Consider the following 72,089-nt stretch of genomic DNA (forward strand, 5'->3'; position numbering starts at 1 on the left):
TTATCAAGTGCCACTTTCACATACAGTGCTTCATTCTATCTTTATTACAATCTTAAAGGCTAGGGATCACCCCCGTTTTTATAGATAAGGAAATAAGCTCAGAAGGACTAAATGGCTGATTCAAAGTCACACAGCTGATGAGTGGTGAATCCAGTGCTCTTTCCATGGCACATTATCTACAACAAAGTGCTCTAATATTTGCCCTTTTAACTTGTAGTCAAGAGTGCTTTAACATAGCTTCCAATATTACTTACAATTTCTTCTAAATAACAGTGGAATTTATATCATATGATGTAATGTAAGTCTAAGACATCTTTATCTTTTAGACATTTTCTGAGACAATTTAAATGCAGCAAACTTTCTGTATTTAAATATAGTAATGATTTAATCTAGATTTAAAAAAAAATCTTTTATTGTCCTAACTCCTGATTTAATGCCATTCCCCATAGAATAACAGAAACAGGCACCCCTTGGTCAGAATGAGAAAATTCACAGGCTGTGTGAGAATCTTGAAACATTTATCCAGGAATGTTTGTATGTGTATTCCAAAAAAAAAACATTTAACAATTTCTCATGAAATCTTTATGGATATGATGGAGAGATGGGGATTGGGTTAGGATCTAGTCAGGCAGTTTTCTAAAGTCTACCTCAGCTTTTCCAAAGGATACTCATTGATAGATATTTGCTAGTCTGAATTAGCAGGCCCTGTCCTCATCTTGCCTTATCTGACAGTTTTGTAAATTATCTGGTTGAAGATATTGGTGACAGGTTAAGAAAATTTGCAAATGACCTGCCACTGGAAGAAATAGTTTTTGTATGAGAAGTCAGACATGATATCTAAAGGATCTTGATAAGTTTGGAAAATAAACTATATCTAAGGTAATGGAATTTCACCTGTCTTTCCAAACCAATGGCAAAAATACAGAATGGAGACATAAAGCCTATAATTCTAATGTTAAAACAATTAATTTTATTGGATTAGAAGCTGACTATAAAGATGGCTGCCAACAAAGGGAATAGACTGAGGACCACAATACTAGCAGAGTCTTTAATTACTAATGAACTTTAAAATAAAAGTGGTGATAGTCCTGCTTTGCTTTATTGGAAAGCCCACACTTAGAGCCTGTCATTCAGTATTTTCCTTCCCCCCCCTTTAAAAAATTTTCTCCCCTAAGAGATAATAAATGCACATTATGTAAAGTTCAAAGGGTATAAAAAAGTAGAAAGAAATAGGACAAAGCCCTATACTAAATATTTAGCCTGTTTCCCATCTCTTTTTTTTAATGAGATGTTTATATAGTTGATATATAGACAATTTTGAATTATGACTTTATAGAAAATCTCTCCCATGTTTTATAAACATTTTTTAGTAGCTACAAATGATCCATCAAATGGCTATTTCATAATTTATTCAACTCTTTCCAATTGTTGGATGGTTTCCAATTTTTCCCTGTAATCTAAATTACAGACAGATTTATGCACAAAGTCATCGTTATGGTGATATTGATTATTGCAAATAACTGCAAACAGCCTAAGAACCACTTTTTAAGGACACTGATCCCTGGCTTACATCCAGAGGAGAGCAGCCAGCTTGTTGAGAAAGTATACAATAGGGTTGATTTTTAAAAAAGAAGGAAACTTACAAAGTGATGTGTTAAGGATCACTGAAAGTATCCAGCATCCTGATTGTCAGGTTGCAGTGTTCTTTCATCCCCAATAGTGGTCTGGCTTTTTGTGCTCACAGTATGGTAAACCTTCTGTACTTGACTGAATAGTGTCCTCCTAAATGCATATCCACTTGGAACCTCAGAATGTGACCTAATTTGGAAATAAGATCTTTGTAGATGGAATTAGTTAAGATGAGATCATACTGAGAATCAGGATGGGCCCTAAATCCAGTGTAACTGGTATCCTTATAAGAAGAAGAAAGTTTGGACACAAAGACACAGACATAGAGAAAATAAACACGTGGAGACAGAGTTAGAGATTGACGTTACGTGGCCACAAGCCAAAGAACACCTGGAGCTAACCAGAAGCTGAAAGAGGCAAAGAAGGATCTTCCGCTAGAGGCTTCCAAGGAAATATGGCCCTGCCAATAGACTTGTAACCTCCATAACAGAATAAATTTGTTTTAAGCCACCCAGTTTATTGTAATTTGTTATGGCAGCCCGAAGAAACACCCTTTCCTTGGGGAAGAGGATGTAAGTCTTCTCCATGTCAACTAAATGAGCACATCAGTAATTACCCACCACTAACTCCAAATGAACTGTTTCAAAAGTTTGTTTCCATGCCAGCATCCTATATGTGTCATATTATCTACATTTGATTTTCCTTCCCTTGCTGCTTTTTTTTTAAAAAAAAATTATTGTACAATATACGTACAGAGCAAAGAAAGAAAAAAGCAGTAGTTTCAAAGCATTCTTCAACAAGTAGCTACAGGACAGATCCCAGAGTTTGTCATGGGCTACCATACAATCTTCTCAGATTTTTCCTTCTAGCTGCTCCAGAATATAGGAAGCTATAAGGAATAAATATTTTTTTAAATCATCACAATAGACTTTTTTTCTTTTTTTGTGAAAAATAACATAAATATGAAAGAACCATAAATTTCAAAGCACAGCACCACAATTAGTTGTAGAAAATATAATTAAGAGTTTGGCATGGGCTACAATTTCCACTATTTTAGGTTTTTACTTCTAACTGCTCTAAGATACTGGAAACTAAAAGAGATATCAATTTAATGATTCAGCAATCATATTCATTTGTTAAATCTTATCTTCTCTGTATAATTCCAAGATTTTTCCTTCTAGCTGCTCCAGAACATTGAAGACTAGAAGGAATAAATATATTTTTATCATCACAATTGAAGTTTTTTTTCTTTTGTGTGAAAAGTAATGTATATACAAAAAAAAAACAAATTTCAAAGCACATCGCCACATTAAAGAACAAGATTTCAGAGTTTGGTATGGGTTACATTTCCACAATTTTAGGTTTTTACTTCTAGCTGCTCTAAGGTACAGGAGACTAAAAGAAATATCAATAATGATTTAGCAATCATACTTGTTTGTTAAATCCTACCTTCTCTGTATAACTCCACCATCACCTTTGATCTTTCTCCCACTCTTTCGGGGTATTGGGGTTATGCCCATTCTAACTTTTTCATGTTGGAGGGGGCTGTCTATAATATGGTGTGGAGAGATGGAACTAGCCGATGTTCTGGAGAAACTGGCCCCTTTAGGTTTCAGGACTTCCAGGGACCCATCTGGAGGTTGTAAGTTTCTGGAAAGTTACCCTTGTGCATAGAACCTTTCTAAAATATTATCTATTGCCCTAGGTGTTCTTTAGAATTGGCTGGGACGGTTTTGGTTGGGGTTTGGCAAGTTATGATAGGTAGCAATGTCTAACTGAAGCTTGCATAAGAGTGACCTCCAGAGTAACCACTCAACTCTAAACCTCTCAGTCACTGATACCTTGTTACACTTCTTTTCCCCCTTTTTGTCAGTGGCATTGTTGATCTCACGGTGCCAGGGTGAGACTCATCCCTGGGAGTCATCTCCCACGCCATCAGGGAGACATTCACCCCTGGATGTCATGTCCTATATAGGGGGAGGGCAGTGATTTCACTTGCAGAGTTGGGCTTAGAGAGAGAGAGGCCACATCTGAGCAACAAAAGAGGTCCTCCAGAAGTAACTCTTAGGCGTACCTACAGGTAGGCTAAACATCTCTGCTATATACATAAGCTTCACAAAAGCAGGCCTCAAGCTTGGCCCACTGACCTGGGTGTTACTAATGCCTGACACAGTATCAGCAGTTTCCCTGGTGGTAAAGTTTAATAGTTCCATTTTTTAATTTTTTATCCCTCAAGGGACCCTGTCAACACACTTTGATTATCTGCTTAATATATTCTACATGCAGTTATCCCCATTCTACAGATGAGGAAGTGAAGACTTAGGCTAAGAATTTCTCCACGTGGCTACCACTAGTAAATAAGAGCTGTAGCCAGGATAGGAATCCAGATTCCTGACAATTCCAGAGTCCATACACATGGATTAGAACAGATTTAAGACCTCAAAAGAATGACTACAATTGTAGACCTATCCTAATGTGGCAACAAATCAGTACTCAGGAAAGGGGAAGAAGTCAGCCGTATGAATTGAAACATAGTCTGAAGGCTTTAGCAACATGATGTTTCACCTATCACGCTTTTGGAACATTTTCCTGCTGCTGATAGGAATATATATATATATATTATATATATATATAAATATAATATTTTTACTAACAAATGACTCCATACATATATAAATATAATATTTTTACTGACAAATCTTCACAGACATACATTCCATACATGGTGTGCAATCAGTGGTTCACAATGTCATCACATTATTGTATATTCATCACCATAATCATTTTTTAGAACATTAGCATCACTCTACAAAAAAATAAAAAGAAAAGAGAAAAAACTCATACGTACCATACCCCTCCCTCTCACTGACCACTAGTATTTCCATTTACCCAATTTATTTTACCCCTTATTCGCTGCCCCCATTATTTATTTTTAATCCTTGTTTTTTTTTTCTTACTCATTTGTCCATACCCTGGATAAAAGAAGCATCCTACATAAGGTTTTCACAATTACACAGTCATATTATAAAAGCTATATAGTTAATCGTCTTCAAGAATCAAGTCTGCTAGAACAACGTTCAACAATTTTAGTCCATACAGATTTAACATTTTGAGATCTTCACCTTTGAAAAAGAGTAGTGAAAGATCTAATGTCCAATGCAAATTCAGAAGCCAAGGCAAACCCATGAACTTAACATGGGAAAATATACAAAATGATTAGTGGGTCATCAGAGTTGCTGAACTGGACTTCCATGCTAATTTCCTTTCTGGCTGTGAAGGTACCCAAATAGCTAAGGAAGATAGGGAGCGTAACATTCAAACTTAGTAAACGGCATGTGCTGGGCTAAGCACTTTATTACTGTTGGGTTTGCAATAAACTGATTTAACACAGAACAGCCCGATGACAGGGGAGAAGTTGAATTGACAGTATATTCATACATCTCCAATGCTGAATAACAGTGGTGACAGTGGACATCCTTGCCTTTTTCCTGATCATAGGGAGAAAGTTTTCAGTTTTTCCCCATTGAGGATGATGTTAGCTGTGGGTTTTTCATATATTCCCTCTATCATGTTGTGGAAGTTCCTTTCTGTTCCTATCATTTAAAGTGCTTTGAATAAGAAAGGATGTTGAATTTTGTCAAGTGCCTTTTCTACATCAGTCAAGATGATTATGTGGTTTTTCTGCTTTATTGATATGGTGTATTATATTAATTGATTTTCTTATGTTGAACCATCCTTACACACCTGGGATGAATCCTACTTGGTCACGGTGTATAATTCTTTTAATGTCCTGCTGGATTCAATTCACATGGATTTTGTTAAGGATTTTTGCATCTATATTCATTAGAGCTATTGGTCTGTAATTTTCTTTTCTTGTGGTATCTTTGTCTACCTTTGGTATGAGGGTGATGTTGGTTTTCAGAATAAGTTAGGTAGCCTTCCCTCCTCTTCAATTTTTTTTTGAAGAGTTTGAGTAGGATTGGTACTAATTCTTTCTTGAATGTTTGGTAGAATTCACATGTGAAACCATCTGGTCCTGGATTTTTCTTTTTTTGGAGCTTCTTAATGACTAATTTCTTTACTTGTGATTGGTTTGTTGAGGTAATCTATTTCTTCTTGAGTCAATGTTGGTTGTTCATGCCTTTCCAGGAAGGTGTTGTGTCCATTTCGTCTACATTGTGTAGTTTATTAGCATGAAGTTGTTCATCGTATCCTCTCATTACCTCCTTTATTTCTACAGCGTCAGTGGTTATGTTCCTCTTCTATTTTTTGTTGTATTTATTTGCATCCTCTCTCTTCTTCTTTTTATCAACCTTGCTAAGGGTCCATCAATTTTATTGGTTTCCTCATAGAACCAGCTTCTGGTTTTGTTGATTTTCTCGATTGTTTTCATGTTCTCGATTTCATTTATTTTTGTTCTAATCTTCATTATTTCTTTCCTTTTGCTTGCTTTGGGATTAGTTTGCTGTTCTTTCTCTAGTTCTTTCACATGAACAGTTAATTCCTTGATTTTTGCTCTTTCTTCTTTTTTGATAAAAGGCATTTAGGGCAATAAATTTCCCTATTAGCACTGCCTTTGCTACATTCCATGAATTTTGATATTTTGTGTTTTTATTTTCATTTGCCTTGAGATATTTATTGATTTCTCTTGTAATTTCTTACTTGACCCACTGGTTGTTTAAGAGTGTGTTATTGAGCCTCCATATATTTGTGAATTTTCTGGTCCTCTGACTGTTATTGATTTCCAACTTAATTTCCTTATGATCTGAGAAACTGTTTTGTATAATTTCAATCTTTTTAAATTTATTGAGACTTGGTGTGCTGGTTTGAAAGGAAGTATGCCCCCTAATAAAAGCCATGTTTTAATATAAATCCCATTTCATAAAGGTAGAATAATCTCTATTCAATAGTGTATGTTTGAAACTGTAATGAGATCATCTCCCTGGGTGATGTGATTTAGTCAAGAGTGGTTGTTAAATTGGATTAGGTGATGACATGTCTCCACCCATTTGGGTGGGTCTTGATTGGTTTATTGGAGCCTTATAAAAGAGGAAATATTTTGGAGAATTAGAGATTGAGAGAGAGCAGAGAATGCTGCAGCACCATGAAGCAGAGAGTCCACCAGCCAGTGACCTTTGGAGATGAAGAAGGAAAACGCCTCCCGGGGAGCTTCATGAAATAGGAAGCCAGGAGAGAAAGCTAGCAGATGATGCCGTATTCGCCATGTGCCCTTCCAGCTGAGAGAGAAGCCCTGACTGTGTTTGCCATGTGCCTTCTCACTTGAGAGAGAAAACCTGAACTTCATCAGCCTTCTTGAACCAAGGTATCTTTCCCTGGGTGCCTTTGATTGGACATTTCTATAGACTTGTTTTAATTGGGACACTTTCTTGGTCTTAGAACTATAAACTAGTAACTCATTAAATTTCCCTTGTTACAAGCCATTCCATTTCTGGTGTATCGCATTCCAGCAGCTAGCAAACTAGAACACTTGGTTTGTGACCCAGCATATGGTCTATCCTTGAAATGGTCCATGAGCACTGGAAAAAAAGATTTATCCTGCTGTTGCGGGGTGTAATGCTTTATAAATGTCTGTTAAATCTAGTTCATTTATTGTATTATTCATTATTGTTTATTCTGTATTATTCATTACTGTTTCTTTATTGATCCCCTGTCTAGATGTTCTATCCATTGAGGAGAACAGGAAATTGAAGTCTCCAACTATTATGTTAGAGGTGTCTATTTCTCTTTTCAGTGTTTGTCTTATACATTTTGGAGCACTCTGGCTCAGTGCATAAATATTTATGATTGTTGTGTCTTCTTGTTGAATTGTTCCTTTTATAATATATAGTGTCCTTCTTTGTCTCTTTTAATTGTTTTACATTTGAAGTCTAATTCATTGGATATTAGTATAGCCACTCCTGCTGTTTTCTGATTGTTGTTTGCATGAAATATCTTTTCCCAACCTTTCACTTTCAACCTATGTTTATCCTTGGGTCTAAGATGCATTTCTTGTAGACAGCATATAGATAAGTCCTGTTTTTTAATCCATTCTGCCAGTCTATGTCTTTTGATTGGGGAGTTGAATACATTAACATTTAGTGTTATTACTGCAAGGGCAGTACTTTCTTCTATGATTTTGCCTTTCAGATTTTATGTCATGCCTGATTGTTCTTCTTTTTACCTTTACAGATAGTCTTCATTTCTACACTCTTCTCCATACCTCTCTCTGCTGTCTTTTCCTATCTGTCTCTAGTGCTCCCTTTAGCATTTCTTGCAGAGCTGATCTCTTGGTCACACATTCTCTCAGTGATTTTTTGAAGGACAATTTTGCTAGATATAGAATTCTTGGTTGGCAGTTTTTCTCTTTTAGTATCTTAAATATATCACCCCACTGTCTTCTCACCTCCATGGTTTCTGCTGAGAAATCTATGCATAGTCTTATTGGGCTTCCCTTGTATGTGATGGGTTGCTTTTCTCTTGCTGCTTTCATAAATCTCTGTCTCTTTGGCATCTGACATTCTGATTAGTGTCTTGAAGTACATCTATTTGGATCTATTCTGTGTGCACTTATTGGATCTGTAATTTTAAGTCTTTCATAAGAGTTGGGAAATTTTCAGTGATAATTTCCTCCATTAGTTTTCCTCCTTTTTTTCCTTTCTCTTCTCCTTCTGGGACACCCACAACACATATATTCATGCACTTCATGTTGCCATTAAACTCCCTGAGTCCCTGCTCATATTTTTTCATTCTTTTCCCTATATTTTCTTTTGCTTGTTGGATTTCAGATGTCCCATCTTCCAGTTCACTAATCCTGTCTTCTGCCTCTGGAAGTCTAACATTGTAGGTTTCCATTGTGTTTTTTTCATCTCTTCTACTGTGCCTTTCATTCCCATAAGTTCTGTGATTTGTTTTTTCAGACTTTTGATTTCTTCTTTTTGTTCATCCCTTGTCTTCTTTATATCTTCCCTCAATTCATTGATCTGACTTTTGATGAGATTTTCCATGTCTGTTCAAACATCCTGAATTAATTGTTTCCACTCCTGTATCTCATTTGAATTGTTGGTTTGTTCCTTTGTGCCTCAATTTTTCTTGTATGATTCACTATATTTTGCTGGTGTCTAGACATTTAATTCCCTTAATCAGTTTATTCTGGAGATTGTTTTCACTTTTTTTTTCTCTAGGATTTTCTTGCTGGATGACTTTGTTGTCTATCTGTTCTTTGACATTCAGTTCAGCTTATTTTGGACCTGTAGCTTAGGTTTTGTTTAACAGATAAGAATTTTTCAGTTGTTTTCTTGTTTTTTGTCATGCCTGTATGGTACCTTTTTTTTCCCTTTCCCTTAGGAGGGTCTACTTAGGTATTATAGACCCCAGTCAAATTTTTCCAGACCAGACTGGCCTCCTCTCAGGAGGAAACAGTCACCTGCATCAGTTTTCCCTGAGGATGGGAGACACAGCAGGTTGAAAGACTTTCCTATGAAGCCTCTAGACTCTGTGTTTTTCTTATCCTGCACAGTATGTGGCATTTTTCTGCCCACAGGTGCCACCAGCATCAAGTGATATGGTACCTTTAACTTCAGCAGACTCTCCCTGCCGGGGGCATGGTTGAGACAGAGGAGAGGTTGTAGGTTGGCTTTAATCACTTCAGTTTTCCAGACCCTGGGATCTGAATTCCTTGGGGGAGAGATTCCACCTGAGCTGGGCCCAACCCCTTTCCTGGTGAAGGTACAGTCTCCAGGGAATTACTTCCTTTCACCCAACCAGCTTCTTTGCCTCTATGAAAAACTTAATTCCACCTTTGCCTGGGGCAGATGGAGCCTGAGAAGCCTTGTAGTTGTTTGCAAAGAGCAGTCAAGTGGTAGAAACACAGCCACAAAAAAGAAAAGAAAAAAATCCTTTTCAGAGCAGGACCCCTGTTCCTCCGGTTTGCCAATCAAGAGCTTAAGTTGATAACACTGCTCTGTGTACCTCCAGGTCTTATGTGCCCCCACCTTTCCTTCAGGGCCCAAACCTTTACAAGTATTTTGTGCCGTCCGATCTGAAAAAACCTGTTTTTTGTTGTTGTTGTTTTTCTTTTTCCGTCAGCCCTGCTCCCTCTGTGCTGGGGCAAAACCCAGCAACCTCCGGTTTTACCCCAGGTTCAGCTAAGCTGGGGGCCTATTTTTAGTAATCAGAATTTGTTGATTCCACAATTGGAGTTTGGTTGTGCTCAGCCCCTTGCTGTTAGAAAAGTTTCTTTCCTTTTTCCTCTGGGAAGCAGCCTGTGAGCGAGAGGCACCAGCTTCCCAGCTTGGGGGACTCACAGTTCTGGGTAGGTTCACAGCTGGTCCAAACTGGGGTACACTGTGTGTCTGGTCACTGATATGGCCCCATCAGTTGATCTGTACTGTTCCTGGCTATTTACTCGCTGCTCTGGAGGACGAACTAAATCCCACACCTCGCTAAGCTGCCATCTTGGACCCACTAACCTTGTGTTGTAAGTTAGAGAACACACATCCATGCAATCCATGGTCCTGTGATCTTTCCCTTGTATCATCATACCACATTTAATGTGGTCTTCAACTTTATTTCGGAAGTCCTCCTTATCCTGCAAATGATGTTCTACAGTGGATCATCAAAATTCAAAAGGCCAGTAAATAAAGAGTTTAATTCCCAAACCACCTCCTTTAGCATCCTCATGGGAACCCAGCCAGTGCTATCCATCAAGTGTTCTTGCAGTAAGCTCAACATATCTCCCCTGGTTTTGTGATGTTGGGGTGCCAGACTCTGGTCAGGCACTTTACTTTGGGAGGCACCATGTTGTATGCATCAGGAACTTCAGTTTCAAACAGAAGTTTTCCACCCTGGAAAACCCCATTTGTGGTTATGGTTAGCTGAAAGTAACGTAGCTTGTTTGGATTAGGAAAATGCACTTTACACGAACAAGATAAACTGGCTTCAATTTCTGCAACCTCTTTAACAGCAGCTTGCCTCTCACTGAAACCCTCCAAGTGGAGTTTGAAGGTGGAACTACCCTTCAGGAGCCTTTAAGACCGTCAACTTCTTCAATTTGCTCACCAGAGTTGTTATTATTGCTACCTTTACTCTAGACCCCTGGAGACAGGTGACACATGCCTGGCACCCACCACCATGCCCTGCCCGTGGTGTTGCAGTGAGATGCAGCCTCTCTAGACCCCTGTTTTTAAGGGCGTCACAATCTATTCCCATCTCTGTCCATCTTATTTCCAGTATGCAATTCATTTCCCTTTAACAACTGTAAAATCTGGGCAAGTTCTGGTATTAAATATGGTTTCAGGTGAGACATTTTAAGATCATGTACACCTGGCTGAGCACCAATATTTTGGGCTTTGTTCCCAGCTTGGCCACCTAAAATGGAGGACAAACATGATTCATGAGAATACACAAGTGTCTCAGTAGAAAGAACAGTAGCTGGAGATTTGAAAGGCTTGATATGCCACTTGTTATGGACCTTGGCCAAGTCTCTTGTCTTCCTGATTCTTAGTTTACCTGTATATAAAATGGACCTGGGATGAGATTGGGCTGGATAATTGTAAGAACCTTTTCTATGTTATGATTTTGTCACCCCTGTCAAATATATTGCACTGCTTAGAGCAGATCCGAGACACAGTGGGGAATTGGTCATAAAAGAAAGGCCTGGCAAATGAATGCCTTTTGGGTTCCCACAGCAGTCATCCTCCACATATCCTCCCCTTCCCTATTGCCTTTATAGCCAGTGGGTAGAAAACAAATATCACATTAATTCAGCCCACTGTTTTCAGCCAAGAGGAAAACTGCTTGCATATTTTAGCGCCTGCAACTAACATTCCTTTGTTGGACTGATTTACTGTACTTCTCCTCAAACCTGATCTGGGGAGAATCTTTCTTGTATAAATAGCAGACCCCTGGAGGTGTTTTCATACTGAAATCATACTTCATTTATGATGGATTGGGTTTATTAGTAGTTTTCAGTGATGGTAAACCTAGTCTTCAACCTAACATCTAATCTTTAAAAAGGATAATTAGTCGGAGTTGTTAAAAACTTACCATCCTACAGATTTTTGAAAACTCATGCAGAGCTGCAGAAAACATTAATTCCCCTTTAAACATTTTCTCTTGCAAAATAACCTAAGCGAATGAGATATTCCTTAGAAATAAGAGTAGTCCTATAAAAAGCAATGGGGATGATAAATTTTTAATGCACTGGATAATCTTACTCTCTATTCTCAGTCCTACATAGGGGATAGAATCTAAAGCAGACATAAAAATTTGAAGAAAATGAAATATATTACATCCATTTCTAGCTATCTGTAGAAGGAAAGTAGAAATTTGAAGAGATTTTTTATTATAAGAAAGTAGGCTAAGAAAGATACCATTTGAAGAAAATGGCTTTTAAAAATGCATTGTAATCTAACTGAAAGATACTCTGATTAGCCAAAAAAATCCTAAGTCAAATTTGTATTCTGTGTAATGCTATGGAATGGCTCCCATTCAGGCTGGAACAATCCATGACCAGAAGTTATAGAAACAGAAATGAGTACTCCCTACCATGCATTATCCCTTCTCTTAGTGTACTGACTGACTGTTGTGCCAGCTTGCATCTGTTGTGTACCCCAGAAAAGTCAAGTTCTTTAATCCTCATTCAATATTGCTGGGTGGAATCATTTTAATTGTTTCCATGGAGATATGACCCACCCAATTGTGGGTGATAACTTTTGATTAGATGGTTTTCATGGATGTGAGTCTCCACCCATTCAAGGTCAGATTGCTTACTGGAGCCCTTTAAGAGGGATAAAGCTTTAGAGCAACCAGAACCAACAGACCCCACACAGCCAGAGACCTCTGGAGATGAAGAGGGAAAACACCCTTGGGGTTGCTTCATGAAACAAGCAGTGTGAGAGAAAGCTAGCAGATGTCGCCATGTACACTCCCAGCTGAGAGAGAAACCCGGAACTGCATCAGCTTTTTTTTTGAGTGAAGCTAACCTCTTGTGGGTGTCTTAATTTGGACATTTTCACAGTTCTAGAATTATAAACTTATAACTTAATAAATTCTTTTGAAAAGCCATTCCTTTTCTGGTATATTGCATTCCGGCAGCTTTCAAACTAGAACAACTGTTAACTGTCAGGTCACCCCAAAGTGGGCTAGAGCAAGTCAGAACAATTTACTTAAGGCTGCCTAGATGCAGGATGCTGAACTAGTCACTTTGGGATAAAAGGAAATAGATATGGTCCCTGGCACTTAATAATTTATAACTCATGTTCTTGAGAACATGTGTACAGCTGTCTCTTAAATACATGACAGCTAACTATATTGGTCTGATGGATGCCCAAAAGCAGAGTGATGGAGAGAAAGAGGGAAGGGGTGGGGTGACCGACAAAGAACCACTGAGCACCTCCTATTAGCCTGGCAGCCAGGGTGAGGCGGGATAACCTCAGAAGGAAAAACAGAGGCTGGGCCCTGGGTGGCTTTTCCCTTTGCCTCCAGCAAATCCAAAGAAAGCATGAGAAGGCTTGACTGTTAACTTACTGTGTATCTGAGAATGTAGTCTTTCTAAATGAAAGGTGTTGCTTTACAGGGGTGGTGGTAGGAGGTTAAGAATTTGAGGCATGGTATGGGTAAAAACTGGGATTTCTGGCAATAAGCATGAGTTTAGAGTGGGAGAACAGGTGGACTGAGTTGTGATGTCTATTAAATTACTTGAAGGCATGTCAATGAATTTCTCTGTAGCAATGTGTGGAGTAGAGAGGCTATGGGATCTAAGTCTAAGATCTGGCTGTGGACCCAGAACATTCCTTTTTTTTTTTTTTTTAACTTTTTAATTGTATAATATAACAGATAAACAAAGCAAAGAAAGGAAAAAGCAATAGTTTTCAAAGCACTCTTAAACAAATAGTTATAGGACAGATCCCAGAGTTTGTCATGGGCCACCAGACTATCATCTCAGATTTTTCCTTTTGGCTGTACCAGAATATAGGAAGCTAGAAAGAATATTTCTTTCATTATCACAATAGAAATTTTTGCGTGTGAAAAATAACGTATATACAAAAAAGCAATAAATTTCAAAGCACAGCCCGACAATTGGTTGTAGGAAAGATTTCAGAGTTTGGTGTGGGTTACAATTCCACAATTTTAGGTTTTTACTTCTAGCTTCTTTAAGATACTGGAGAATTAAGAAATATCAGTTCAGTGATTCAGCAATCATACTTGTTTGTTAAACCCTTCCTTCTCTATAACTCCATCACCTTTGATCTTTATATCCCACTCTTTAGGGGTATTTGGCCTATGACCATTCTCACTTTTTCACATTAGAAGGGTCTGTAAACTAACATGGGGTAGGGAGATGGGTCTAGCTGATGTTCTGGAGAGGCTGGGCCCTCTAGGTTTCATAACTTATCTGGACAAGGGACCTATCTGGAGGTTGTAGGTTTCTGGAAAGTTACCCTAGTACATGGAATATTTGTAGAATCTTATATATTGCCCCAGGTGTTCTTTAGGATTGGCTGGAATGGTTTTGGTTGGGTTTGGCAAGTTATGATATGTAGCCATATCTAGCTGAAGCTTGCATAAGAGTGACCTCCAAAGTAGCCTCTTGACTCTATTTGAGCTCTCTCAGCACTGATACTTTATTAGTTACACGTCTTTTTCCCCTTTTGGTCAGGATGGAATTGTAGATCCCATAGTGCCAGGGTTGGACTCATCCCTGGGAGTCATTTCCCACACCACCAGGGAGACTTTCACCCCTGGATGTCATGTCCCACGTAGTGGGGAGGGCAATGATTTCACTTGCAGAGTTGGGCTCAGAGAGAAAGAGGCCACATCTGAGCAACAAAAGAGGTCCTCTAGAAGTAATTCTTAGGCATTCCTATAGGTAGGATAAGCTTCTTTGCTACCTACTTAAGCTTCACAAGAGTAAGCCTCAAGATCAAGGGCTTGGCCTATTGATTTGGGAGGATAATGCCTCTTTGCTTTAGTTTTTTCCAACTGAATAATAAGAATAGATGTGATGGATTTACATGGGTTTTGCCTACCCAGCATCCATCCTCCTTTCTGCTGATTACCAGCACTTGATTTTCCTTTAAACTGTTTTTCAGATCACGTGGCTGGAAGGTAGTGACCACACCCCTAGGCCCAGAGGTGGACATGTGATACAAGGATGAGCCATAGTAATTGGTTCGGGATTGGGAAAGTGAGCCAGGCTAGATCAGACATCTAACAGAATTAGGCCTTTCCCTATAATAAGACCCAAATCTATGTTGAATAATATCTTTGTCTCCTTTTTTCAGTTTTTTCTGCCAGGCTCTTTTTAAGCATCCCAAATTAACACTGATTTTTCTTAGGCTAATGTATCTTCTCAAGACAGGATTTTTTTTTTTTTTTTAAATCATGGGCAGGCACCGGAAATCAAATCCAGGTCTCCAGCATGGCAGGCAAGAACTCTACCACTGAGCCACTGTCACACCGCCCAAGACAGGATTTTAATGTACAAAATAAAAGACATCTTCCTGTAACAGGCTAGACTTGAATATAATGCAATTCCCTTTTTTAGGCGGATAATTTGGGGGGGAAATCTTGACTTATATTTGTGTGAACATGGTAATAGCTTGGCAGGAGAACTTATACTTTGAGTTATTTTAACTGTCAATCATGAATCCACAGCTGTTAAGTGATATGGCAAGAGGTCATTTATGATTATGTTTATATTCTAGTAAAAAATATAAAAAGATAAAAAGATGCTCCCCAAAAAGTAAAAAGATGCTCCCCATATTTCTTTGAATCCTTTGATGTTTGGGCAGTTTCTGGGCCTGGAGTTTGGTGTTATAATTATGAAGAGGCTAGAACTGCATAACTTTAAAGAGTAAAGATAACATCAATTGAGCTATTTCAGAAATGGCAGAGAGTAGCACATAAGAGAAAAGGGGTAGATCCTAAAATGGGAGGTCTTGTGAAAAAGGAGGAAAGTCACCATCTGTTGATTTTGCTTTACATTTCCATTTTCTTTTGCTAAGTTTTGGTAATTTAAGAGGAGAGCAATGGGGTGGGGCGAGAGGGAGAGGGGGAGAAAAATCACCCAGTTGACAGGTGGTAGAGTGGAGATACAGGGGTCTCCACCCCCTTTCTTCCTCACTATGGTTCCTTCCTGCCTTTCATGTCCTCTCTTGTAGCATCCCTTCCTCATCATGACAGCCACACAATTATCATCCTTCTAGCTGCTCTCCAAGTTCACTGAAACTAGAGCATCCCAAAGGGAACAAGGCAAGTTCTATCTACCAGAAATAGTCCATTACTGATCTATATGTGTCTCTGTTTGCTTGCCTGGCCCTCCCATTCCCTCTGTCCTAAGGGGGAAGGGTCATGCATTAGAAGACAAGCAGAATTTGGTGTCAACCAAAATTGCCTACATTGATGTCCTGGTTTCCTAATCTTTAAAATGGAATTAAGCGGATTTCATTAATTCCAAGGAACCCATTGTTTTTCTTCTTCACATTTCAACACCTCTGAAATCAGACTGAGTCTTAAAATTGTTTGTGTGTCAAAGTTTCACTAGTGGTACTTTTTTTCCTTTCTTAGTGTTATATAAAAATATTGGCGAATCTTAAGAGTTGGTAAAATATGGTAACACCAGCTTTTGTGGTGGCTGTTGTATGGGTTCATAGTCACAGGTGGGTGACAGGAAAAGAATTCACCCATTATGTAAATCCTCTGCTGTCAGAGCAGGAGGGTGTGTCCTGACAGGCCAAGGCCTGTGTCCCACTGAACTCAGTCGTAAGTCACAAAGCCACCTGACAATATGAGCTCATCCTTTAGCCTGTTGTCCTGCACTTGGGGGTCTCTCTGTAGGGAAACTCTAGTGGGTTGAATAACACACACCCCTCCCCCCAAATTCATGTCCATTCAGAACCTCAGGTGGTGACCTTATTTGGAAATAGGGTCTTCGCAGATAGGATTAAGGTAAGGCTTGAGATGAGATCATTTTGAGTTAGGGTGGAACTTAATTCAATGAGAGTGCCCTTATAAGAAAGAAAAGAAGACACAGAGTTCTAAGGAGGAAGCCCAGGTGAATTTGGAGGCAAAAATTGGAGGCATGCTGCCACAAGCCAAGGAACTCCAGGTGTGCCAGAAGAAGGAAGAGGCAAGGAAGAAATCTTCTCCTGGAGCCTCCAGAGGGAGCTCAGGCGTCCCAAAACTTTGATTTAGGACTTCTAGCCTCCAGAACCATGAGGGACTGCATTTCAGTTTTAAGCCACCAAGTTTGTGGTAAATTGTTGCAGGAGCCACAGGAAACAAGTATGGAGGCCAAAAGGGAGCATCCTGTAGGCGCCCGGCCTCCCGTTACTGGGGAGGCAGCACTGTGGGCCACTGGGCCCAGTTCCAGGGCCAGCAGGCTTGTGAGTGTGACCCTGGGCAGAGCCAGAAGGACACAGGATACAGAGGAACCCAAGGGTTTCTAACTGAACAATCCAGGGAATCTGAAGTCAGAACTTCTTCTCTCCTACTGTGCTGGGAGGATTCTGACTCTTGAAGGTGCCACGGAGGTGAGGCCTCAGGCAAACAAGACCCACCTCCTGGTATGTATAGCCAAGGCTGACTGTGGCCACCCTGACTACCATGAGGCAGTGCTGGGGAATGTTAGCACGTGGACTCTGGAGCAAGGCTACAAGGTTAGAGTTGAGTTTCCCTGTGTCTCAATTTTTGCACCTGCAAATAGGGGATTATAAAATTACATAAAGATTGCATAAGATTAAGTAAAAAAATTTTTTCTTATTTTTTACTTTATATTATTGTGAGTAGTAAATGAGGTGTAAAATACAAAGAACAATGTCTAGTAAATAAGTGCTCAATAAGTAAATGCCAACTACTAATATTATTTTAAAGATACCTTGCATAATTCTGATTTTTCCATTTTATGTGAAATATATAATTTATCCACTATGGAAACTCCCCACTGTTGTACTATGACAATCTGATATACTATCCATGCCTACTGTTTCAATCATTCATTCTTCACTCATTCATTTAATCATTCAACATTGAATTTAACCATCTCTAGAGGTAACAAGTTGGTATCTTTCTCCACTGCTGTTACCTTCAAACCCAGTAGGAATCCCAAATCCATCTTTTCTCCTCAGTACCCTCTTCTCTCCAACTTGAATCACAATATCTTAAGAACATTAGAGCTTAGCAGACTTGACAGGCCAGTGGTACAGCGCTCTCATTTTACAGGTGGGGAAATGGAGTTCCCAGAGGAGAGGTAAGCCCCAGGTGACAGAGTGTGCGGCATGGCAGGGACCACCCCACCAGGCCTCCTTGTTCCTCCTCATTTCCAACCACGTCCCCCATCTGTCCTCTGCAACATTGGTGCATGCAGACTGTCATGGGGTCAGGCAGAGGGCCTGAGGGGCAGGGCAGGGAGCTGGGCGCTTGTTCCTGGGAGGCCATGACAGTGCCTCTTCACCTCACTTCTCCAGCTCGCAACTTACTCTTCCTGCTGATCCTTTCTAAAATTCCCTGAACAGTAAGTGCTCACTCTCAGCTAAAGGTGGCACCAGTTCTTTGCAGACAGGAGCTTGGAGGCACCAGTTGGAAGGTTGCCTAACCCTGCTCTCTCCTGCTCTGATCCTCTGCAAGTAATCTTCCTAGGCTGGCTTTAGCCTACTTACTGGGGGCTGGAAGGCAAATGAGGTAAGCTGCTTGGTTTAACCACGGGGCAGTGAGGCCCTGAAACCACAGCCTGGCACTGGTTCTGCCACATAAAAGAGTGGGTGCCAGCACCCCTGTTTCACAGACAAGAAAGCAGAGGCTATGCTAGCTTAGGTCATGAGTCCCAGGCCACACAGCTGTGGGAATTGAATTCTGACACTGTACCTTGCAGATCCAACTTTGGAAATGATTAGGCCCAGGCTGGGAGGTGTTAATTATTAATGCTCCTTGCTTCTGGAGCCTGTCCGCCTTTCTGGGGATGTGCTAACAAGAGCAGAGCCAGCTTCACTGCAGCCCCTGAGGGGGATGTCTGTCTATTTTTCCTGAAATGACAGGTAGAGGAGGCCTGCTTCTCACCACCAGTGGCAGAAGAGCTGACTCAATTTGTCAGAGGCTTGAGGAGAAGTCCATTCATTCATCAAACATGGATATAGCACTTACTATGAGCCAGGCAGGCACAGCCCTGAGAAGCTCACAAACGTTGGTTCTCACAACCACTTTATGGGGCAGGTTCTATTATTAGGCCCAGTTCATGGATGGGAAAACCAAGGCACAGAGAAGTTACTTGTCTGAGATCATACAGTTATCAGGTTGACAGAGCTAGGATTTGAACCATGCCATCTGGCCCTGTAGGTCATGATTTTAACCACCACCTCTGTTAAATGTCTGCTCCTCACCCAGCCATTAGAGATGGCTAAGATATGGTCTATCCCCTGAAAGATACCAACTGAAACATCAGCACTTGAAGTGTAAAGCAAGGTAAAACTCCTAAGACTTTGGAGAAAGAGGGGTAACATTTTATTTATGTATTTATCTTAATACATAATTTCTTTTCTATTTTATTTAGCTTTATTTATTTGTTCACTTTTCTATTGTCTGTCTTCCAACACCAAAATATAGGCTCCATAAGAGCAGAAACTTTTTGTCACCTGTGTTCCCACACTTATAAATATCACTTGGCATATAATAGGTGTTCAATAAATATTTATTATTTAATGATGGCCACAAATCCTTTGCTAATTCTCCCTTTGAAGATGAAGTCTTATTCTCCTGCTTCTGAACCTGGGCTTGTCTTAGTGACTTGTCAGTGCAATAAAGGATGGCAGAAGAGGTGTGCCAGGTCCTCTGAAACAAGATCATAAGAAGCATTGAAGCTTCCACCCAGAATTCTTGGAACTTGTAGTGCGTGTTGTTTTATGGTGCATTGTGGGAACACAGGCTCAGGCACAACAGAGACTCCCAGCAAATGACTGCTACATTGCTTGCACAGCCCAAAGGGCCCCAAAAAATCAGGAGAAAAGTTCTTACCTTGGCTGCTACCTTGGGGGACACCAACTTCTAGGGTCAGAGTCAGCAGATGGAAGCTCCACATGTCCCAGATGTCCCATGACAGAGGAGGGACACCTGCATTGGCTGAGTGCGGAGCTTTTATACAGTCCAGGAGGCTGGGGCGGGGGTGGAGAAGTGGGCAGGCTTGACAATGAGCAAACTTTGTCCTGGCATACAGCTGGGGCTGATTCAGATTGAACACTCCTCAGTTGCTTATGGTCTCTTGCAAAATAGTAACATACCGAACACCTGCATGCAAATAAGCAAGAGTGGAAACATGACAAACAGCTGCACACAAACAAACAAGAGGGAATAGGCAAGGACTGGGAGATGGCCACTGAGTGTGTCCTCGACATCCCCTACAAAGACTTTCAGCAAGTGACTGCCTTGTTATTAGACAGAGGGTCCAAAAAAGCAGGAGAAATATTCATCATGGCTGGTTCCCCAGGATAGGCCAATTGCCTGGGTCAAGTAGGTGGATCCCACAGCTCCATATATTCTGCTTCACATCGGCGATGAGAGAGGCTTGTATTGCCCAAGAACTGAATATTTATACAACTGCAGGGAGAGGGGGCCCTGCCATTGTGGGCTCTCACCCTGATAAACAGCTGGAACTGCTTATTCCCAGTTCATTAGACCCAATGTCTCCCCTGAGGTGACTCTCCTTGGGCTGCAAAAATGGAAACATATTGAAACATCTGCACAGGAAGAAAAGGAGAGGGCAGGCAAGGTCTGGGAGATGGCCACTAGGCATGTCTGTGACTTCCTCAGCAGAACTCTTACTCCTGAATGCTCAATCGCAGAAATTGGTTTCCTTGCTTTGAGTCATCCAAGCCACATGATGAGGACAGGCGAGGGGCTCTTCGGTCACCAGCTTCTGCAGAGCTCCGAGTTGACAGCTCGACTGCCAGCCTCATGACCCAGCCAATTTGGACATCCACACTTGTACTTGCCCAGCTGAAGTCTCAGATGACTGTGACTCCAGCCGACCCCTGACTGCAACTACAGGAGAGACCTCACGTGAGAACCATCTAGTGGAGTCCAGTCGATCCACAAAGCCATGTGAGACAGGAGTAGGGTTTTGATGTGGGGTTGAGGGAGAGGTGGCTGCAGGAAGACCCATGTGAAAACAGTATATACATTAGAGCCTCATTTATGTAAAATTATGTATGCATGTGTGAGCGTGCTTGTAAAAGAAGGGCTTGAGAGATGGTTATTCTCATCTTTGTCGTTGAATGAATTATTCGATTATTTATATAATCACATAAAATCAGGAAGGGTATTGAGGATGGGATTCGAGAAAGAAATAAATTGAGCTCAGTTTTTCCTACAATACAGTAGAACATCTTGAAGATGATCACTTATTTCTCTTCTATTTAGGTGGTGGGGTTGAGAACTTAAATCTTCATCACTTGGCTTCATTCAGATCCTGGCCAGGTGAGGTTAAGGAACTGGCCCCAGTTTGTGAGTCTGGTGTGTCAGTCATGGCTTTTAACTGCAACAGAAACCAATTCTGGCTGATTTAAGCAGAAAAGTCATCTATTAAAAGGTCATTGGCAAAGAGTTTATAAAACTGGGGTATAGGGAGAAAACTACGATTGCATGCTATGGGCTATGTTTAACAAGAAGACAGCAACAGTACCACAGCAATACCAGGGGAAAATAATTGGTGGAGAGGATGGGGAAAGGGTTAAGGGGTGGTCTGGATTTTCTATTTGGTGAGGATGTGTTTAGCGGTTATTTTTCTCTTGGGAGCAATGAAAATTGTCTAAAATTGAGAGTGTTGGTGATTATACCATTAAGTAAGGGGAAGGTGAAACATGGACTGTTGACTTTGGACATTATATTTGGTTCTCAATGGATGGAGGTGGCTGAAGGATATAGTCACTGTGATGCAGAAAGGCAAACTGGTGTGTACATATGGTCAAATATTGTGTTGCTACAGGAAGGAACGAAGTCGTGAGGCATGCAACGATGTGAATGTACCTGGGGGACATTATGTGGTACATAGTCCGGAGTTTTAATTGTTATTTCTAGATTTTGAGAGGGTGTGCTTTATGAATATAACCTAGTATTTTCCTGGAACTTTGGTAATTGTGTGACACCTAAAATTCAGAGCAGTAGTACTCCAGGTCTGAAACTCAGCCTTGCCACATACAACTGTTAAGGAAATTGAAAAAGAGATCAGTTTTCAATTAGAGGTAAGAGCAAAAACTATCTGGTTGGTACTAAGGTAAATCAGAGATCAAGGATAAGGAAGATATTGTCTGTAGTTTAGAACTTCACCTACTGCATGAGACCAAAGGAAGAGAGGTTTATTTTTCCAAAACCTAAGTTTTGTATATCTAACTCAACCTGTCTGGATAGATCATTTAAACAACCCAATCACATGGAGCCCAGAAAGGGAATGAAGGCTTATAATTCTGTATAGCTTAATGTAATGCCTGGATACATCCTAGGGCATGTTGAGAAGATAATTAAAATTATTGGTGGGGGTGCAAGGGTAGATCAGTGGTAGAATTCTCACTTGCCATGCAGGTGACCCAGGTTCAATTCCCAGTCAATGCACTCCCCGCACTCCCCCCACCTCAAAAAAATTCAAAAACCCCCACACTCCCCCAACCCTGGCAAAAAAATTCAACAAATGGTGCTGCAATAATGGGATACTCACATGGAAAACGAATGAAATATGACCCCCACCATACAGCATACGAAAAAAAAAATGTATTGGCATTGTCCCTTGAGGAATGGGAGAAAAAATACAGGACTATTAAACATGACCACCGGAGAAACCCCTGATACTGTCTCAAACATTAGGGACTCCCAAATCAATAGGCCAAGCCCCTCGATCTTGAGGCTTGCTCTTGTGAAGCTTATTTATGTAATGGAGAAACTAAGCTTACCTATATTATGCCTAAGACTTCCAGAGGACCTCTTTTGTTGTTCAGATGTGGCCTTTTTCTCTCTTAGCCCAACTTGGCAAGTGAAATCACTACCCTCCCCATTATGATACGCTTAATAAGTGATGGGGAGAGTGGAGGAGGCTAAGATTGGAAAGAGGCTGGAACTAGTTCCTGTAGGCTTCTTAGGCCATGGTAAAGGGCATGGATATTATTCTGATTGAGATGAGAAATCACTAAAATATTTTAAGCAAGGGGTGACATAATCAGCTTTATATTTATAATAGGTCTCTTTGACTGCTATGTGGAAATGGGGTCAGAGGGAGTAAAAGTGGAGGCAGGGAGGCCAGTTGGGAGGCCACTGATGCTGCCCCAGACAGAAGTGACAGTGGCCTGGAATTGGGGGATGGCCATGGAGTGGGAGAGGGTGAACAGTTTCCAACCGTGTTCCTAGGTACAAACAACAGGACTTGCCAATGGGTTAGATGTGTAGGATATAGAAAACAAAGGGCTCACAGTTGACTCCAAGGATTGGGGCTTGGGCAACTGGGAAGATGGTGATGCCTTTTGGGAGAGGAAGAGGTTTGGGGCAAATCAGGAGTCATTATAGGAGTCCAGAGCTAGTGTTCTCTTTCCATCCTGCACCATTACTTTCCTAATGTTAAAAAACAACTACATTAAAGGTGGAGATATTACTTCCCTGTAGATAAATCTAACAGAGTAGTGATGTGAGGAGGAGATGGAAGCATGAAAGGACCAAAGGTAAAACAAAAGCTCTACAAGAACTGGGATCATTAAATTTAGCCAGGTGCCTTCTAGAGAGGGCTCTCCCAGAAGTAAATCCTGAGACAAGGATGTGAGGGCGAGTAGTCTGATTGGGAGGTGACTCAGGAAGCACTTCCAGGAGAGTGGGGACTTGAGACAAGGCTGAGAAGGAGCCAAGACAGGCTCTGTTATTGAGCAGGCTTCCCCGTGGGCGACTACGGACCTTGCAGAGAGCAGAGATGACAGAGCACATAGAGCATGCATCAGAATCGTCTCATTTGAGGAGCAAAACCTGGCTAATTTGGCTTCTAATTCCTGTTCATCATTGTTTTAGTTTGCTAGACACCATGAAATGGGTTGGCTTAACAATGGTAATTTATTAGATTACAGTTTTGAGGCTGAGAAAAATGTTCAAATCAAGGCATCATCAAAGCAATGCTTTCCTCCTGAAGACCAGCTGCTGGTGAACCTTGGCTCCGCTGTCATAAGGCAAGGCCTATGGCGGTGTCTGCAGGCCTCTCCTTTCTCTCTCGGGTTCCACAGCTTTCAGCTTCTTGCTTCTGTGGTTTTCTCTCTGTGTGAATTTCATTCTCTTATAAAGGACTCCAGTAAGAGAATTAAGACCCAACCTGGGCCACGCCTTAACTGAAGTAACCTCATCAAAAGGTACTTCTTACAATAGTTTTACACTCACAGGAATGGATTATCTTTAAGAACATGATTTTCTGGGGTACATACAGTTCCAAACCACCACAATCACTGACTGAGGGATGCTCCCAGCAGCAGCAACTATCCAGCACACCTGCCTTCCCCTCTGGTACAGTGTTGCAGGTGCGGGCAGGAAGAAACCATTAGAATGCACTAGAATGGTGAGTGCCCAGGGGATAAGAAGAGAACATGTCAGTAGCTTCTGCTGTCATTAAACCAGCAGAATGTTTCATATTCACTGACACATTAGAGTAACTCTCCCAACTACTGAGTATATTGGTCAAAGGGTCAAAGTGTAGCCACAGAGTGATAAATCACAAGCTGTCTGTTATGGTTCACAGCAAAGAATTTGTAATTCAACACACTGCATCCTTCACTGAGAAAAGCTTGCTGTAAAACAACATCAGCTAGTCTTGTCAGTGTGATGAGCATGATTAGTGAGAAGTTGTTTATCTTCTTGCAGACTAGTGATGAACAATTTTCAGACCAGCACTTGGGGAAGCCCAGTGCTAGATTGTGAGATCCTTGAGGACAAACACTGAGATATTCATTCCAAACACAAACAGTGTCTCAGATAGAGGAAGCACTGGGTGAATCTCTACTGCCCCTTTCTACAGAAACAGAAATGCAGTCCAGACTGGTGCCCTCCCAGCTCTGCTGCTTTATCCCTCTAACTTAGTGCTGTTTCCTGGCCTGACAGATTGTTATTGGGTAAGCTCTCTTCCAGGACAGTGATACCAGTTGGAGTCAAACCCATGGCCATTATCTCCCTGTTGTGGGTTGAATTGCATCCCCCCAAAAGTTTTGTTCAAGTCCTAAGCCCAATACCTGTGACTGTGACCTCCTTTGGAAATGAGGTATTTGCAGATGTCAGCAAGTTAAGATGAGGTCACATTGGATTAGAGTGGCCGGTATGGCCCCTAAATCCAATATGCTTGGTGTCCTTGTAAGAAGATAGGCCTTTAGACAGAAGCAGGGAGAATGCCCTGTGGAATCAGAAGCTGAGATTGGAATGATGTGTTGACAAATCAAGGAATGCTGGTAAGCACTAGAAGCTGGAAAAAAGAAGGAAGGCTCTTCCCCTAGAAGAGACAGAATGGCCCTGCCAACACCTTGATTTTGGACTTTTAGGCTCTAGAACTGTGAAGGAATCTGTTTCTGTTGTGTTAAGCTACCAGGTTTGTGGTATTTTGTTGCATCAGCCCTGGATACTATGACACCCTCGTTAAGAATTGTGACTAGACTGGGTTGACCCCTAGGCTCGCTCCATCCCTGCTTCTGCCCAGAGCAGGCAGACATCTGTTCCCAGGGACCACATTCCTAGGTGCCATCCCTGTACATTCTCTTAACACGACTGAAGATGAATCCTTAATTCCTCAATGAAATGGGAAAACTCAGGCACAGGGGAGTAGCCTTTTTGTGGTTATTATTTCTAATCATACAAGCCTGGCAAAGGACCCAGAAACTCTTGAGAGTTCCTGACAAGGGAAATCCCTTTGATCATTGTCAAAATGATTCATGGACAGAGCAAAAGGGAAAAAAGCTGTAACAGAGATGGTGGTGGAAGAAGAAGGAGGGGAGAAGGGTCGGGAGGAAGAGGAGGAGAAAGATGGAAGCAAGCACACTATATTTTGTGGGTCATCTCTGTTAGGCCTTTTCTGGTTCTTGGTTTTCTAGGACTGATACTTTCCCAAAGCTGGGCCGACTGGCTGCAGAGTCTGTCTCCTCACAGTCTCTAGACAGGGGTAATAAACTGGCCTTGCCATGGGCCAAATTTCACAACTGCAAACCTTTGTTTGGCCTGCACAGTGTTTTAAAAATATCTGAATTTCCATTGGCTAGGATAGGCTAGGTCAGGCTGCAGTAATAAATGGCTCCAATGTTTCCCGGTTTTAACACAACTAAAGTTTATTTCTTGTTCACGCTACATATCCAGTGACAAGTCAGCAGGGGGTTCTGCTCACAGTGTTCCCTCAAGGACTCAGGCTATTGGAGGTGTCTTCCTGAGATGTGTTACATGATGACTGCAGCAGTGAAGCAAAGGGAACAGAGTGAAGCTTCCCTTTCTATCTGGATTTTATTGAACGGAGCAAGTCACATGACCTTCTTATCAGGTCATCAGATGAGTGGGGAGGTGAAAATCCTTCTATGCCCTGAAAAGCAGAGTCACCACTAATGAGGAATGGTGCTAAAGGCAACCACAGATGACACTGTCCCCACCCTTCCCTATTCTCTTACAAAAATGCCTGCTACGAAAGGCATTTAAGTTTGCTGATCCTTGAGTAGGAGAGCTTGATACATTCCCTGCCCAAATTTCTAAAGCATTAAATAACTCAACCCCAGACCTTAGATATGATCACTGGACTTCTCTTCCCTTTAACTTACCTGGTATACCACCTGTCAGCCTGTTGGACTGTTAGCTCTTTCCTGCACCTGGATTTCTCACCAATCTCATATTGACTCCCTTATCCCACCTCTTTACCTGGACCACTGTCTGCTGTCAGCCTCTGTACCTTCAGGCACTATGGACTGCTGCAGTATAGGAGGGCTTTCCTCTGGTATCTCCCACTGACTCCTTCTCCTGGTCTACCTGTAACTCAGGCAGGCCCAGAATCAGCCGTTTAATTTATCCAATTAAACTGGACCATTCCAGATTACATTAAAGCTAGACCAAGACAAAGCTATACATCTACCCATCCTCCATACTCTTCAACCCCCAGGAGGTATACTTAAGACTTATATAGATACCTCCCCAGATCTAACCTTTCTGCTAGGACCGCAGGTTGCTGGGTTTAGGATGTTATCTGTTCTAGTTGTGATGCTCAGCCTGAATCTGGAAATATTATTTTTTTCCAGAATAAGAGAATGCCAGGACCAGGTTGAGCTGCAAGGAGTATTTGCTGAAGATGGTGGCAGAAGCAAGGCATATTGGGGAGTGAACCTGAAAACAGTTCCAAGGTCAAGGCCAGAAAGACAGTGTCAACTGCAAAAGGGGAAGGGAGGGTGGGAACCCTGGGCAAAAGTGAGGGCTTTTAGCCAGGAGGATCGGGAGTAGGACCAAGTGAGGGGAGTGGTGTGGACAGAACATAAGGTTCTGACCAAGGTCATAAACAGCTCAAGAACCCTGGGCTTCCTCGCTCGTTTCCATGCCTTCCCATGTGGGGTTAGCACTTCTAATCCAGTTTGAGAAAAACCTGGCTTAAGAAATAAAGAAATATCCCAGGGATGAATCTGGCCCTGGCACTGTGGGATCAACAATTCCATCCTGACCAAAAGGGGGAAAAGAAGTGTAACTAATAAAGTATCCACGGCAGAGAGAGTTCAAATAGAGTCGAGAGGCTATGCTGGAGGTTGCTCTTACACCAGCTTCAGTTAGACCTTGCTACCTACCATAACCTGCCAACTCCCAACCAGGACCATTCCAGCCAATCCTAAAGAACACCTAGGGCAGTATATAAGATTCCACAAGGGTTCCATGCACTAGAGTAACTTTCCAAAAATCTACAACCTCCAGATGGGTCCGTGGTCCAGATAAGTTCTGAAACCTAGAGGGCCCAGCCTCTCCAGAACATCAGAGAGTTCCATCTTCTTACCCCTTATTAGTGACAGACTCTTCCAACAGGAAAAAGTTAGAATGGCCATAGCCCAAAAACCCCTAAAGAGAGGGATGCAAAGATCAACAGTGATGGTGAAGTTATACAGAGAAGGTAGGATTTAACAAAGGAATATGATTGCTGAATCATTGAAGTGTTATCTCTATTAGTCTCCAGTGTCTTAGAGAAGCTAGAAATGAAAACCTAAAATTGTGGAGTTGTAACCCCTGTCAAACTCTGAAATATGTTCTACAACTAATTGTGGTGCTGTGCTTTGAAATTTATTCCTTTTTGGTACATATGTTATTTTTCACAAAAAAGAAGAAAAAAAGTTGATTGCAGTGATAAAAAAAACACATTTAAGCCTTTAACCTCCTATATTGTGGAAAAGCTAGAAGGAAAAATCCGAGACGATCATATGGTACCCCATGACAAACTCTGGGATCTGTCCTGTAACTACTTGTTGAAGAGTGCTTTGGAAACTATTGCTTTTTAATGTCTTTGCTTTGTATATATGTTATACTACACAATAAAAAAGTTAAAAAAAAAAAAAAAAGAAACAAGCAAATGAAAACTGAAAAGCTGCCTGTGTTGCTGTGACTTTGCTATCTGAGCAAGGATAAGGATCTGCGGGCAGGACCAAGAACTGACCAGTAGGAGGCTTTGAGCTGGAGGAGAGATTTGCACAGCTTTGGGAGAGGAAAAGGATGCAAGGTTGGAGTCTTTCTCAATTCCCCCTTGGCCAGGTGCTAAGAACTGGGGTCAACAGTGGAAGGAACCATTTAACACACAAGGACACCCACTCTGATGTGCACATGACCCTGAGTGAGGAGAGGAGGAGCATTCTCCCCCCGCTGGAGGTCCCACGGAGGCTTTGCTTAGCAAGGTTGCCCCAGAGGACAGGTCGGTTCTGTGCTCCTTCCCAGTGGGGCCAGCCAAGACCCAAGAGGCCTGATCATGTTAACACAGGAGCCCTTGTGGGCTGCCAGAACTGCTGGGTGGGGGAGGGGCATTATGTAGGGGGTAAAGGTATCAGGCAGGGAGGGGAACTGTGCAGGAGGTGCAGGTGTAATGCAGGGGGTAAAGGTGCAATGTGGCAGGGACTTGCAAGGGGAACAGGTGTAAAGCAGGGGTGGGGATTGTGCAGTTGGTAAAAGTGTAATGTGGGGGGATTATGCAAGGGGTACAGGTGTGGTATGGGGGATTATGTAGGGGTGAAGGCATAATGTGGGAAGTATTGTGCAGGTGATACAGGTGTAATGTGGGGGATTGTACAGGAGATAAGGCTGTAATGTAGGGGGGACTGTTCAGGTGATAAAGGTGTAATGTGGGGTGATTATGCAAGGGGTACAGGTGTGGTATGGGGGATTATGTAGGGGTGAAGGCATAATGTGGGAAGTATTGTGCAGGTGATACAGGTGTAATGTGGGGGATTGTACAGGAGATAAGGCTGTAATGTAGGGGGGACTGTTCAGGTGATAAAGGTGTAATGTGGGGGGATTATGCAAGGGGTACAGGTGTGGTATGGGGGATTATGTAGGGGTGAAGGCATAATGTGGGAAGTATTGTGCAGGTGATACAGGTGTAATGTGGGGGATTGTACAGGAGATAAGGCTGTAATGTAGGGGGGACTGTTCAGGTGATAAAGGTGTAATGTGGGGGGATTATGCAAGGGGCACAGGTGTGGTATGGGGGATTATGTAGGGGTGAAGGCATAATGTGGGAAGTATTGTGCAGGTGATACAGGTGTAATGTGGGGGATTGTACAGGAGATAAGGCTGTAATGTAGGGGGGACTGTACAGGTGATAAAGGTGTATTATGGGGGTTTTGTGAAGTGGTAAAGGTGTCATATGGGTGTCTGTATAGGGATAAAGCTGTCATCTGGGGAACTTTCAGGGGACTTGCAGGAAGGGGATTGTGCAGGTGGTATAGTATAATGTGGGGTGGGCTGAGGCGGGGGGGTAAGTCCTCACATTGCAAAGTTGATGCTGAGCAGGACTCTGTGACATCTCTCTGGAAATGAGGACTCTTCATGAGCAAATCCTTTCTCATTTGTGTCTTTGGGGCTGAGGGTAATTGGGAGAAAGTTTCTGTCTTAATGGTTGAACCCTCAGGCTACATCTAGCACTGGGGAGCTGCCCTTCCTCTTCTCCATCATGCCAGGAATGCTCCCAGCTCAGGTTTGCGCTCTCCCGCGTCATCCAGGGTGCATGGTTGGCACAGGTGCCTCTTGCTCTCTGCACCCAGCGGGCAGTGCGTGACACTCCAGCACATGGGGTTAGGGTACAGAGGAGGCTGGCTGAGTGGGTCTTCAGTTCTATCCTGTGTGCAGCCATCGTCTCATCTCTTGGGTCCCTCCCGCCACACCCCTCCATTCTGTGTCTTCTTACCAAGACCACGAGCTCTTTGAAGCGATGTTTTTTTGCAGCAGAGCCAATGAAATCCATTAGCATTACTTTGCATTATCCTTACTTTCTTTGCCTCTGGGTGAAGTCATTTCTCACAAGTCCTGTTCTACCACCCATAGTATCGCATACCTTGCACTGTACTCACCCAACAAGCTTACAACTCACATCAGTGAAGTTTGAGATCAGTCCCAGTACTCAAAATTTGTGACTGCCATTGGATGTATTTGTTCCTTTAAAACTTTGACAGATAAAAAGCCCAATCTCTTTCAGCAGCTATCTTGCTTTTACAAAATATCAGATGCAACAAATCTACCGAAACAAGATTATTTTGCATGTATAGATTATGTTCCCCTCTTTGGCTTACGTCTAGCTAAATTTCCAGAATCCAGAGGGGGGGCCACAAGAGAACCTCTGGTCAACTCCATAATTGTTACACCCTATGAGATAACATTGACTCAGTAGATGTGGTCTCGTCTCAGTTTGATTAAGGGAGTTTTGAAGGTGAGATCCTGCTAAGCACATCTTAAACTGAAAGCAGTTGACTCAGAAGCTCATTTATCAGAGAGCTGGAAAAAAGCTGGCTACAGCAGTTGCCAAGGGCCCTGTGCAGAAAATCTGAATATATAAACCTTGCCACTGTTTAAAAATGAGCAAACCCTGAAACACTAGCTTCAAAGAACTCAGCCTACAACAGCAGGGGAGGTTGGCAGGAGAGGCTCACCTGTGATCTCGCTGCACAGCAGGGACCTGCTCCCTCTCTCCGTCAGCCCAGGCACGGAGAGCAGTGCATTGCAGGCCACTCTCCACCTGGAGTCTGGAAGGCTGGCCTCTGTGGCATCCAGAGATGAGAGGGTTTGGGCAGCCAGAGGCCAGCTGAGGGACAGAAAACAAAGGCGCAAGGAATGAGGGTGAAGACTGTGCTTGCTATGCATGGTACAGCACCTGACACATTGTAGACATTCAATAAACATTTGTTAAACGAGTAAATGACTGCCAGGCATTGTAGTAGGCACTGGTGATATGTCTGTGAACATATCAATCAAAACAGTCAAAACGTCCTGCTCCTGTGGGGATTCCATTCTAGAGGTTGAGGAAGTAGACAATAACCACAACAAAAACATAAATTTTTTTACATGAGCAGGCACCGGGGATCGAACCCAGGTCCTCTGGCATGGTAGGCAACCATTCTTGCCTGCTGAGCCACCGTGGCCCACCCCATAAATTTTTTTTATGTAGCTTCTGGAAGAAGATGAGTGCTCTGAAAGACTTGAGACAGTAAGGGGCTTGGAAAATCTGAGAGTGGGTGGGCATTGCAATTCTAAATAGGGTGGTATGGACAGGCCTCGCTCAGCAATATTTGAGCAAAGACTTGAAAAGGAAACAGGGAGCAGTCGTGGTTTCTGAGAAAGAGCATTGTAGGTGAAGGAAAAGAGCCTGCACAAAGGGGAGGGAGCCTGGTGAGTTGAGGCTCAGCGAGGCAGCAGAGAGAAGGGGACAGTGATAGAAGGTCAAGTCAGGGAGATAAGAAGGGTATGTTAGTTAGGGTCCTGCTTGCAATGGTTGATTGGAGGAGACATCAATTAAAGGACTATTTGAGAAGAGTAGGCAGGGTCTAGGGGCACCCCAAAGGATAGTGCAGATAGTTTTCCACCCCTTAGCTGCCATTACCATGCCTAGAATGGAAGGGGCAAGAAAAGAGAGAAGTTACTGGGATCTAGGGGAGACCAGACCAGTCCATGGGGGAACCCTGCAGGGAAGAAGGTGAGTGGGTGGGTGGTTGATAAATACTCTGACTTCACTCTTCTCTCTCCTTTCAGTCTACTGTCTAGATTCCCCTATCAGTCAGACCCAACTGGAAGCCAAAGAGCCAAGGAGCCATCCCACTGGCATTGTCCATGCAGGTCACTTCCCTGCAGAAAGCATGATGGAGAAGGGCAGGGAGTGGAAGGGGAGAGGCCAACAAGATGCGCAGCATAGAGGCAGGCTGGGCAGGGCTCTGGGGCCATCGTAAGGACACTGGCATAGTCTCTGGACAAGACCAGAGTCACCAGAAGATGCTGGACAGAGAAGCAGAATGATCTGACTTCCATCAAAATGAATGGATAAGAGTGATAACTTCCAGAAGGACATTAGCCATCAGAAGCCAAAGGAGGAGCATATGCCCCAGAAGCCAATGAAAAGGTGAGCCCAAGGCATTAGTAGAGGATGCTTTGTACACTTAGAAGGAGACAGGCCAGGATGGGGAGGGGAGAGTGACGGTGCATGTCACGTCCATTCTGAACACCTTGCCATCTGCTGGCTTTATCTTCCTTCCCTTAAGAAAAATGGTCCTGATAAGTTTTCCCTCTTTAACATTCTACCCTTAGGTGGACCCCCACAGGGCTGCCACAGAGACACTCTCTTAACTACTACACTGATAAGGCTACCAGATAGAGCAGATAAAAATCCAGGATACCCAGTTACATTTGGCACATACTTATACTAAAAAAAATTATTTGTTGTTTATCTGAAATTCAAATGTTACTGTGTGTTCTTCATTTTATCTGGCAACCTTATATACACTGACCCTACAAACAAGTACTGTTATTATCATTTTAAAGATGAGGGTATGGGTAGTCAGTTAACCTGAACAAGTTGATGCAGCTGCTAAGTAGTAGTGAAGCTGTGCACTCAGGCAGCCCGACTCCTGAACGTGCTCACTCAGCTGCCTCAGTAGAGCCTTGACTGGCTCCACACCATTCAACAGTGAGGCGGGCCATATCTTATGTATCTCAAAGGAGTGAATTCCCTGCCATTTATTTTTTATCCTCAAACAATTGAGGACTACCTCGGACCAGTGTTCGGTTCCTGCTTGGAAATCTACAAGGCAAAAGAGATGGGCTTGTGAGCTGACTTGGTGGAGGAACAAAGGGGAATTGCTGTTGTGCGGGGACCAGAGTTTGTCAGGTAAAGGATGTGTGATGTTTCCCATGGACTAGTTGTGGGCCATTGGTAAGCAGCTACCTGTCCTGTTTTACCTGGGACAGTCTCAGGTTATGTCTGTTTTCTTGAAGTCCCATCTTGTTTAACGCTGATCCTCAAGTTTTCTTTTCTTTTATTGTGGTAAAATATATCTAACATAAAATTTGCCATTTTAACTGTTTTTAAGTGTACAATTCAGTGCATGAATTACATTCACAATGTTGTGCAACCATCACCACCATCCATTACCAAAACTTCTTCATCATCCCCAACCGAAGGGAATTTTCATTTTTAACAAGATATTAAGATATATCATATTAATCATTTCATTAAAACAAACTGGATGGATTTAGTGTATCTCCATTTGGTACTTGTAGTTTCTACCATGATCTTATTTAGTGGTGTGTGAGATACACCACTAAATAAAGTGGGTACACTTTAATATGTGGTTAAATTCAGAAGCTTCCTAGCAATCTCTCTCTTTCCCTGTTGTCCAATGTAACCAATGCCTCTTTTTCAAGGTCAGCATGCAGGGCGTTTGCTGATAAAATGAAATACAGTCTTGGATGGTGGTCGGAGAAATATTGATGCTGTGGATCCTGTTGCCTCTTGGTGGACCCACCAAGGGTGCCATTGGCCTGTACCAATAGCCTACGCTGTGGTCTGTAAAATGTTCAAAGGCTACCAGCTGATGCAGACAGTGAGAAATATGGGAAAATGTAAGTTGGGTGTACTAGTTTGCTAGCTGCTGGAATACAACACACTGGAGACAGATAGGCTGCAACACACCAGAGATGGATTGGCTTTTAATAAAAGGGGATTTATTTAGTTAGTTCTTCAGAGGAAAGTAGCTAGCTAACTTTCAACTGATGTTCTTTCTTATGTGGAAAGGCACAGGGTGATCTCTGCTGGACCTCTCTCCAGGCCTCTGGGTTCCAACAACTTTCCCAGGGGTGATTTCTTTCTGCATCTCCAAAGACCTGGGTTGAGCTGCAAGTGCTGAGATGAGGTATGCTGAGCTGCTTGGGCTGTGCTATGTAGCGCTCTCTCATTTAAGCACCAGTCAATTAAGTCAAACATCATTCATTGCAGCAGGCACGCCTCCTAGCCTACTGCAGATGTAATCAGCAACAGATGAGGTTCACGTACCATTGGCTCATGTCCACAGCAACAGAACTAGGTGCCTTCACCTGGCCAAGTTGAAACTGACTCTAACTACCGCAGGTGTGTGTAAAATATGGGGGGGGGGAATAGTAGCTGAGCAGTCTTACCCTAGAGCATATAGAGAGAGGTCTGAGTGTTCTGGCTACAGTGATACTGTCATTTATCATTTGGTGAACTCTACTGCTATTCACTTATTGTATTGTTTGGTAATACCTTTTAAATCTTTTAATAACCCCTTCCAGCAGAAATGAGCTTAACAACATTTGCATGCATATTTATTAAAACTTCAGGGCAATCTATACTTGTTATTTGTGGTAGTTATGATCTCTGAAGTTGCTGCAAAAACTAAATTAACGAAGGCTCAATCATTGCTTCTTTGGGAAAGACAAGGTTAGTTTCTGTGAAATTCTGTAACATTTTCAGCAACCAGTCAATACATAACCTTGGTTCTGTTTAAAGACACCATATTTAATAATCAAAAAGTATTGGCAAAGTCTTTTGAGGGATGAAAGAAAAAATATGAAACTATTAAACTTTACCACTGGGGAAAACCCTGATACTTGTCTCAAATATTAAGGACACTCAAATCAATAGGCCAAGCCCTTGATCTTGAGGCTTGCTCTTGTGAAGATTATGTATGTAGTGGGGAAGCTTAGCCTGCCTGTAGGTATGCCTAAGAGTTACTTCTGGAGGACCTCTTTTGTTGCTCAGATGTGGCCTCTTTCTCTCTAAGCCCAAGTCTGCAAGTGAAATCATTGCCCTCCCCCCTACATGGGGCATGACAACCAGGGGTGAAAGTCTCCCTGGCAACATGGGAGATGACTTGGCCCTGCACTGTAGGATCAACAATGCCATCCTGACCAAAAGGGGGAAAAGAAATGTAACAAATAAGGTATCATTGGCTAAGAAAGTTCAGATAGAGTTGAGAGACTACTCTGGAGGTCACTTTTATGCAAGCTTCAGTTAGACATTGCTGCCTATCATAGCTTGCCAAACCCCAACCAAAACCATTCCTGCCAATCCTAAAGAACACCTAGGGCATTATATAAAATTCTGCAAAGGTTCCATGCACCAGTGTAACTTTCCAGAAACCTACAACCTCCAAATGGGTCCCTGGACCAGATAAGTCCTGAAATGCAGAGGGGCCAGCCTCTCCAGAACATCAACTAGTTCCATCCTCCTATTCCACATTATTGACAACCCCTTCCAACATAGAAAGTTAGAATGGGCATAGCCCAAATACCCCTAAAGAGTGAGAGAAAGATCAAAGGTGATGGTGGAGTTATACAGAGAAGGTAGGGATTAACAAATGAGCATATTTGCTGAATCATTATATTGATATTTCTTTTAGTCTCCTGTATTTTAGAGCAGCTAGAAGTAAAAGCTTAAAATTATAGAATTGTAACCTATACCAAACTCTGAAATCTGTTCTACACCTAATGTGGTGATGTGCTTTGAAATTTATTGCTTTTTTGTATATACGTCATTTTTCACAAAAAGTCAATTGTGATGATAAATTCACAGCTATATGATGATATTATGAACCACTGATTGTACACTTTGGATGATTACATGGTATGTGAATATATAATTGTGTTAGTTTGCAAGCTGCTGGACTGCAATATACCAGAACTGGAATGGCTTTTTAAAAAGTTTCAACTTTACAGTTCTAAGGAAGTGAAAGTGTCTAAATTAGGGCACCAACAAGAGGTTACCTTCACTCAAGAAAGGCTGACACTGTGTAGAACATCTCTGTCAGCTGGGAAGTCACATGGCTGGCATCTGCTGTTCCCTTGCTCCTGGGTGCCACTGCTTTCAGTCTCTGTGTGGGGGTTCTTTATTTTGCTTCTCTGAGGCTGTCTTTCATTTCTTGGCTTCCCTTGAATCTCTCCAGGTTCTGGCTTGTTTAACATCCCATGGGAAGGCATATGGCAATGTCTGCTCGGTTCCAAGCATCTTCAAAAATTCGTGTCTCTGCTCTCTCTGTCGTTTCTGTCAGCTCTGACACTCTCCAAAATGTTTCCTCTTTTAAAGGATTCCAGTAAACTAATCAAGACCCACCTGGAATGGGTGGAGTCACATCTCCATCCAATCAAAAGTCACACCAACAATTGGGTGAGTCACATCTCCTTGGAGACAATCTAATCAAAAGCTTCCACATACAGTATTGAATCAGGATTAAAACATGGCTTTTCTAGGGTATATAATACTTTCAAATTGGCACAATAAAATATATCAATAAAAATAAATATATATATTTTAAAAGATACCTTATTTAATATGCATTGTTGATTCGCTGACATTGAAATGGCCTAAAGCATGCCTGAATGAAACATATCCAATACACATATTTTCTCTGTAAGGCACACCACAGCCTTCTTGTGCTTAGAATGCTGCATGGCACTTTAGCAGTATGCTTGAGGACCATATTAAACTGAAATCACTACCAATAAGCACAAAAATGGAAAAATGTGGCACTAAATATACTGTGAAAAAGACACTAGTTTTACAGCATAAGGGATAAAACAAGAAGGCAGCGGATGGCCTTATTTGATCTCAGCTGGGAATGGGTGCGACAGGTGAGTAAAATTTTTCACCACTCTGTGCATGTCCGTGCATGAACTCCAAATTGCCATGAGTATTGATTTTTGAGTTACAAATAAAATTTAATGAGTGGGCAAATTCACAAATGTGGAATCTAAAATAATGAGGATTGACTGCACCATGTTTCTGTTTCTTGAGAAGGTTGATGAGGATACGTACCTGGGACATGTCTACAAACATTTATAAATACGCAACAGGGGCCAAGAACATCCACATGTACTTCAAAAGGTAGCGCTTCCTTTTAGGAGACTGTGCCCAAAGAGGATGATTCACACATGCGCTGAGGAAGAACACATTTACACTCACTCTGTGAAACATGACTTTTCATATGTATCAAATGGTCTTTAAAATTAATCTTGCTCATTTTCGATTCCAGGTTTTCTCATGCATGGACAAGAGAAATGATAACTGTTATTTTGTTGGCTTCACTGGCCAAAGAACAGGGAAAGGGATGCCAATTTGAAGTCATTGTCATCAGCTGTTTCAAGTAGAAGCTCAGTTAATTCCAACGGTAGTTTGCTTTTTTTACCCAGCCATTTCATGGATTCAAAATAAAGATGTAGGAAGTTCATTCTGCCAAAGGTGAAACATCTGATATCATTGTGAATGCTATTGTAAATTTAGTTTAAATGTCCAGCAGTCAAAATTGAAGTGTTTTCCTAGTCTGAAAACAAATAAATGTTTTGATATATATTTAACATATATATAACATAGCTTCATGATAGAAACAATGTTTTTATTAAATTAAACCATCAATATAAATGATTTGACTGGGGCTGTGATGCACATATTACTTCCAGTTCAGCCTAACCAGCCATGACTTTCTACCAATTGAAGTGGAAGCTGCAGTTGTGATAAGTTACAAATATTTTTATACATACTCAGAGTAACTATGAAAGAGCTAAACTAATATTTAAAAAAATACTTCAGCATGATACTGCATGCTTTCTTTTTCTGCTCCAAGTCATTAATTAGATTCTAGAAATGTTTGAGTCTTTAGAAACTATTCTGTAAATCAATCCAAGTCTTATAGTCGTACCAAACTTTTTTTTAAAGTGAGTTCTCTACATTTTGGTTAAGAAATCAGTTGGGAATCTTCAGTCCAAGTATTTAATGAACGAGGAGCTAAAATAAAACTTCAGCTTTTGAAAATTTTACATTGTAATGATTGAAAGCAAAGCTTGCATGCAGGAAGGTGTGGAAATTTATCCCTACAAAAGGCAAGGGAGGAACTGAACACATTCAAGGAATGAGTATACATGTGGTACCATCTACAGCTGTGCTTTAGAAAATCTTGATTTGAGATTCTGATGGAGCTGCTATTTTTAATGGGATCAGTATATATTCTGTACCACAATAGAATAAAATTGTGAAAAGATCTACAATCTAAATTTGGCAAAACATTAAAAAGAATCATACATAGCAATCTCTTATTTGATGCTTTTTTATCTTAAAACAATATCTAGGAAAGAAAGTTACTTTGAAAGGAGGCAAAAGAAGTGTCTGTGAAAATGGTCGGGCTGAAATATTTATGTTTTCTTATGAATAAAACTAAAAATGAGAATATCTTCCATTTAGCAGATTTTTCCTTGAGTTTACTAAGTACATCAGCACTTGTAAAAAAATATTTTCTCAATTAGAAATATTATGGTCTGTAGAAAAGAGTCTGGAAAGTGTCAACAATTTCAAATTTAATAACCATTAAAGGCAACTCTGAAGAAGACTTCAGATCACTTTATAAAAATCTAAATATAATGAGCCCAAACTGTAAAACCCAAACAAAGCACATTCTTCAGAAAATTACCAGTGACAGAGTATTAGAATCAGATATAGTACACAACGGATGAATATACTAGGTTGTGTTACTAAAAATATTCTGCATATATATATATATATATATATATATTTTATTTTTTATTTTTTCACATGGTCAGGCACTGGGAATTGAACCTGGGTCTCCGGAATGGCAGGCAAGAACTCTGCCTACTGAACCACAGCGGCTTGCCCTGCTTATATATTTTTTAATGTTCAAATAAACAATATAAGTACTTTTAAAATTTTGCTCCAACCTACACAGACATACATTATTTTTAGTTTGAGAAATAATTTTAGTTTTATATATAGTTTTTGAATAGGAATAGTTTATGGTTCACCAATTTAATAAAAACCAATTTGTTGATCAATATTCAAATATTTCTATATAATTTCAATGATTTTTAGTTTCCCCTTGCCCCATGGGAGAGAGGAAAGATTGGAGTAATTTAAATACTACTCAAGAAAACCACTAGGAAAGTCTATGGGTCTCAACAGGGACTGTTTGCAATGAATTGGCTGCAGAAAAACCCAGGGCTATGGGTGGTGGGTGGGGGGTGGGGGGGGGTGGGGGAGTGGGCAGCTGGTGGAGGAATAGAATGCATTGCCCTCATCAAGGTGTTTGCAACTTGCAGCGCTCCACAAGAGCCCCTGAAGGAGAGTGGAAAGTACTCGTGTGAGAAATGTTGTGAAATTCCTCCCAGGTTCAGAGAGCTTGAAGCCATTTCCCAATACTGTGTCATGTAGCAAATCTGCTCCATTTTCCCTGCTTTCCCTTCCCACACTCTAACCCAGAGGGGCCAGAAACCAGAAACTGAAGTTAGCAAACTAGGGAGAAGAAGGGAGGTGGAGAAGAAGGTCCACAGCCTCCCCTCCCTGACCATGGCAGAAGGAGGGAGCAGAAGTCTTACCTTTGAATCAAGATGGAAATGTTGATTGCTCTGGATATTTGAATTTCTGAATATGTGCAAAGAAAGTTACTGTAGGATTTTTCAAACCCAATGAGTGAGGAAAATTCAAGGGGCTGCCCCAAATGTTCATCCAGGAGCACGGGAGGTGTACCACTTTGAAAGCTATTAAGTATCCCAGAAAAGCCATGTTCTTTAACTCTCATTCAATATTGCTAGGTGGGACCTTTTTGGATGTTTCCATGTAGATGTGACCCGCCCAGTTGCGGGTGGTAACTTTTGATTAGATGGTTTCCATGGAGATGCATCTCCACGCATCCAAGTTAGGATTGCTTACTGGAACCTTTTAAGAGGGAACCATTTCGGGAAAGGCTTTAGAGCCACCAGAACCAACAGAGCCCACAGAATGGACAGAGCCCCAGAGAAGCCGATGAAGATTCTTGGAGAGAAAGCTAGCAGAGTTGCCATGTGCCTTTCCAGCTGAGAGAGAAAGCCTGAAACTCTTCGGCCGTCTTGAGCCAAGGTATACTTTCCGTGGATGCCTTAATTTGGACACTTTTATAGCCTTACCTTAGTCGGGACATTTTCACAGCCTTAGAACTGTAAACTTGCAACTTGATAAATTCCTCTTTTTAAAAGCCGTTTCAGTTCTGATATATCTCGTTCTGGAAGCTTGCAGACTTATACAGGAGGGCTCCCCCTACTGGGCAGGTTTAAAGGACAATGCCAGACAAAAAACATTTTTATAAAAATTGTGCCCCATAAATTCTGCACAGTATGTTTCGCTGAATAGGGTGGTATGCATAAAACCATGTAAACCATGCTTCCTGGGGGGAATTTAAAGAATTTTCAAGGGCAAATTTTTAATACAATTTTATTGAGTTATATTCCCATACCATACAATCCATCCAAAATACACCATCAGTGGATCCCAGTATCATCACATAGTTGTGTATCATCATCACAACCAATTTTAGGACATTTTTTCTGATTTCCAAGTAATAATAATGATTATATAAAATAAAAAGATAAAACAAAATCCAAAATATCTCATATCTCACATCCCCACCCCCCCTTATCGTTGACCCTTAGTACTGATGTGGAATATTTGTTACTGTTGATGAGAGAATATTAAGATATTGCTGTTAATTATAGCCCTTAGTTTGCAATAGTTGCATTTACTCCCAATTACCCCTCTATTATTAACTCTTTGTAATAGTGTTGTACATTTGTTCTAGTTCATAAGAGAACTTTTTTATATTTGTACTGTTAATCACAGTCATTGTTTACCAGAAGATTCACTGTTAAACATTCCCATGTTTTTACCTCTAGCTTTCTTTCTGGTAACATATTTGGCTCTAAACGACCCCCTTCAACCACATTCACTCACAATTCGGTACAATTAATTATACTCACAATGGTGTGCTGCCGTCACCTCTGTCCATTTCCAAACCTTTAAGTTAAACCTAGTTAAACATTCTGCACACATTAAGCAACTGCTCCCTATTCTGCAGCCACATTCTATCCCCTGGTAACCTATATTCTTGTTTTTATGTCTACGCCTTTACACATTATAATGTGTTCATAATAGTGTGATCATACAATATATGCCCTTTTGTGTCTGACATTTCACTCAACATAATGTCCTCAAGGTTCATCCATATTGTCATGTGCTTCCGAACGTTATTCCTTCTTATGGCCAGATAACATTCCATTGAATGTATTTACAATCTGTTTGTCTTTTATCTGTAGATAAATTTTGGATTGTTTCTATCTCTTGGCAACTGTGAATAATGCTGCTATGGGCATTGGTCTGTTCGCATCCCTGCTCTCAGATCTTCTGGGTATATCCCCAGTAGTGGGATTGGAGGGTTGTAAGGTAACACTATACTTAGTTTTCTGAGGAACCGCCAGACTATCTTCCACAGTGGCTGTACCATTTGATATTTCCACCATAAGTGAATAAGTGTTCCTATTTCTCCATATCCTCTCCAACACTTGTGTTTTCCTATTTGTTTAATAGCGGCCGTTCTAATAGTGTGAAATGATATGCCATTGTGGTTTTGATTTGCATTTCCCTAACAGTAAAGTTGAGTATCTTTTCATGTGCTTTTTAGCCATTTTTATTTCCTCTTTGGAAACATTTCTATTCATGTCTTTTGCCCATTTAAAAAATTGGGCTGTTCATCTTTTTATTGTTGAGTTGCATGATTTCTTTATATTTTCTGGATATCAAACCCTTATCAGATATGTGGTTTCCCTATATTTTCTCCCATTGAGTCAGCTACATTTTCACCCTTTTGTCAAAGTCTCAAGGGCAAATTTTGACTCTACTGGAATTTCACCTAATATGCTGACTTCAGAACATTAGCTCCACATACTCTGAACAGCATTAAAGAACTAGGCAGGTGGAAGCAATAGAGAAGGAAATACTCTGAGTGTGCTTCCCTGATTGCTGAATCTCATTAACAGGAGAGTTATGAATTCTGCAGGTGAAGTTCTGCAAATTTCTTCTGGGCTTCTTTGGACCCAGAATAAGCCATCACTCCCTGTTATCCTGACACTCTGCTCTTTGGCTTGTCCTAAATTGTCCTGTCTGTGAATCCTGACCACAAATCTCCCAGTTCCTGAAAAAGCATCTGTTTCCAGCAATCAAAGTGGCTGGACAGCACAGATTTTAAGAAGTCTGCTAACTTGGAAGAAGGCTCTTGCCCCAGAAGAGAAATGGCTGGCAGCTGGCAGGCATCCCAGGGTTCTACATTGGCTGTTGTGTGCCCAGGGGAAAGTAGGCAGACTATTTAAGAAGCTGGTACAGCCTAGTTTAAGCTTTAAAATGATAGATGGTGCTCACATTAGAAATATGCATTAAAATTAGAAATTACTAAACCAGCAAAGTAGGGAAGTGATAAGAATCCAAACTCCACTATTAACTCGGTGAACAAATGATTTGACCTATCCATGCTTCAGTCTTCTCATCTAGCATAGTTAGCCTTTTGATTTCACCAGGTGGTTGTGGGAATAAAATGATATAGAGACATATGGAAATGCTTTGAAAAGTACAAAGTGTAATTAAAAATGGAGGGGTTTTACCCAAGTTGATTTATGTGGGAACTTATTCAGAAACACATCTAGTGGGGAGACTGAGAGCTGTCAATACTTAGGGATAAGGTGGGTCAGCAGATGGCTCTCCAGCCAGGTCTGATGCTCGCGCAGTATCTGCAGATCTGTTTCGGCTGTGTAGAGTCCCCCTATTCTGAACTTGTCATTTGTTAGAAAGAGAAAACTAGCTAGACTGGGTAAATCTAAATAAGAAAAGTTCATCATCAAACCCTCATTATAATCAGCTTTGTTTTTCAGGATTAATAAATCCCAGGTCATAAAAATAATACTACGATAAAGAGATTTTACAATTTGGGTATTAATTAGTGCAAAGAACAAATAGAGGGTGTTTCATCTTTGTGTACCTCACGGGGAAGATGAAGGATTTGTATTTAAGTTGGCTTATTTGGAATTGAGAAAGTCTGATTTGTGCATTCCATTCTGTACCAAGAGATGACATTCAATTAAACTCAATAGATAGGGATTATATCAAGCTTTAAGGGTCCCAACAGGCTACCAAGTTGCGGATACAGAGGTGAATGAGATAGGATTCCTCAGCCTTAGGTAGCATATAGGTTCTTAGAGATTATTCCAGCTTTTGCACTAGAGTTTGAAAGGGATGAGTCGCCCAAAGCTGCAGACATATATACCCAACAAGCTTCAAAATTTATTCTGGCCAGGGATTCCCATGGAACTAGTACCCTAAGAGGTGGACACCAACATTTGAAACCATTCCTCTGAGTAGCTACAAAACCCTCCAGTTCCATAAGAATATCCTGAATCGGGAGTCTGGTATTTACATTGACAGTTGTTCATCACATTGGAAGGGCAGGCATCTGAAATTAGAATGTCCGAAGATCAGGAAAGCAGAAGATGACATTTTGTGTGCGTTCACAAGGCACCATGTTTTAAGATGCATGTTGTTTGAGGATTATTTTTTAAACCACCACCAAAACCCCAACCAATTTTCAGCCTGAGTACTCCCTATGATTTTGCTCCAAATACTGAACAGATGGGCTCTGAGTTTTCCATCTAAGCACAAGCAGCTTTACCCAGCTCAGAAATACAACATGCAGGACTCTCCTCAAAATGCAAGAATGCTGATTTTAAAGAATATTTCCCCAACGGTCACAAAATACCTGCCCTGAGCTGCCTGCAAAGCAGATTCCAGTCACTCCTCTGCTAGATGAGAGAGCAACCAACCCCCACAGATTCTGATGTAGTGTTTGTTTTCCAAACAGATTGTGAGTAGCTGAGGATTTGATTTTGTCATTCTAGTGAAGAAAACGAAGGTATCTCCTTTCGTTGTCCATTAGTGCTAAGAGTCATACAATTTCAGAGCTAGATGGCACTTCAGACTTGGTTCAATGTTCCTCTTTTTATATATGAGGAAAATGGATCATGGAAAGGCTAAATGTGTCCAATGACATCCAGCTTGATGACAGCAGAGCCAGGACTGGAATCTAGGGCTTCTCACATCCCACCAGGTTCTTTATCTCACTTCATCCTTTACAGAGGAGGCAACTGAGGCCTAGAAGGTGAGAAGACTCTCTTAGGGCTGTCACCTTTAGAGCACAATCCACCACCCAACAGGCTCCTCTTGCTGCATCTTGCAGAGAGATTGGAACCTCGTTTCTCAACACTGGATTCAGAAAGTTACCTGATGGAGAAGAGTCCAGAGAGAAGCACCAGGGTGTGGTCCATTTGGCAAGCTGAGTCTCACATGGACACATCCATAGTATGTTCCCCTGGATATTCCTAGGCTTCAATCTGATGTCCAAGTAATCCCCTCCTGACAGAACACCATTTCCTGATACTAAGAATAAAGAGTTTAACAAAACCCACTAAAATAATCCCAAAGCTCTTCCTGGATATCAAAAGCGATGATTCAAAAGTCCTAGGCATGTGCGTATTGCATTTCACCACTGCTATTCTCTTCTCTGGGATCCCGAGTTTGAGTGGGTTTTCTCCTGTCCACCAGATTTTTCCCTCTCACATCCCTCTCAAGGCCTCTCATTTCTGCAAGATCTAATTAAAACAGACTTGGCCATAAGGCAAACAGCATCTAGAAAACAAAGCCCAGTGGAAATGAGTAAGAAACTAAGAGCAGCTGTGAATGGGGTATAGTTGAGACCAGTCATTGGGCCGGCTCTGAAGGATAGGCGTAGGGCAAGGAAATGGAATGCCAAGTAGGAAACTGAGGCAGAACCCTAATCAAGTTATAGGAATGGGTTCACCATCCTGTGGATTGTCCAGCTTGTGCAGGAGTCTGCGGTCTGCAGATTTAATTTTCTAAGTCACCGACTTCATCCTTCCTGCCCCTCACTCTTTGCTTCATCTTCTCAGGCTCAAGCTACTGACCTCACTGCCCACCCTTCCTGTCCTTGCCTCACTTCACCCACCCAATCTCTTTCATGCTAGGTAATCTTTCATCTCTTTTTATTGGCTTCAGCTACTCACTGGGGACTCTCAGGATAATGTCACAGTCCCAGGACTTCTCTCAGGTTCAAGAGTAGGAACCCAACTGGAGTTAGAGGCTGGCTAAGACTCAGCCGTCTCAGCTCCCTAAAGTGAATCCTGAAACACACTGCACAGGCTTGTGACAACTGTCCAAATTTCAAAGCCATATGGTTTTACTTGTTGAATCAGGGATTGAGTGGGATGAGAGTTCAAGGTGGAAGGTCTAAGAAAGGATGAAGTTGAAATCTACACCAGGAACTGACTCCAAACCTTGGGTTTGTACTTCTCAAACTTCAAGTGAGCACCTGGATGTTGTCATCATTCAGATTCTGATACAGATCTGATATGGGGCCCGGAGTTCTGCATTTCTAACATGCTTCCAGGTGATACCAATGCTGTTAGTCTCTGTACTTTGAGTGTTAAGGCCCCATTGCATCAAATTAAGGGAGGGATATCCATTCTGTGATTTCAGGTGCTATTTTAGTTTATTAATGCTGCTGGAAATGCAATATACCAGGAATGGGTTGACTTTTATAAAGGGAATTTATTAAGTTACAAGTTTACAGTTCTAAGGCCATAAAAATGTCCAAATTAAAGCATCCAGACAAAAGTACCTGGAAAGACATGTGGTTGGAATCTGTTGGTCCTTAGGTTTCAGACAGCTTGGGGGTGAGGTGGGGGTTCATTTTCTTTCTGCATCTCCAAATGTCTCTGTGTTGGCTCTCAAGCTTTTTCCAAAATGGTTCACTCTTAAAGGATACCAGTAAGTGGGCTAAGACCCACCTTGAATGGTCAGAGACATTTCCATGGAAACCATTTAATCAAAGTGTCCTGTCCACAATTGGATGAGTCACATCTCTATGTAAACAACTTAATAAAAAAATCTCACTTAAACAATAAGTTCCCCCCCACACCTCCCCTTCCCTACCCTCGCACCCACCCATTCCCCTACCCACCCCCCCACCCCCAGGAATGGACTAGGAAAAAGAACATGGCTTTTCTGGGGGTACACAACAGCTTCAAAACAGCACAGGTACCATGGCAAGCAGGATTATTTCTGAGCAGCATAGGCTTCCAGTAACATCTGGTAGGTACCATTTGCTCCTCACCTGCATTCCATCAGGCTTGGATCTGTAGAACAGTAATTCTCAAGCTTTAGCCTTCATCAGAATCACCTGCAGGGCTGGTAAAACTCAGATTGCTGGGTCTGACCCCTGACTTCCTGATTCATTAGGTCTGGAATAGGGCTTAGGAATCTGCATTTCTAAGTTTCCAGGTGGTGTTGAAGCTGGGGACCAGATTTTGAGAACCACTGCTATAGAATAATCAAGTTACCACATGGGACCTACAATAGGGGTCAGACAGCCCTGGGTTTGAATTTGACTCTGCTCCTTGCTGGCCATATAATGTTGGGCAAGTCACTCCTATTTCCTGAGATCCAGTTTTCCCATCTACAAGTTGGTGGTAATGTACCTCACCCTGAAGGGTTGCTGAACAGATGAAAGATCATATTTGCCAGTGTCTTCAAATATGTTTGCCCTTAAGACAGACTTCCCAGCCTGGGCTTGATATTCTGTCTGCTGCTGTCACACCCACTAAAAAGTTGTTTTTGATCAATTAGTTGTTTTAGTTGCTTGGTTTCTCCTTTTCATGGAATTGAGTAAATTAACCAAATAAATAGCATATTTCTTTCCAGGACACTACTGTTTGATAATGAGGTCTAAAAATCCACATCAGAATCAGCCAGTGCAGCACTTCACAAATCACTTTGGGATCTTGTTCAAATGCAAATTTTTATATAGCAGATCTGGCTTGAGACTGAGAATTTGCATTTTTAATAAGCCCCAGTTAATACTGATGCTGGTGGCCCTAGGACCACACTTTGAGTAGCAAGGGTTCTAGAACAGTATTAATACATAGATTCCTTGGCCCTGTCCAGTCCTACCTCATAATTTCCTCAGGTGATTTTTTTTTTTCTTTAGGTACATGGTCTGGGAACCGAATTCCAGGTTTCCCGCATGGAAGGCGAGCATTCTAGCACTCATGAACCTAGGTGATTATTTTTTATTTTTATTTTTTTCAGGTGATTACTTTTTAAAACTAAGTTGATTGCCATCATCTTTTCCCTTTTAAATTTAAGCTATAGCCTGACCAAACAATGGGATACCAACATCACACAGCTAACCCTGCACCATTTCATGGGGATGTAGAGGAAAGTACCACGTATTATCTGTTCAATGTCAGACAAATCTTTTCACTTCATTTAACTCTTCTGAAATCGTCTGCTTATCTGTAAAATGGAAAAAAATAAAATCTGTCCCTTCGTGGGTCATTGTAAGCCTGGATCACCCAGTGGCTCCCAAAGCACTTAAGAAATTGTGTATTTGCAAATGCAAATGATTATTTTTTAAAATGGAAAAGCTTAGGGCAAAAATTTCTGCCTCAACTAATGAAAAACTAATTTTACATGGCCATTTGCAATAGGCACAATGGCAAGAATGGAGAGAGCAATGAAAACAGTAAAACATTTTAACGTTGGCCCTACCATAATCCAAACAAAACTTTAAAAACCTTTGCATTTTGACCATCACCAAAGAGAGCCAGTTGGGTAGGCACATCTTTCACTTAGAAGTTGGTTAAACTGTTGAATGTACATACAACAGCAGAGAGTAAACTGTAATAGCAAAAGCCTTCTTCAACTTAAAAGGACTTCAAAAATTAGGACTTCAAAAGTAAACAAGGGGCAGGCCACGGTGGCTCAGCAGGCAAGAATGCTTGCTTAGGACCCAGGTTCGATTCCCGGTGCCTGCCCATGTTAAAAAAACAAAAACAAAAACAAAATTAAATGAGTTGTTTGGAATGTAAATTTTACAACGTAATGAATGTTATATGGTTTGAGTTTCCCAAAAGTTAGCCCACAAGCATATTTACCTCTCAACCTAGCCAAAATCTAACAATAAAAAAATAACAGTAGGGTGGGCAGAGTTCTTGCCTGCCATGCTGGAGACCTGGGTTCGATTTCAGGTGCCTGTTCATGTTAAAAAAAAAATAGCAATGATTTGTAAAAAGCATAGTGGTTCACGAAGCATTTCTATGTACAATATCTAATTGGAAACCCTCTACTATCCTGTGAAGATGGGTTTTACTGCTTCTTCATTTTACAGAAGAGGAAATTAAGCTTAGGGAGGTTAAAGGAGCAGAGCTTGAATCTGATCTGCTGACTTCAAGACTGGTGCATTTTTATGGTCTTCTTGAATCAGTCCCAATGAGTAAAGTGCCAGGTATTCCATCCTGGATCACCAGGTACACACCTGTTCCTGCATCCACATGATCTGGAGATCTGTGCATGGAGTATTCAACTGTACAGGGTCAAGGGCAGAAGAGTCCGCCAGGAGAGAGAAACTGCCTTAGAAGTTGTGGATGGATTCCTTTTGTCCCTTGGGCTCCTAGTTACACTTTCTTTAATTCCAAGGGGGCCTGTCTCATCTCTAGTTGGAAGCACAATAACCGACTCTAACTTAAGCATGAAAATAGTGTATTGCTTAGGATTAGTCCTGGCTACTAATGACTGAGACATGAAAGAATTCTGGCCTGTACAGCACGAAGACTGTTTTTCCCTCTCACTTAATGTCTGGAGGTAGGAAATATAGGGTTAACTTCACAAACTTCTTAGGGGCTCTTCTCTCTTCCTCTCTACCATCCTTAGTGCTGGTTTCCATAGTCAAGTTCACTTTATGTCTGCAAGATAGTCACTGTAGCTCCAGCCATCATGGCAGTATTCCAAGTATAAAAAAGGAGAAAGGAAGAAGGGATAGGAAAGTAGATCTCCCAGCTGAGTTACCACCTTTAAAGATGGTTTCCTGAAGCCCCATGCAATGATTTCTGCTTACATCTCATTAGCTACTCTTATCTGCAAGGAATCTGGGAAATGTATCTCTCTCTCTCTCTTTCCCACTATACACACACACACACATATACACACAAACACACATATATGTGTATATAGATATATGCGCTGAGTACATTTATGTGTCCAATAAGTGGCATGTTCTGAAACTAAGAAAGAAAGGAGACTGAGCACTGGCATCTCTGTCTTGTCGGGATTCTGTAGCTCATGGAACTGAAGGACAAGGACTAGAGCTAATCTGAACATATCAGGAATCTACAGAGGGTCTCTTTAGGAGGTTGTTGTGGGATAACTTGGCTCTACTATCTTCAATCCCTGTGAATGGCCACTCATGTTTCAAATTTCCAGGAGAATTTATGTTTAACTTTCTGGCCCATGTGAGTGGTCAGGAAAGTGGGGTTCCACAAGTGGCCCCCGTCAGTCATATGGAGTGGGATAGGGCACTTCCCCAGAGGAAGGTGTATTAGTTTGCAAGCTGCCAGAATGCAATATACCAGAAATGGAACAGCTTTTAAAAAGGGGAATTCATTAAGTTGCAAGTTTATAGTTCTAAGGCCATGAAAATGTCCAAATTATGGCTAGGGTATAAAAATGTCCAAATTAAGGCATCCACAGAAAGATACCTTGGTTCAAGAAGGCTGATGATGTTCAGGGTTTCTCTCTCAGCTGGGAGGGCACATGGCAACATCTGCTAGCTTTCTCTCTAGGAGTCTTCAATGGCTTCCCCAGGGCTCTGCCTGTTCTGTTGGCTCTGTCTGTTCTGGTGGCTCTAAGGCTTTTTCCAAAATGGTTCCCTCTGAAAGCAAACCCACCTTGAGTGGGTGAAGACACATCTCCATCAAAACCATCTAATGAAAAGTTGCCTCCCACAATCGGGTGGGTCACATCTCCATGGAAATAGTCAGAAAGCTCCCACCCAGCAATACTGATGAGGATAAGAGAACTTAGCTTTTCTAGGGTACACAAACAGAATCAAACTGGCACTTGAATATTTTCTGGGCAGAAAATATAACAGGTAATTTTCAGGATTCGTTTGTTGTCCCATTTTGTTCTCCCATCCCCAGTCCCAGACTCTTCCTCTGGCTAAACAGGGGTCATGGGGAGCATGGAGTGAAAAGAGCAGGGCTTTTGAGCTCGACGTACCTGGGTTTAAATCATGGTCCTGCTGCTTGCTGGCTCTGTGACTTTGGTCCCTTTACTTTCTCTAAGCCTCTGTTTCCTCAAATGCAGAGTGAGGAACATACGGCCCAAGTACCTCACAGTTGGTTATAGGGATTGAGATGAGAAAGGAATCACAGTGGCCTGAATTTATTAAACTCAGTAAGAATAAGGCCATTTACAAATTTCACTGATTCTCAATGACATGGTGTTTTGGTTTACTAAAACTGTTGGAATGCAATATGCCAGAAATTGATTGTCTTTTACAAAGAGGATTTGTTAAGTTACATGTTACGATTCTGAGGCTGTGAAAATGTCCAAATTAAGGCACCAACAAGAGGATACTTATTGGAGGAAAGGCTGTTGGCATCCAGGGTTCCTCTGTTACATGAAAAGGCAGATGGCGATGTCTGATTCTTCTTCTCTTCAAAATGTCTCTGTGAATGTTTTTTCTCTCTCTTAGTTTCTCTCAGCTCTGAGCTCTCTCCAAAATGTCTTCCCCTTAAAGGATTCTAGCAAGCAGATTAAGACCCACCCTGAATGGGTAGGGTCACATCTCCATGGAAACAATTTAATTGAAAGATCCCACCCCACAATAAATCTGCCCCCACCCTCAAGATTGGATTAAAAGAACATAGGCTTTTCTGGGGGTACACAACAGATTCAAACCATCATACACGGGAACTCCCACTTCCCCTGCCCCAAGTATTTATAGGGTGTTTAGGGGATGCCTTACACCTGTGCTTACCAACAAGCCTCCTATCTTCATACACTGGTGCTGCCCTGATGTTGGCTTTCACTGAGCCCTGGAGTCCTTAGAATGTCAAGGCTGAGTTATGGTCTAGGAAAGTTGTAGCGAAAAGGCTCTTTCCCCCATTTATGCTACTCACAGTGGAAGAGACTTCCAACTTGGCACTCTTTAGGCCCCTACTTGCAGCCTTCTATCTACATGAGCTAAAGACCTTCATTCCTTGGGATGGGGCCTGGGACAGATCTGAGATTAGGCTTCCTTGCTGGGTTACCATGACTGAAGCTGCCCTTTGCCTATCCAGAAACCCATTTTCTCCTTTCTCCTTAGGAAATTAATCCTGATTTCCAGTTGGGTCCCTTGTCACCTTGAGTTAAAGACAATATTTCTCAGCCTCCCATGAAGCTTGGTATGTCCATAAGACAGTTCTGGTCAATAGAATATCAACCAATGTGCTGAGTGAACTTCTAGGAAAGCTGATGCAACTGCAGGGGTATCCCTTTTTTCCCTCCTTCCTCTTTTTTTTTCAGTCAACAGCCTGAGTTGTGATGGCTGGAGCTCCAATAGCCATGTTAGACATGAGGAGAGCTTGTGAATGAAATCTATGTCCTTGGACAGTAGAGCAGAAAGATTGAAGTATGGGTCTCTAATGATGCTGCAGAATTGCCATATCAGTACTGGACTGCCAGCCTCTGGACCTCTTCTGCATGAAAGAAAAAAAGCTTCAATTTTGTTCAAACAATTTTGTTTCCCTTGGGATGAGATCTCTCCCAGAAGGTCCCTCAGTCCTTATGCACTGGTATTCCAGACATGTCCAGACATACCTGAATCCCACGTAGAATCAAATGGGGCCCCCCATGACATATGAAAAGTTCTTGACTTGTAGAATGTATTTAAAATGTTGTAGCTATTATAATACATGGTCTGGCAGAGTTCCTAGGACACAGGGATCCATATAAACTAGTCCACAACCTTTCTTTCCTTTAAATGCATAGGTAGTCAACTAGTCCTTCTATCTATAGGGGCTGTGACCCAGAGAGTTGAGTCAGGGCTAGGGAAATCTACATAAGCAGCTGTGAACTGACTTGTGCCCTCAAGGTCAGTTTCCATCTCTTGCTCCTCCTTTAGGACCCTGTTGGGCTAGACCCAAGCTCAGTGGAGCCACCACCATCAGTCATCAGTGCTTCTTGCCCAAGCCATGGAGATTTCCCAAAGGAAGAAGATGGTGCTCCTCTCCTCAGTGGCGTTACTGCCAAAAGAGGGCTAATAATACCAAATAATTTGGGTTAGGGCTGGGAGGGTATCAAAAACACCACACCAACTTGAATTATCTGCTCCAACAATCCATTACATCTCTCTGAAGTCTGGCTCATCCCAAATAGCCCACAGGTTTCCTGAGTTACCTACCTTTGAACTCTGGACTCAGGGAGACCTCCCCCCAACACTTTACTGACCCAAATCCAGGGTCAAACTGTTGAGGCAGAGCTGCTTCATCATTATTAGGCTTATGGGTGGTTGGAATGACTTTTATTGCTTTGATATATATTTTTAAAGCAGGAAACCAGATCTCAGTCGAGTATAGAAATCAGCTCATTAAATGAACTTGAACTAAGGAAAGGGAGATTTAAAAACATTACCAAAGACGATGCAAATGTACTAAGAAATGATGAATATGCAACTATGTGATGATATTAAGAATTACTGATTGTATATGTAGAATGGAATGATATCTAAATGTTTTGTTTGTTAATTTTTTTTAATTAATAAAAAAAGTTAAAAAAAAAAAAAAACATTACCAAAGAGATAGATTGAATGGGGCTGAGTCAAGAGATGGCTTCCTTCCCTGTCTCTGCTAAATGCTGGGGCCAGCAGAAAGTGTTCTTCTCTCAGCCTGGTCCTGCAGGGCTGAGGAGTCACCATACCCCTTATCTACCCCCGTCTCCCTCTCCTTCTTTGCCCCAGGCTTTGCCAAGGTGTCTAAGTTTTATTTTTTACTGAAGGTTTCTGAGAAATGGTAGTTCAGGTGACTCCAGTGAGCCTCTAGTGGTCTTGAGTCTCTGCGGTCCTTCTTCCTTCCTGGAGTCTTCAGAGTTAAGGTCTGGGAGGATCTTTCCTCTGTGGGGTCCCAAAGACAGTGGCTCTAGAAGGGAGACCCAAACCAGTATTCCTAAGGAAGTTGTTCCTAAGGTTGTTTCTTATCCTTTCCTTCCCAAGGTGCTTGCACTGAAATAGACACATTTCTCCTGACTCTATAAGCCCAGATCTCATTCCTCCAAGTGTGTGGCAGGTAGACTGAAGCACTGAGAGAGAAGATTTCCTGGTGGTAACTCAATCATAGTTCCTAAAGCTGGCTTGGGAAGAATATAGAGTAATCCACCCCTCTTGGAAATGTCTCTCATATTCAACTGCACACACACACTGTATAAACGTAAAAATCAAATGTTAACTTAGAGGACAGAACCTGAGGGTATCTTGTACCAAAGTCCAAGAGGCTTGCAGGTTTCCTTTGTTATACATAGTACTTATCAGGTTAGAGTTATTTTTACTGCATCTAGCTCTCCATTCAAATTTCAATGCAAATCCAATTTAAATTATAACATCTCTCTGAAACTGTGATAGTGAGAAGATATTTAGTGTTTCTAATAGATAAGATATGATAAACAGAATATAATTTTAAGATATTTTTTATTACCAATTTATAATGGGTAAGCTGTTACTGCTGTGTATTAGTTTCCTAATGCTTCACAACAAATTACCCATAAAACATGATGGATTAAAGCAACATTTATTATCTCAGAATTTCTATGGGTCAGGAATGCAGGAGTGGCTTAGCTGAGGACATCTGGCTTAAGGTCTCCCATGAGATCACAGTCAAGTGGCCAGCCAGGGCTTATATGAAGGCTCGACTGAGGTCGGTAATCTGCTGCCCAACTCACTTTTCCATGGTTGTGGGATCTTGGTCCCTCGCTGTGTGGGCCTCTCCATAGGGATACCTCATCACATGACATCTGGCTTTCCCCAGACTCAGTAATCTGAGGAAGAGTGCCCAAGACAGAAGCTACAGCCTTTTTATAACAGAATCTCAGAAAGTGGCATCACATTACTTATGCCTTATTCTATTTGTTAGAAGCGAGTCACTAGATCCAGCCTAGAGTTGAGGGGAGGGGACTACACCTTCTGTGAAAACCAGAAGGTGGGGATTGTGGGAGCCATCTCAAAGACTGCCTTCTATAGTTTCTACTTTTTTTAATTTTTAAAGCATCACAAATATTTCAGAGATTTCTTTGGCTTATTCATCACCTTGGTGTCTATATAACTATTTTTGTTTTAAAATTGGAAGCTCCTCAACCACAAGCCCTTTCAACAAGGGGGTTTTCAGGAACATAACTCTTGGTATTGGAGAGAGAATTCTATTCTGCAGTTATAGAGTCATCTTCCATGGTTTGAGGATAGATGTTCTCCAAAGTGAATTTTCCAGACAATTGAGTGTTTTTCCCTTTTAGCACTCAAGTTTTTTCAGTAGTGTACAGGACGCCCATGTTATCCTGGGGATTCCCAAAACCATTGAGAACATCTACATGACGAAGAAAAGGTAAGTACCTGTGACTGGATATCCTAGGAATTACAGTTCCGTGGTGTGTCATCTGTTTCTTGTAAACATTCTCCCTCACTGAGCTAAATATCTTCCTGTTTTGCTAAAATAATCTCTCGTCCTTGATTAATGATACTTGTGCTAGTTAGAGAAATTGCTGAAATAGCTTCAAGAATTGATTTTTCTTGTTTCTGAAAAACTTAATTATGCCCTAGCTATGACTACCATTTAATTAAACACTTCATTTTTTCAGTTACTCCAAATATCTATTTCCTGTAAAACAGTCATCAATTTCTCAGTCATCTCCATTTCTCTTTACTTCTGTTGCTTTAGAAATTGGTTTTCTTTGTGCTCTTTTCCATTTCACAGTTTATACTTTGAGGCAGGCAGCCTGGTGGTTGAGAAGGTGGGCTCTGTAGCTGTACAGCTTTAGGCTCCTCTACTTATTTGATGTGTGGACCTAAGCAAGTCACATAACCTCTCTGGCTTCATTTTCCTCATCTGCAAAATGGGGCTTTTTAAGGACCCTACCTTGTAGGGTGGCTATGAAGAGTTAGTGGAATGATCTGTGTAAGGCTCCTAAGGAAAATACCTGGAATACTCTGTTTGAAATTTTGCAGCCACTGATATACAGTCAGCACCCAATTAATGTTAGATGTTATGATACCAGTTAAAAGGCACAATACACATCATCCACTGAGCCACACTGAGATGCCTCATGCATCTGGGGCATCAGAGGGACTGACTCTGTCCAAATTCTGTCCCAATTCAAGGACAAATCACTGCATGTCCTGACCTTCTGGGCTGCTCATGAGTAGGGTAGCCACCAAAGATCTACTCTTCTGGGTTCTTCCTGCAACTGCAAAGGGAAAGCCAAGAGATGGAAGTGACTTTTCTTTTCTGATGCTACTTCATCATGCAGAATCTCCCAGTCACCACTCCTCAAGGCTGAGACACAGGTGCACCCTCACGAGTCATGGGGAGGTTAGTCCTTGAACAAAATGGTCTGGTCACTGGTGTGTTTTGAATTTTATGTTTGCATTTCATAGCTTCCTGCCTTCTCCTTTATGGCCAACTGGTATTTGTTGTTACTGTCAGTGTGCCTGTTTCCAGTGGCTCCCTTCCCTTGCCTTCTAATTTCTTTCTTCCATGGGCTGGGGAAACTGAAAGCAAAATTTATTCAAATTTTCTGTTAAAGTCCAGGCTTTGAGTGTGGGCCATGAGCCATTTTAGGCTGTGTACTCTGGTGGAGACAACTCAGAGAGCCAGGATATTAACCTGGTCTCAGATTTAAAAAAAAATTTTTTTAAATAAGTATCATACAGTAAAATTGACTTTTTTCCTTTTGCATGGATTCTCTAAATTTTAACACATGTATAGATTTGTGTAACCACCACCACAAACAGGATACAGAACAGACTCATTGACATCCCCAAAGTTCTCCCTTTATAGACACATTCTTTCTCCACTCATAAGCCCTGGCAACCACTGATCTCTTCTCCATCACTACGGTTTTGACTTTTCAAGAACGTGTCTCTACGTGGGACATGATTCCCTGGGGTGTAAACCTTCCTGGCAGTGTGGGACTGAAATCCTAGAATGACCTGGGGACTCAGCACCAAGGGATTGAGAAAAACTTCTTGACTGAAAGGGGGAAGAGAGAAATGAGACAAAATAAAGTATCAGTGGCTGCAAAATTTCAAACAGAGTTGAGAGATTATCCTGGAAGTTATTCTTACGCATTATCCAGATATCCCCTTTTTAATTTAAGGTGTAGTGGCTAGAGGGAAGTGCCTGAAACTGTAGAGCTGTGTTCCAGTAGCCATGTTTCTTGAAGATGATTGTATAATGATATAGCTTTCTCAATGTGACTATGTGATTGTGAAAACCTTGTGTCTGATGATCCTTTTATCTATGGTATGGACAGATGAGTCAAAAATATGGATAAAATAATAGGGGGAGCAAATGTTAAAATAAATTGAGTGGGTTGAAATACTAGTGATCAATGAAAGGGAGTAGTAAGGGGTATAGGACAAGAATAGGGGGAACAAAGGTTAAAATATATTGCGTAGGGTGGGCCAAGGTGGCTCAGCAGGTGGAGTTCTTGCCTGCCATGCTGGAGACCTGGGTTTGATTCCTGGCGCCTGCTGATGGAAAAATATATATAATTGAGTAGACGGAAATACTAGTGGTCAATGAGAGGGAGGGGTAAGGGAAAGGGTATGGTATATATGAGTTTTTCTTTTTCTTTTTATCTCTTTTTCTGGAGTGATGCAAATGTTCCAAGAAATGATCATGATGAATGTACAACCATGTGATGATATTGTGAGCCATTGATTAAACACCAAGTATGGAATGTTCATATGTTAAGAATGTTTGTGGTTGTATGTTGTTTTGTCAATAAAATTTTTTTAAAAGAAGTGTAAAAAAAAATTATTTGCATTTGAAAGATATCCCATTTCCCCTGCTACTGACTGGTTCTGGAAGGTCATGTGACCTTCTAATTCTACCAAAGAGACATGGAAGGGGTGTTATAGTTTGCAAAAGTTGACAAGATGCAATGTGCCAGAAATGGGTTGGCTTTTACAATGGGGATTTATTAACTTACAAGTTTACAGTTCTGAGGCCATGTAAATGTCCAAATCAAGGCATCAACAGTTGATACTTTATCCCTGAAGACTGGCTGCCAGCAATCCTCAGCTCTTCTGTCACATGGCCAGGCACATGGTGACATCTGCTAGTCTCTCCCTTCTCTCCCGGGTTTCATTGCTTCCAGCTTCTGGCTTCAGTGACTTTCTCTTTGTTTCTGTGGTTTCTCTGCTTTCTGTGTGTCCTCTCACAGCTTCTCTAGCTTTTCTCTCTGAGTGCCTCTGTCTTTTCCTCTCTATTTCATGCTCTTTTAAAGGGCTCCAGAAAGAGGATTAAGACCCACCCTGAATGAAGTGGGTCACATCTTAATTTAAGATCCTGCTTACAATGGGCCCACACCCACAGGAAGAGATTTGCTTTAAAGAACATGATCTTTTGGGGTACAGACAGCTTTAAACCATCACAAGGGGCTTGCTGATGTCTCTGGGAAAATCAACTTCCTTTTATGGGGAGTTGGGACGCCAGATTCTCTCTCTTTGCTGAGATGCTTGTAACCATGGCCACCAGGAACCCAATCTTGGAATGAGTTCAATGCTGAGGATAGAAGAGCAGAGATCTAGAAAGAACCCACCTCCTTGGTTACTTCCTTAAACCACAAAATTGACCAGTCCTGAAGGCCACTCTATGGCTGTTCACACATGTACCTGAGGATCTTCCTTTTTGTTCAATGCACTTTGAGTTGGATTCTCTATTATTTGTAGCCCAAAGCATCATAACTGTTATAAACTATCCCCCTCACCAAACTTAAGGGCTGTCCTTAGTTAATGTATTTGACATCAAACATACAGTCAGAGATATTATAAGAGTAGAGGGCAAAGGAAGAAGTAAAAGAAGATGGCCCCAATGTTCTGATATCAAGACAGTTTTATGGACCAAGTCTTAGATTTTTTTGTCTTTTAACATGGAAGCATTAAAAATTATCTAAACTTTATTAACTTGAGTTAAATGGAGAGGAGATCAGTTTAAATGACTGGAGAGTCTAAGATACGGACTATGTTGAAAATAATGCAGTCTTATTGTATTTTAAAGTACACCGCGTAACTGGACCAACACTGATTAGAGGTCCTGCTGGGCCTGCTTTAAGAAAGATGCAATTAACATGTTGTTGCTATGCCAACACCAATCATTTCTTTTGGGATTCTTTTCTTCACATATATAGGCATGTGGCTGAATCAATAGTGTAAACTAGGTAACAGTGGTGGTGGTGGTGGGATTTAACCTATTTCAGGGAACACGCTGTTTTCAAGCACTTGATCAGTGGCCATTGGCAGAACAAAAATGTGCTAATTATGCATCCATTAAAGCAGGCTTGGCAACACCAACCCTGCCACTGCCCAAATGTTCACCGATTTTTTTTTTTTTTTTTTTGCATGGGCAGGCACCAGGTATTGAGCCCGGGTCTCCAGCATGGTAGGCGAGAACTCTGCCTGCTGAGCCACGGTGGCCCGCCCTGTTCACTGATTTTTAGATCTGAGGAATCCTGATGAATGATGCTCTTGGAATATGCACTGTGACGCCGGTGCACAGCATGTCACCGGCGGCTCCAAAGCAACACACACAAAATGCTTTGAAGATTAGTTTGTGCCCTATGCCATTATTGGAGAATTTCTCATTCTAGGGAATGCCGTTGCACTAGGGCCTTTTAGTAACCACGGATTACCAAGGCAGCATGGTGTGTGTGCACGTGTGTGTGTGTGTGTGTGTGTGTGTATGTGTGTGTTTGAGAGGGTGAGAGAAGGGCTGAGATTGAGAGAGCCGGTTGGCAAGAGCTCCATTTGGCCTTTGAGGATTTCTCATAAGCCCTCCAGCTGTGAGAAGGCTGTAAGTCCTTAGTTCTGACCCCACCAGTTTTCCTCCTTGACCTCTCAGATTGCTACCTCAACCTTGGATAAATATTACATTTTTTCACTGACTTGAAACAATTAGAATAAGTGAACTCATAGGGTCAGAATCTAGAATATAGGGTGTCAGGGATGGAGTGGGATAGGGAATGGGAAGTTAAGTCTTAAAATATACAGCGTTCCTATTTGGAATGATGGAAATGTTTTGGTAAAGGATTGTTAACAATATAGCCCAAAAGTATGCTGTAATATAACGTTGTGAATGCAATTAATAGCACTGAAATATATATCTGAATAGGGTTATATATATGTCAGCAGAATAAAATTTCTTTAAAAATCCATGGAACTGCATTACATAAACAATGGACCCTAAGTTAAACCATGGACTTTAATTAATAGTACAATTATAAAAATTTGCTGTCATCAGTTGTAACATGTATCCACACCAATGAAAAGTGCTGGTGGTGAGGTGGTAGATGGATAACCTGTATTTTATTCATGATTGTTCTGTAAATCCACAGCTTCTCTAATAAAAGGAAAAAATAAAAATATATATATAAATAAAATTTTAAAAGATCAAACTCAGGCTGCAAGAAGTTTTACAGGGGAAATTCACTCTTGGCAGTAATAAAGCAGTGACAATTTTTAAAATACTTTTATTGTGGTAATATAATTTCCCATTCTGCCCACTTTTAACTATACAATTCAGTGGCATTAATTATACTCACAATGTTGTGCTACCATCAGCACCATCTATTACCAGAACTTCTCTACCACCTCAAACAGAAACTTTGCGCCCATTAAGCATTGACTCCCCATTCTCCCGTCCCCTGGTAATCTGTAATCTATTTTCTGTCTCTATGTATTTGCATATTCTAATATTTCATATGCATGATATCATACAGTATATCCTTTGTTATCTGGCTTATTGCACTCAACATGGTATCTTCAAGGTCCATCCGTGTTGTAAAAAGGACTCCATTCCTTTTTATGGCTGAATAATATTGAACTGTATACATATACAAATTTTATTTATCCATTCATCTGTTGATGGACACTTGGGCTGCTTCCATCTTTCAGCAATTGTGAATGATGCTGCTGTGAACATCAGTGCGAAAATATCTGTTCAAGTCCTTGCTTTCATTTGTTTTGGGTATATGCCTAGTAAGGGGATTACCAGGTCATACGGTCATTCTATACTTAGCTTTCTGAGAAACAACAAACTTTCTTCCACGGCAGCTGCACCACTTTATATTGCCACCAGCAATGAATGAGTGTTCCTATTTCTTTACACCCATTCCAATGCTCGCTATTTTCCATTTTTTAAATATCAGCCATAATATTGGAAGTGAAGTGGTATCTCATTACGGTTTCAAATTTCATCTCCCTGACAGCTAATGATGTTGCGCATCTTTTCATGTGCTTTCTTGCCACTTGTGTATTTTCTTTGGAGAGATGTCTGTTCAAGTCTTTTGCCCATTTTTAAATTGGTTTGTTTGGTTTTTTGTGGTAGTTGTTGTTAAGCTTAAGGATTTCTTTATATAGTCTGGATATTAAATCTTTATTGGAAAGAATGCAAGGGTAGTTCCGTGGTAGAATTCTCGCCTGTCATGTGGGAGACCCAAGTTTGATTCCCGGCCTGTGCATTTCCCACCCGTCACCCCACCTCCCCGCCAAAAATTAACAAATGGCACTGTAATAACGGAACAGTCTCATGGAAAAAGAATGAAATGTGACCCCCACCATATAGCATACAAAAAAAAAAAAAACCCTTTGTTGGACTGTGGTTTACAATTTTCTTCCATTGTTTAGGTTGTCATTTTACTTTCATGATAAATTCCTTCAAGGTACAAAGGTTTTTAACTTTGATGAGGTCTCATTTATCTATTTTTTCCTTTCATTGCTTGTGCTTTGGATGTAAAGTCTAAGATACCATTGCTGAACATAAGGTCCTGAAGATGCTTTCTTGTGTTTTCTTCTAAGAGTTTGATAGTTCTAGTTCTTATATTAAACTTCTGATTCATTTTGAGTTGAATTTTGTATATGGTATAATGTAGAGGTCCTCCTTATTTATTTATATATTTTAAATAAATGGAGATCCAGTTTTCCCTGCACCATTTGTTGCACCAATTCAGTGGTCTTTACCACCTTGTCAAAAATCAGTTGGCCATGAAAGGGTTGATTTCTGGGCTCTCAGTCTGATTCTATTAGTCTATATATCTGCTAGTTTTGAGTGTGGACCAGAGCAAGAGGAGGCTCTGCATCAGGTCCAGGCTGCTGTACAAGCTGTTCTGCCACTTGGGACATATGATCCAGCAGATCCAATGGTGCTGGAGGTATCAGCAGAAAATAGAGATGCTGTCAGGAGCCTTTGGCAGGCCCCTATAAGAGAATCACAATGAGGCCCTTAGGATTTTGGAGTAACGCCTTACCATCCTCTCCAGATAGCTACTCTCCTTTTGAGAAACAGCTTTTGGCTTGCTGCTACTGGGCCTTAGTAGAAACTGAATGCTTTACCATGGGCCACCAAGTTACCATGAGACCTGAGTTGCCTATCATGAGCTGGGTGTTGTTTGACCCACCAAGCCATAAAGCTGTGCATGCACAGCAGTACTCCATTATAAAATGGAAATGGTATAGAAGATATAGGGCTCGAGAAAGTCTTGAAGGCACAAATATGTTACAAGAGGAAGTGGTCCAAATGCCCACGGCCACCACTCCTGCCACATTACCTTCTCTTTCCCAGCCCAGAATTATGGCCTCTTGAGGTGTTCCTTACAGTTAGTTGACTGAGGAAGAGAAAACTTGGTCCTGGTTTATAAATGCAGATACCACCTGACAGTGGACAGCTACAGTGCTGTAGCCCCTTTCTGGGATGTCCCTGAAGGACAGTGGTGAGGAGAAATCCTCCCTGTGGGCATAAATTTGAGCAGTGCACCTGGTTGTTCATTTTGCTTGGAAGAAGAACTGGCCAGAGGTACATGTGTATACTGACTCACGGCTGTTGCTAATGGTTTGGCTGGATTGTCAGGGACTTGGAAGGAGCAAGATTAGAAAATTGACAACAAAGAGGTCTAGGAAGAGGTATTTGGATAGACCTTTCTGAGTGGGCAAAGAACATGAAGATATTTGTGTCCCATGTGAATGCTCACCAGAGGGTGACTTCATCAGAGGAAGGTTTTAATAATCAAATTGATAAGATGACCCATTCTGTGGATACAAGTCATCCTCTTTCCCCTGCCACTCCTGCCATTGACCAATGGGCTCATGAAAAAAGTGGGCATGTTGGTAGGGATGGAGGTTATGCATGGGCTCAGCAGCATGGACTTCCACTCACCAAGGCTAACTTGACTACAGTCACTGCTGAGTGCCGAATCTGCCAGCAGCAGAGACCCATACTCAGTCTCCGATATGGCATCATTTCCCAAGGTGATCAGCCTGCTACCTTGGCAGGTTAATTACATTGGACCACTTCTGTCATGGAAGGGACAGCTATTCGTTCTATCTGGAGTACATACATAATCCAGGTATGGATTTGCCTTCCCTACATGCCATGCTTCTGCAAAAACTACCATACATGGACTTACAGAATGCCTCATCCACCATCATGGTATTCTAGACAGTGTTGCTTCTGATCAAGGAAACCACTTCACAGCAAATAAAGGGAATGGGCACATACTCATGGAATTCTCTGGTCTTACCATATTCTCCATCATCTAGAGGCAGCTGGGTTGATAGAACAATGGAATGGCCTTTCAAAGACCCAATTACAGTGCCAACTAGGTGGCAATGCCTTGAGGTTTGGGGCAGTATTCTCTAAGAGACTGTGTATGCTCTAAATCAGTATCCAGTCTATGGTGCTTTTTCTCCCATAGCCAGGATTCATGGGTCCAAGAAGCAAGTGGTGGAAATGGCGGTGGCACCACTCATTACCACCCCTAGTGATTCACCAGGAAAAGTTTTGCTTCCTGTCCCTGCAACCTTAAGCTCTGCTGAGCTATTGGTCTTTGTTCCAAAAGGAGAAGTGTTCCTACCAGAAGACACAACAATGATTCTATTGAACTGGAAGTTAAGCCTGCAATCTGGCCACTTTGGGCTTCTCATGTCTCTGAATCAACAGGCAAGGAAGGACACTACTATATTGGCTGGTGTGATTGTTCTTGACTATCAAGGGGAAACAGGACTGCAGCTACTCAATGGAGGTAAATAAGAGTTTTCCTGGAATCCAAGCGATCCCCTGGAGTGTCTCATAGTACTACCATGCTCTGTGATTAAAGTCAATGGAAAACTGCAACAACCCAATCCAGGCGGGACTACGTATGGCCCAGAAACTACAGGAATGAAGGTTTGGGTCACCCCACCAGGCAAAGAACCACTGCCAGCTGAAGTGTTTACTGAGGGTAAAGGGAACATGGAATGGGTAGTGGAAGAAAGTAGTGATAAATATGAACTACGACCACATGATCAGTAACAGAAATGAGGAGTGTGATGGTATGAGAATTTCCTCTTTGTTTTGTTGAGTATGTTTGTATTTGTACATAAAGCAAATATATTTTCTTCTTATCATATGATATAAATTGTACTGTTAATGTTATAGTATTTAAATTATAGGATATCAAGTTTAAGAGTGAATGTTTCCTAAGGACTTGCACCTTATCCTGGAGAGATTTAGTGCATTTCTGGTTGTATGCAGGACAGCTGAGTATTTTTAGGTGCAGCATATGTTTGATATTGTGTTCTATTTGGAGATTAAGAATTTGTTTAAGGTGATATATATAGCTGCCAAATTGACAAGGGGTGAACTGTGGAAGGTTAGATTCTGGTGTTAATTTGGTCAGGTGATGGTACTAGTTGTCTGGTCAGGCAAGCACTGACTTAACCATTACTGCAAGGATATTTTGTGGTTGGTTGATAAACCAGGAGGCTGGTTTATTAAATCAGTCAGTTGAGTGCATCTGTGACTGATTACATCTATGTTCCACAAATGAGAGAATCCAGTCAGTTGGATTTGATTCAATCAGTTGAAGACTTTTATGGGAAAAGAGAGACTTTTCACTGCTTCTTCAGCTAGTGAGCCTCTCCTGTGGGGTTTGTTAAGACCCTTCATTGGATTTGTCAGCCTTGCATCCTGCCCTAAGGATTTTGGGCCCTTGCATCCCCACGGTTGGGTGAGACACTTTTATAAATTTCATATTTTCAGATCTCTCCTGTTGGTTCTGTTTCTCTAGAGAGCTCTGACTAATACATGATCAAACATATGGTTCATCCTGGAGAATTATCCATGTGCATTTGAGAAGAATGTGTATTCTCTTTTTGTTGGGTGAAGTTATCCATATATATCGGTTAGATTTATTTAGTTTAGAGTGTCATTCAAGTCTTGTACTTTCTTATTGATCTTCTGAGTAGATGTTCTATCCATTATTGAGAGTGGTGTATTCAGTCTCCTGCTATCAATGTAGAACTATCAATTTCTCCCTTCACATCTGTCGGTATTTGCTTCATATATTTTCAGGCTCTGAAAATCCTCCTGATTTTGATCTTTAATACTTGTTTTCCACTAACAGAATCAGGATTCCTTAGAAGGTAGCTGATTCTATGTCTTATGGCAGGAGGAAGTCAAAATGGAAAGTTCTGAATAACCTTTTTGTTGCCAGAAAGGAGAAATGATTTCAAGGATGCCAGGGACATCCCAAAGGGGCTCACGTGGGCAAGTTTGACAGCTTGACCATCTAAATGCTGTGGTTAATTGGAGCAAACTCACAAAAGGTCAAGAGTTCATAACAATATGCAAACAAGAAAAAATAGTATAAAGTTGTTCAAAAGAGTAGTTGAATTATTCAAGGAGGATGATTAGTAGGTTATATTTATGTTTTAATTTTAATAAATAAGGGTGTTAATATATATGAGTATTTTGTTTCTTCTATACAGCACATGATTGTTTAATGATGAATGAAGATATGCATGTGAGCCTTCAAATTAATTCATTGCTTTTCTATTCTGTTCTGCATCAGTCAGGGACCACCCTTTAGGCTGTACTTTCCAGGCTTCTGGCTGGGGATGGCCAGTGAGAGGGAAGGTGGAAGGAAGGGAGAAGTCAGGGTATTTCTCCCCTCTCTTTTCCATCTTGGACAGAGTGTCTGACATTGGCTTCAGCCCTAGTGGTTGTCCTGTTAGAGCCACTACGGTCCCAGCTTCTTCTGGGTGACCTCAGCCCTTGGGCTTCAGCAGCACCTCCTCCTTTGTCCCTCCACTCCAAGGGTCCTAGTGGCTTTCTGTGGTTGATGATCTCTGGGCTACAACATCATCCCCTGTTTGAGTTCTCAGCCATAGAACCAATTCCCTTTGATCAGTTACCTGTTCATAAAGTATGAAAATAGTGTCTGTTGTCTAACTTTGTGTCTGATAGAATATATAATTGTTTCTATCTGTATAAGCAAGAAAAAATAAACACCAGGAACTGTAAGTAAAGCAAATAACCCCAGAATTTATAGACAGGAAGAACTGATGGATACTGGTGGCCACAAATAAAATCCAGGCAGAAAGGGAGTCCAAAGTCAAACAGTATGGTGCTCATGCACACAGAGTAAATAGAAAGAGGATTCAACGAGGCGTCCCAGTGAAAGGTCAAGCAAATGTCCCTAAGGCAAGCCCTCACTTTGCACATGCACTCTGTCATCAACCAGGAGATGGAATCTCTAGATGGTCTTATATAAATTATAATAACATTTAAATAAAGAATACGTAAATTCTAAATAATGCTGCCAGACCAGGTCAATACATCATGATGAGAAGGTAATGGGCTAGATGCTATCAAGCCAAGAGACAGTTAAAAGCGGAACCAGTTCTGGGAAAGACACCAAGGGTGGCAGGTGCTGTCAGCATCCTGGCTGTCTTCCTTGGCACACATCCTCCCCCACCGCCTGTCAACTAGGAAGCTTCTGACCGACAGCCCTTCAACTCTTTGCCTGAGGGCCCCCTCTGGCCTCTAGATCTTGCTTGGCCCATGTGGAGCAGACTGGAAATGTGTATCCCCAGGACAGCCTTCAATCAATATCTTATGGCAGTGCTGAATAAATATGCAAGCACCCTTGCCTCCCACTTGGGATAATTCTAGTCTGTGTTCTACACTCTGTCCTGTATTTCCTAGTGGGTCTGTGCTCCACCCACCTACAGCTGTAACCTGCTTGCCAACACAGCCCCTATTAATTTCTCTCTTTCCCTGTCTCCCATCCCCATTCCTCACCAGTGCTTTCTGAAAGCACCTCCCAAAGAAAACTAGGTGCATTCATATCCTTGTTTTGGAATCTGCTTCTAGGTGGCCCAACCTAAAACACTGTTTTAAAAAATAAACTCATTTTGGAATAATTTCAAATTACTATAGAAAAGTTCCAAAGGTGTTCCAGAAAATGCCTGACTACTCTCATCCAGTTTCTTTTAATGTTGTCATTTTACACCACCAGGGTCTATTTGTCAAAATTTAGAGATTAATCTTGGTATATGACTAGTAGCTAAACTCCAGACTTTATTTAGATTTCATCAGCTTTTCTACTCATGTCTTTTTTCTGTTTGAGGATCCAATCTAGGATTCTCCCTTGCGTTTAATTAGCATATCTCCTCAGGTCCCTCTGGTTTGTGTCATTTTCTCAGTATTTCCTTGTTTTTGCATGACCTTGACAGTTTTGAAGAGTACTCATCAGCTAATTTATAGCTTCGGCCTTTAATTTGAGTTTATCTGATGTTTTACTCATGATCACATTAGAGTGATGGCCTTTGGGGAAGAATAACTCAAAGAAGTGCCCTTCCCTTCACATCATACCAGGGAAATTTAAAAAGCTAAAACCCCTAAGTAAAGAACAGACGCTTAAATTTCCCAAGTCACCACAAGTAAAACGTTATTTTAAATAGGAACTAAGCCTGGACATATGGAGCTCTTGTTTGAATCATCTTACCTTGGGCATTCAGCTCTTGTGTCCCAACCAGGAATCACTTGGTTGATAACCCGCTTCTTCTATGTCCTCGGCTTCTTTGAGAAAGAATCTTCTTCCTGGGGCCCAGGAAGGAACAAAAATGTCAGCAAAACCCTAGAGTGATATAAATGCAGATGTAGTAATAATTTTGGGAAGGTAATATATCAAGTGTAGAATAATGGATTATGGCTATGGTGAGCTGTTTTAGAGTGGGCTTCTGTTTAAGTGTAGTAATAAGTTTTGTAACTGTTATGTTTCTGAATATTTCATATGCTGTTTGAGGTATTTGAAGTATTCAAAAAAATCAAATGCATTAAGTTCATAATTGCATTTTAAATCATTGAAGAACATTTAATTAATCAAATTTATAATTGAGAAAATTTGGTTTTCCAAGTTTTGTTAATTAGATGGAAGTTTAACAAATTAAGCACCAAGGAAATTCTACACAATTGTGGGGCTTCCCCCCTAGAAAAGCTCCTTGAGCATTACATCATCTCTCAATGGGATACGCTGGGACCAACAACCTTCCCCACTCTCCACCTTTAAAGCTGTTAGATTCCGGAACGCTGAAGTACTAAATGCCTTAGTGTTTTAGGCATTTTCAAAACATTTTCACATTTTTTATCGCATTTTATTTTTATATTAACCTGGTGTAGTTGTCCTGACTTGATAAATGAGGAAACTAAATGCATAATTTAGAGTGCATTTGGCTGCAATAAAGGGAATACTGGAACAAAATGACTTAAACAATAGGGGGTTTATTTCCTCTGAAAGCAGTCCTGGTGGCTGCAGGGCTGGTTAATTCAGAGGCTCCACCATGTCAGGCCCCAGCTTCTCTGACATTCTCTTGGTTACTCATCATGGTCACAAGGTGGCTGCAGGCATCCATACCATCCTCACATGACAACATTCCAAGATAGAAATTAGGCTCTCCTGTGGTGCTTGTGAGAACAGGGAGGAAATCCTTTCTCAGAGGTCCCTTGGTGAGTTCCCCTCACATCTCATTGGCCAAGATTGAGTCTTTACTAACACTTAAACCAACCACAGGCAGAGGGACAGAATTACTATGAATGACATGGACTAGTCAACCTTCATCCCCTGGTGCTGGTAGTGTGAACCCCCAACTGACTCAGGAAGGAAGAAGGGATAGGCAGCAGTGGCTGTCCTCATGAAGTTCCATTTGTTTAAACAATGATCACATATTAATAATAATGAACTAAGAGTGGTTTATTAACAACTGAGAAATTATAAAGAAAACACCATTATTATCATTGAATACTGCATTCAGCAGAGCAAATTTAAAGATTAAGAACTGCCTGCAGTAGCTGCATACAGGGTCCAGAGAGGGGTGTGGCTTGCTTAAACTCACCCTACGAAGCCAGGACTGGAATCTCAGCTTCCTGCCTTACACTCTTGGCATTTTCCTTACACCCTGAAATGAGGTCACAACTTTTAATGGTCTTTGACTTGGAAGGAGCCTCTGGGAACTTTTGGTCCAGTTTCCTTCTCTGAAACATAGGGATGCTATCAGGACCACTTCCTAGGGTTGTCATGAGATGCAAATGAGCGAATACATTTAAAGGCTTTTGAGCTGTAAGTAACCTTTTCAATTATTGTTGAGTCTATACTGTGAGCCCAGCACTATACAATTTGTTTTAGTACCACCTAGGTTTTAGGACTAGAAGATTTGGATGAAGTCCCTTGGGGGACATTAGGGAGCTCCCCTCTGCATTCAATTTCTACAGGGGTAATACTAGTCATATTACCTATGTGAGTAAGCTGTTGGATGCTCAAACGATATAATATGTGAGTTCTGTTTGTAAACCACAGACTACTTCCCAAATGTCAGGGCCAAGTGTCAGCAACTCTTAGAGCATAGGCTATATTTGATTAGAGTTTTTTATTTATACACACGTCTTCATCACTTGAGCAGTCCTTGAGGCAGGGCTCTGTCTTCTGCATCGATTAATCTTTGAACCCCTAGAGCCTGACCTGAGGTCCAATAAATAGTTATCATAATAACAATAATAATTATTATTATTGTAATACTAACAGATAGATAATTTAGCATGTCAGACACTGTTCTAATTTATTAGCTCAGTTAATTCTTACTTCAAGCCCAGAACGTATGTCTTACTATTATGAAATGACATCTAATAAGCGCCCAGAAAATAGCCATGAAAGGCTCTAGGGTGGGACTTCTTCAACTTTAATGTGCCCAGAGACCATGATCTTGTTAAAATGCAGATTCTGAGTCAGCAGGTGTAGTGTGGGACCTGGGATTTTGCATTTCTAACAAGCTGCCAAGGGATGCTGCTGGGCAGTGGACCACCCTTTGAGCAGCAAAGATGGAGCTCATTGAACATATCACCCAGTAAAAAGCACTCAGTTTCCCTGTGGGGTGGAGTCTGGGGTGGGAAAGACTCTGGAGAACAATAACTCCCTTCTCACTTCTGTGGTGAGAGGATTACAAATCCGCAGGAGAGACATTCTTTGGGGGTGGGGTGGGATGATGAAGTGAGCGAACCGAAGACATATTTCAAAGTCTTACTGGACCTAATCTGCTGTCATGATGTTTCCGGGAAAGGAGGAGAGCAAACGCTTCCCAATATTAGGACTGGGGCATCAGGGGCTGGGACCACATGCTCTGGGCTTAACAGGAAGCCCAGCAACAGCTGCCAAATCTCCTGGAGCCTGCTATCCAGGGACAGCCACAGGGACAGGACAGAGGTGACGCCCCCAGTGGGTAGGTGGATGGATCCTCAAGGGTAGATTAGAATTTGGGGTTAGAGTCAGACAGAGGTAGGTTCACATCCAGCTTCCCCTCTTATTAGCTGTTCAACCCTGGGGGAGTTCCTTCGTTCTGTACTTCTGCTTTCTCAGTGTTAACATAGACAGAATATCAATTTCATGGGATTTGTCCAAGAATCTGAAACCTCTGGAGAAATTAAAAATGAGAGACCTTGATGCAGAGAATTGGTCACGCAGGTGATAGTGAAGCTCAGAAGCCAAATGGGGTCAGTGAGGCAATCCAGAGATTAGCAGGAAGACAACCCTGTGCTGGAAGATCATCCCCAGGGGATGAGCGGGGGTGGGGGTGGAGTGCAGACAGCCAATGTTTCTTGAGCCAGAGGCTGGGTCACTCGGTGGAGGCTGGGACCATGGTAGCTGGTCCAGTGGGAGATGGAGCCACAGAGGACACCAGCCCTGGCCAGGATGCTGTGTGAGGCAGAGAGGAAAGGGGAGAAATACTCTGCTTTTCTCTTTCTTCACCTTCCAGTCTCCCACCAGTGTCTCCATTGGCAGAACCTAGTTGGAAACTAGGAAACGTACCCTGCAGGGGTCAGCCCTGCTGCCACCCAGAGAAGAGCATGAGAGAGTGAGGGAGGGACCTATGGACAAACAGTTGCAGTCTCACAGGTGCAAGTACTCAATGGGAAAGGATGGGTGAATTGTGAAATGCAAGAGCCTACTGCTTGGCACACTGATGAAAGCGAGTGCCCTTTCCCTTCCTCTGGAAACAGCCAGCCTCCATGGGGTCAACCTGTGTCTTCTGGGACACAGGCTATCAGTGTTTTCTCCTTTAATACCCCTATGAGGGTGGGAAATCCAGGCTCCGTAACTCTACAGAATTCTTCTGCCACTGACCTTTTGGGATCCTGGGACATGTGGAAAAGGGGGCCGACAAGGGACCATGAAGGAGCTGATGCTGGATGCAGAGTCATGAGTAAGGGGTGAGGGCCTGGATAGCTTGTCTCTGTGCTGTTTGTTCATCCATCCACCCACCCACCCACCCATCCATCCATCCATCCACCCACCTATTCATTTATCAATTTAGTCATTCTATAGTAAGCAGTTACTGAGCCAGAACAGTGTCCCTGTCTGATGGTAAACTTTACAGATATATAAACTAATATTTCAATCAAGGCTATTAAAAAAATAGTTTGAAAATCTCAAATGAAAAGGGGTTTTATTGCAAGGCATATGGGCCTCTGATGGGTCGAAGTTCAGGAGGAACAGCTAGACCTCATGCGGGTGGCCACTATCTTCTTCTCTGCCTTTCACCTCTGTTCCTCTCTGGGCATCAGCTCTATCACTCTCTCTGCAGACCAGATCATGCATTATTCCTGCTGCCCATGGTTTCTTCTTGTAGGTGGCTTTTGACTTCCCAATGCATCAGTGGACTCAGGCCTCAACTCCACCAGACATCATGCGTTCAGCACATTCTCACCAACAGACTGTAATTGCCAGTCTCTTATGAAATTGCCTGACCAGCTCACATGCTACAGGTACCACATTGCATCAGGGTGACTTGGACAGGGCAGGGAGGGTGGAAAGGGGAGGAGGCTCCTGCAGGCTGCCCTTAGTAGGGGCAGGTTCTAAGAAGGGAAGGGAGTCATGGGCAGGACAGGCAATGAACACATTTCCTGCAAGAAATAATTACAAATCTAATCTAAGGGGAAAACCAGAAACTGCATTTAAAATGATAATAGTGACCATTTATCAAGCCTCCATGTAACAGACACTGTAAAAGCACTTACTATACATCACCTCTTTTAGTGCTGACAGTCACTCTTAGAAGTTGGTATTATTGTCTCCATTCTCCCCTTTAGTAGATGAGGTCATTGAGATGTGCAAGGTTAAATAAGTTACTTGAGGTCACAGTGGTGTCAGTGGCAGCAGCAGACTCAATCCCTGTCTGCTAGCTATATGCCGCATGCCTGAGTCCTCTCCTTTGCTGCTTCCATCAAGAGCAGATAGATACCTACCAGTGAGCCTTTTCCTTCTTCGTGACCTCCAAGAATGGTCTCGCCAAACAGACATTTTCTTCCTTTGGCTGGAATACCCTTCCTTTTGTTAAAGGACTTTAGGTGTGCAAGACTTGGGGGGAGCTAATGTCCCCCAGTTTATGGTTCACCATTACCATCCATCTGTGCTCATTTTCTCTTTTAATATTGTCTTTACTGTGTCTTTTTCCTTTATCCAGGTCCTATCCCTAATCCCCTCCTCCACAGCCATCCACTCCAGAAAAAATAACATGTTCTTTCACTTTAACATGCATGTGTTTAATCCATATACGTTCTCCTTGGAGAGTGCATATGCTGCTTGGAAGGAGTGTTTCTTTTTGTATGTTATATAATAAATAATGGTTTATTTAATTAACCTTTTTATTTTAAAAATAAACTTT

Source organism: Tamandua tetradactyla, chromosome 12, assembly GCF_023851605.1.
Source record: "Tamandua tetradactyla isolate mTamTet1 chromosome 12, mTamTet1.pri, whole genome shotgun sequence".
NCBI classification, from domain to species: Eukaryota; Metazoa; Chordata; class Mammalia; order Pilosa; family Myrmecophagidae; genus Tamandua; species Tamandua tetradactyla.